Source organism: Rattus norvegicus, chromosome 8 (genome assembly GCF_036323735.1).
Source record: "Rattus norvegicus strain BN/NHsdMcwi chromosome 8, GRCr8, whole genome shotgun sequence".
Taxonomy (NCBI): domain Eukaryota; kingdom Metazoa; phylum Chordata; class Mammalia; order Rodentia; family Muridae; genus Rattus; species Rattus norvegicus.
In genome coordinates this window covers 95612978-95684600 of record NC_086026.1, presented here as the reverse complement: position 1 = coordinate 95684600, position 71623 = coordinate 95612978, and the positions used below count along the sequence as shown (strand labels likewise).

The 71623-nt window shown below is 42.7% G+C and overlaps 3 protein-coding genes, 2 long non-coding RNA genes and 2 pseudogenes across 11 annotated transcripts; 3 read left to right on the top strand and 4 right to left on the bottom strand.

The window, feature by feature from the left end:
* Positions 1-7236: 7236 nt before the first annotated feature.
* On the bottom strand, positions 7237-10608 carry Tpbg (trophoblast glycoprotein). Of its 4 annotated transcripts, none has more exons than XM_006243499.5 (2): positions 10213-10565; positions 7237-9536 (listed from the first exon to the last, which is right to left on the bottom strand). In XM_006243499.5, the coding sequence occupies exon 2, from the start codon at positions 9206-9208 to the stop codon at positions 7928-7930; it is 1281 nt and encodes a 426-aa protein (XP_006243561.1). In that variant the 5' UTR covers positions 9209-9536; positions 10213-10565; the 3' UTR covers positions 7237-7927. The 4 variants fall into 4 exon arrangements, with proteins under 4 accessions (XP_006243561.1, XP_017451424.1, XP_008764679.1 ...); XM_017595935.3 differs by having other exon boundaries at positions 9958-10238; XM_008766457.4 differs by lacking the exon at positions 10213-10565 and adding an exon at positions 9725-9859.
* A 52-nt stretch (positions 10609-10660) lies between these two features.
* LOC120094219 (uncharacterized) lies at positions 10661-23686 on the top strand. Of its 3 annotated transcripts, none has more exons than XR_010054236.1 (3): positions 10661-10798; positions 10968-11056; positions 13808-15697. It is a non-coding gene; the product is annotated as an uncharacterized LOC120094219 (long non-coding RNA). The 3 variants fall into 3 exon arrangements; XR_010054235.1 differs by having other exon boundaries at positions 10968-11106; XR_005488356.2 differs by lacking the exon at positions 10661-10798 and adding an exon at positions 19405-23686 and having other exon boundaries at positions 13808-13953.
* A 12123-nt stretch (positions 23687-35809) lies between these two features.
* Positions 35810-37074, top strand: Rpl7l3 (ribosomal protein L7 like 3). Its single transcript, XM_039082884.2, has 2 exons — positions 35810-35834; positions 36528-37074. The coding sequence occupies exons 1-2, from the start codon at positions 35810-35812 to the stop codon at positions 36959-36961; spliced, it is 459 nt and encodes a 152-aa protein (XP_038938812.1). The 3' UTR covers positions 36962-37074.
* Positions 37075-48259: 11185 nt separating this feature from the next.
* LOC120094218 (uncharacterized) lies at positions 48260-55344 on the bottom strand. 2 transcript variants are annotated; one of them, XR_005488355.2, is made up of 3 exons: positions 55078-55344; positions 48985-49081; positions 48260-48651 (listed from the first exon to the last, which is right to left on the bottom strand). It is a non-coding gene; the product is annotated as an uncharacterized LOC120094218 (long non-coding RNA). The 2 variants fall into 2 exon arrangements; XR_005488353.2 differs by having other exon boundaries at positions 55232-55339.
* Qprt-ps1 (quinolinate phosphoribosyltransferase, pseudogene 1) lies at positions 53241-63073 on the top strand (annotated as a pseudogene).
* On the bottom strand, positions 58134-58660 carry Fam162a-ps1 (family with sequence similarity 162, member A, pseudogene 1; annotated as a pseudogene).
* Rps20l4 (ribosomal protein S20 like 4) lies at positions 62105-62510 on the bottom strand. Its single transcript, XM_039082548.2, has one exon. It carries the CDS (start codon positions 62501-62503, stop codon positions 62144-62146), a length of 360 nt encoding a protein of 119 aa, XP_038938476.1. The 5' UTR covers positions 62504-62510; the 3' UTR covers positions 62105-62143.
* Positions 63074-71623: the final 8550 nt, after the last annotated feature.

Genomic DNA, 71623 nt, shown 5'->3' with positions numbered 1-71623 from the left:
TCTCACAGCACACCCATGACGTCAAAACTCCAACATCTTTTGCTTAAGAGGATCACAGAATATTAACTTGTTTTACTTAAACTCATTTACTTTGTTCCTTGCAAATTGCACCCATTAAGGAGGACCCTCCCAGGAGAGGCCCTTGGTCCTGGGAAGGCTCAATGCCCCAGTGTAGAGGAATGCCAGAGTGGGGAGGCTGGAGGGAGTGGTGGGTGGGTGAGCACCCCCATAGAAGCAGGGGGATGGGGGGATGGAATAAGGGGGTTGCAAAAAGGAAACTGGAAAAGGGGATAACGTTTGAAATGTAAATAAACTATCCAATAAAAAGTATGTATACAATTAGATCGTTAAAATTATAAACTGTAAAATAAAATAAAATAAAATAAAATAAAGCACTAAAAAAAAAAAGACCTCCCTCCCCAAACAAAAGGCACTGTGTCTAAACCATACCATATCTAGCACTCCCTTTAATGCCCATCTCCTAGGCTCCTTCAAGGCAGAAACTTCAGCAACCTCCCCATGTGGTAGGCACAGACTGTCTGTTGGCTTCTGGTGTAACGTAAGTGTCCTCCTCTGGCCCATGCTACACAGTGTTGAAATGTCAACTGCTTGCTGCATACAGGGCCATTCTGGATAATGTCCTCCACTGGTCCAACCAGTGTGTTTCTGCACCCAGCTTGCCCCTTGGACTATGGCCCACGACACGACACTCTTCAGACTTAGCAACCACAGCGACCTCCTCGCTATCACAGAAACACTATACAGAATACAACAAACCCTGGACTTTCTGGTATATCTGACCTACATTTCTGACTCTGTCCCTTGCCAGATGAAGTATTATTGTAGGACGCTTAGAGTCCTGTGAGATGAGTATGTAGAAAAGACAGTCTGTAAGCTTTGCTGGTGTCCAAGTCACGTGACAATGCTCTCTAGAGAGCTGTTGCCACCCAATCAGTCTATAAACCCATGACTAGGAGCTGCCATCAAAACTGCTACAGTCCGTGTAGTCCAGGTTGGCCTTGTGAAACAGCTAGTTCAGTGTTCATACTCTAACAGACTCTTGGAATAGTTCCATCGATCTAGCCAACTAATCACCACTAACAACTATTATTTATTCTAGGCTCACCTTTTGGGGGGTGAAAATTATGAATTTCTTAAGTGCATATGCACATACTAATGCTGAGTCCTCAGATGTCACTTGTTGCCCCTTCCAAGTGCCTAATAGTTCAGATGGTGGCCAACATCCATATGTCTCTCAACATTCACACCTTGGTTCCTAAAGAAGGCGGTCAACAGTCCTTTTACTACTGGCCTGGTACTGCAAGCCTCTTAGATTGCACTGTGGCTCATTTTTAAAAGGAGTTCTAAATCAATCAAACGAGGCATGCTGCGCTTCCGTCATCAATCAGGTGTCATCAGTCAGGTGTTGGGTAAGTCCTAACAGTTCACATCCATCTGTGATGTCCAGGCACTGGGACTTTGCAAGCCTCAGCTCCCCTCCTCCCACGAAACACCAAACACCTTTGCTCCTTCTCTTTGCTGCTGCTGATCCCGGTGGTGAGTTTTATTTTCTCCCACCCCGTCGTCTGAAGTTGCCACTTCTTCCAAATAACCTTAAGGAAGAACTTTCCCAGGAACCCTTTCCAGATTCTCCCAGCCAGAGTTTCTCCCCACTTGGAACTCATATCGCCATGTGAATCTCCAGGAATGCTTGCCTTCCACTCTCTAGCTAAACTGTTCATTTTATGCAGTTCCAAAAGCTCAAGTTTTGACCATGTGTCCTAGAGAAAGACCCTCCCCCCAATCCCCACCCCCAAAACTTGCCATTTAAATCCCACGCCCAACCTTTACTACCTAGACATCAGACAGTGACTTGTCTGCCTTTCTAGGCCCCAGTCTGCTCTGCAGAAGGCTTGGTTGAAAGTGTTCCTTCCAGGAAACACTCAGTAAAACATCCCTCATTGTCATTACTGAGCCTCACTAGTAGGTGAGAAACATCTCCATGTCAGAAACTCATTTTTAAAACTCTATCCTAACCCTGGAGCCTAATATGAACAAAGCATTTAATACATATTTATTGAATAACCTGGATAAATGATTCATGGAACCTCACTGAGATTTTTTAAAGCAAATAAATTCAAAAATCAATACACAGTTCAAACACTTGCATAGAATTTAAATGATCAGATACACAAGTGTCATCTAAAATAAAACCAGAGAGCAGGCAAGGACATGGCTTGCCTTGAAATTTCCGTCCTAGCATGGAAAAGGTCAATTAACTTTACACGTTTCTTTATCCCTGCCTCCCTTCCACGTCCCTCCTCCCTTTCCTCTGTCTTACTCTAAGCTTATTTACCTACTAAATGTATTGCTATCATGAAGAAAACAAACATTCACAGGTTTAAAACTGCAACTAGTTCATTTTCTTATCCTTCAAAATCCTGTCCACAAATATTTTATTGCTCTGTAGAATTTGATATAAGAACCCTTAGGACAAAAAAAGGTGAACTCTGCACTTTTTAAATCGACTTCAACATTATTTTCGGGGTTTAGATAAAGGTTTAGAGTTCCCTTCGAGCATCTGAATTGAGGGAGAAAATGTCAAAAGCTGACACACAGGTAGGCACAACAATGCTCATGAGAGGATTCCCTAAGCCACAAACCATATCCTCTGCATGAAATGAAGCATTCTAAAACCAGCTACCACAACATTTTAGGGATAATGGCAATGATTACATGTAAAACACATATGTCAAATATATGTGTCATGAAGAAAAAGCAGTGTGCCTCAGTATTAAGACTTTTCCCCCTTGATGACAGGATAAAACACTGTGGACCCCTGACCTCTGGAGTTTTAAATACTTACAAATAAAATTTTATTTATGTCAAATTATTATACTTTATATTATATCATTATAAAGTATAAGGTAACCTATGTATTTTAAATGCTCTATAGCCATGTTCTGGACCTATATGAATGGTCACAGAACATGTCTGACTGAAAAACCAAGTCTTCTTTGAGGCTCAATGCTACCACCCTAACACTGGAGGAAAATGTCCATGAATGACATGCTTATAAACTGACCTGCCTAGAGGAACAGCGAGTCCACTTCCCCTGTGTACAAGTAGTGACCTTGAAATATCATAGATCACAGCTGTCCTTGGAGACGTCAACCAAAAAGTAGTAAAGCCAGACCTGTGTGGGAAAAAGCCTACAAGCTCCCAATAAAAATCTGTACCTTGACTATATCCTTAAATTAAAATATATTTACTAAATATATACTTTCCACAAAAATGTCTTATTGTTGATCATATTTGAAGTCCTTGTTTCCTTGATAACAAGTGTTTTCTGACATTAATCAAACTAAACTGAGTCATAAATAGACCTTATTAACATAAAATGTTGGCTCAGTATGAGAGCATGTTTAATAAAAGTTTACATGTAAGTTTGTAATGTGGTAGTCATAACTTAAGGCCCATTTTTTTTTATTTTAGACAATAAAGCAAACCCGATTTCCTACAGGATAAATTCAAACAGTACCAATTGAAACCTTTGCAGTATCCATCTAAGTGACAAACCTCTCACGGTCTTGTGGCATGCGTATCACAATGGGAGGCTACTGGGGCTCTCGTCTGGGGGGCTGCACGCGCAGACAGCAAACCTGGGCTGGCCCCGGCCTGTCGGCACACGGATTTATTAAAGTGACACTGCTTTGCATTGCCAGAGCTCCAGCCCGTGGCACTGGCACAGGCAGGCCAGCAAACCACGACCATGCAAAACTTACTGTCTGACCAGGGGACCAACTGTGTGGCCATGAACTTGGCCTAATTTGACAGAATTATGCACATTACCCAGCACTCCAGAGTTTCTATCCTTCCAATCCAAGTATCACCAGGGAGTTTCCAAACTAGTTCCCAGCATGGGAGTGGAGAGGTTCATACAAAAAATGCTGAAATAAAATTCATTACCTTGCATAACTTATAAATAATTAAATTATAAAACTATTTCCTATCATGCTATAGATACAGAGACATTTTATAGGAACAAACATCAGCAAAAAAATATTTAAGAAACATTAATGTGTGTTCAGGGACCCGAAGCATGGGACCTGTTACTAATCTCAAAGTGAAATCTGAAGCAAATTGGAACATTCACCCAAAGAACAAATTCACCAAAGAACCTGTCCTTTTAAAAATTAGACGTGGAATTTCCAAGGCAGGCAATTAGCAATGCTGCCATGTGTCAATCGGGATGGGAGATACGGGTAGCTTCGAGTCCGAGCCTCTAGAATGGCTGGCGTTAACATCACAGTCCTCGTGTTTTTCATCTGTGGAATGAAACACTGACCCAACATGTCTGACAGCCCTTTTGGGGGTGACATACTAAGAATTCATGCACCCATAAATATATAAACCGTACCTTAAACAGTTTTAAACCTATGACCGCGGTTTAAAACCTATGTTTTTTTTTTTTTTTAACCCATGACAATGACCGAGCTGCTAAAACATTCTAAGGCAAAACACAAAATTGGAAGAGCCTGCCTCTCTTGAATCCAGTCTCCAAGAAGAACGAAAAGGTGGTAGTATGAAGCCTTCAAGGAGTCATTTTTTCAGGGAGCCCTTTTCCCCATCTGAAAGGAGACAGACGCACAGGATGGCACCGGACTTCTTACACTACCAGTTTCTAACACAGCCTGCTGCTGAAACCTTCTGAAGAGGGATTACTGAAGAGTAATGCACGTGTTACTCACAAACAGAATCTCCTCCCTTTTCTCCCCAACCTGACCTAAGAAACGCTGTCTTCCTGGTGTCGCTCTGAAGGCTGAATGGCTGAGGGGATTTCAGCCCGGAAGATCCCTGTGGTAGCTGTTACTGAAATCTTTGAAGAGGTCAAGATGGAAAGCAGGCGAGATGTGGAGGTTGAACTCCAGCAAGCTTGAGCAGCAATGCTGTGAAGGTGCAAGTGCAGCCTTAGAACTCCAGGCCCGAGGGAGCAGAGCAGAGACAGAGCCTAAGGAAGAAAGCCATGGATCGGGAGCCTTGTCACCACCACCACCACCATCACCACCACCTCATTTAAAAGATGGAGTCCGAGTAAGGGACTCTCAGTTAAATACTGCCATGAGCATTAAGTCACGTTCATCGCCAATCATGTTTCATGAGAACTTACTAACTGTGAGTCAATCACGAGTTTCAACCCAGCCTTCCCTTTCATCTCTTCTTCCTTAAAACGAAAGTCAACCCATGAAATGTTTCGATGTTTTCTAAGGGAGACCTGATAGACGGCCAATGCATAGCACTTAGGGCGGCCAACGTGAAGACAAGAATTAATGCTGAAGAGTGAGTGTCACTAGATGAGGGGACAAACAGTGACACTGTCCTAAAAATCTTCCCTACACAGGCATTTATTAGACATTCAAACAGCTTTTCAAATTACGGAATCTGTTAAAGATAAAGGATACCTCCTGAATATTTGACTTCTGCAGTAAAGTGTAAAAGCAACCACAACTTACTTTTGAGATGGAACTTTCTAGGCTTCTAAGAACAAGGTCTGACGGTAAAGAGCGGTGTAATTGTTTATTTTAAACAGCCGCTGTAGATTATACTTCGTGTCGTCTCTCTCTCCCACAAGCTTACTGTGCTTAGCACCTGTCTTCCTAGGAACGCAGAGCACTTGTCCTGAGCTAGACATCACGTATCTGACAGAAGACGGGGGTGGGGGTGGGGGAGCTGGGGGCAACGCCAACCTTAAAACAGCCATCTCCTAACCAGCAAGAGGCCATCTTTGTTTGTTCCTATTCATCACAGGTTTGGGAGTTGACAGAAAAACAAACAAACATAGTAATAATAAAACCAACGAACCTACGAAGTTCCTGAATCTTTAAGAATGATCCTATTTTAACCGTTCAATTATCAGGTGGCGAAGGAATGATCTTCAAATACAGCTAGCTAGCTCAGCAGTACTGAATACTATCTACGTGTCCATCAACCAGTTTTCAATAGCATATTCCCACTATATACTAGGGTTTTTTTTTTTTTACTATTTTGACCTTTGAACCTTCATTATTCTTTGAAAATAATGGCAGTTTATGAATTGCACACAAATATTCAACATGTCCACTGAAACACTTCAGTATCTGATATTTAACCTTTACCAGGGTAATTATAGGATTAGAAATACTGCCCAGACAGTGAATACTACTTTACAAAGTAATGCAATAGACTTTAAGATCTTAAAGCCCCATTATTCATACTGGACTATATACCAATCCTAAACAAGGAACAGAGCCACAGGTTTGAAAACTCCTGAATCCAGTAACCTGCTAAGACTTCATTACTTAAGGTTAGAGCCACTTTATTTATAAAAGTAGCAAAGTGTAAGTTTTATTTCAAATGTAAAGCCCTGTAGAGATGAGTATAGGATGACAAGAGTATTAATGAAAAATTGCTTTAATACCTAATAAATTGCTTTTATTCCTTATGGAGGCATATACACTTACATGGTGCTCGGAGCTAAGACTTTTTTTTAAAAAGACTTCTTTAAAAAGTCCTCAAATTCTTAAATACAGAATATAAGAATCTAATAACTTCTTATACTTCTTGTTTCTAAATACAAGTATTTATCTCTGGTTATTTCTTTAGGCATAAACACACAATAACTCCAAAAACACAATGTTCCACTTTGAAATTTTAAGAACAGATTCTCAAGGTTCTCTGAACCCCACAATTTATGATCTCTGAAAAAGTACTGTTCTGAGTTTGTGTTTTAGGATACTTTATTTCAAAATATTTTAAGGTACTTTATTTTCATACATTTACTGCCACCACATGACTCGCACTGGGCTCTAGAATCCCATGGAGCAACTTCATTCAGTTTTGCTAATGACTCTGTCGTGGCAGCTAAATTAGTCTAGACAAAGTGGCAGCTGTGACATGTGTGTCATAACGAACTCTTCGCCATTACCAACCTCCCGATGGTCTTTTAAATAACGCACAATGAACACCGTTAACTTGGGGACCTCTAGTACTCTGGCCCTATAAATAATTTTAATTCCACTTAAGCCCTAAAAGATTCACCATTTCAGAAATTATCTCCACTCTATTTATATGAAGACACCACTCCAGGCTGGTTCTCAGCTCTGCTGACTAATAACTTCATTATTATTTGAACCCAGGCTATTCAATACCACTGCCCTTAATCCTCTTTTCAAAACACCAAACTTGAACACAACATGCTTCTTTTGAGACTCTTTTATTGATTTTTCTTTTTTTATATAACAATCCAGTCTGTTGGGTCTCAATGCAGTTTATAAAAAAAGAAAAAGAAAAACCTCGGGTCAGTTTCATGTAAACTGCAATCAAAAAAGTAATTTAGTCTGTCAAAGAAGTTATCTGACGTTGCAATTTTTTTAATATGCAGAACAGTAAAATGTACGCATGCTCTCGGATGCAGGTGCTCCTGTGCACTACCAAGTTCTAGGTAAGAGCTTGCTAAGGTCTGCAGGCAATTTGGGGATGCAATATTTCCTCCATAATTTAGGTAGGTGACAATAAAACTCATATTTATGAATAAAGTACTTTTCTCAAAAAAGAAAAAAGAAATTGAGGCAGCTCCCGTTGAATGTTATCTGTGCTACGCCTTGAGCTCAACTAAGAGTCCATGTCCATGCTGCAACTTGAGAGGAAAAAAAAAAGTCCCTCTGCAGGCATCGAGGAGTACCAAAAGGAAAGGGGTAAATAAACATTATATGCACAGTTGTTCATGTCCTTACATTAACAGAACACACCAAGAATTTTACATAACGAGGATCAAAATCAATGGTGTCTACGGTGGAGGGTGGAAGTGGAGCAAGCATAGTAAAGGGGGGGGAGGGACCTTAAGTCTACATACACCTCATGCAGAGTCCTCCTTGGCCAGTCCTAGTTCTCAGACATCCGAGTTGGAACTGAGATTTGTTAATCTGGGGTCCGCATTGATTTCGTATCTGTAATGATACCCTTCCATGTGATCCCTGCAGGCATCTCTGATGTTATGCATCCACTTCTTTATGCCTTTCCGGTTCAAATACAAAACGAGGAGGAAAATAGCGCCTATCAGAGCTAAAACAATACCTAAGAAGACATAGGAAGTCTGCAGGGATTGGGGAAGGGTAGCGTCACAGTCCAGGTCAGAGCTGGTGAGGTCCAAGAGGCCACGGTTCCTCATTTTTTCTGGGAATGCGCAGGTGAGCCTGGCTTTATCCGGCACCACCTCTGTCTCTTTAAGCCAAGACACCATGTCAGCCATGTAGCAGTCACAAACCCAGGGATTGTTGTCCAGGAACACCCTGACATGAGCCAGGCCTTGCCACTCAGCCAAGGTGGAGTTGTGAAGGACCTTGAGGGCATTGTCCTCCAAGTGGAGGCTTTCGAGGTGTGTCAGGTTGCGGAAAGATGCATAGGTCAGGCTCACCAGGGAGTTGTTCCTGAGGTCCAGGTGCTTGAGACTTGGCAGTTGGTCCAATAAGTCCCGAGGCAGGTAAAGAAAGTGATTGCTGGCCAGCTCTAGGTGATGCAGCCCTCGGAGTGCAAGGCCTGAGCGCAGGGCAGCTGCCACCATGCCCTCGAAGGCCACCATGCCCTCGAAGCTCCCATTCTGCCGCTGATCCTCAGGGGGCACGATGTGATTCAAGATCAGCTCCAACAGGGGGCTGGGGGTCGAGACGCTGACGTTGCTGCCCGCGAAGGTGAAGGCGCTGAGGTTGGTGAGAGGATTGTGGCTGAGGTCAAGCCGGCGAAGGCCGGGCAGATGCTCGAAGGCACCTGCACCCACCTCCTTCAGGTGGTTGCCGCTGAGGTTGAGCACTGCCAGGTCGGCGAGCGGCGGCTGGCGGGCGAAGGCGCCAGCCGGGAGCACGGTCATCTGGTTGCCAGTGAGGAAAAGGTTGCGCACGTAAGGTGGCAGGTCCGCAGGCACCTCCAGCAGGTTGCGGTTCACGCACTTAACCGTGCGCGCCGCCTCGGAGCACTCGCACGCAGCGGGGCATCGCTCGGCCGGCGGAGGCTGCGCAGACCCCGAAGCCAGGAAGGCAGCCGGGGAGGTGGAAGACGAGGGTAGCGAAGAGCTGGGGGCCGACGCGGAGACCCAACCCAGCAGCACTAGCGCCAGCCTTGCCAACCGCAGCCGTCCGTCCCCGGCAGAGGGGCCCCGGGAGCCCGCCCCAGGCATCGCGGCTCGCGGTTCCCCGGAGCTGGGACGGTGCCCGCTCCGAAGACTCGACCGCCTGGGCCCGGCGGGCGCGAGACGGCCGCAAGCGTCGACGGCAAACTTTCCTCGCGTGGGAGCCAAGGAAGGGACGCCAAAGCTGGAACTTGGCTAACCCCGGGCCACCGGGCGTCTCCCTCCCGGAGCGGTACCCCGCCCTTCCCTCCAGTGAGTACGCACGGCGGGTCGGGACACGGGCCTTGGCGCTCCTCCTCCAGCCGCCGCTGGGGTGGGTGGCACCTCCTCAACTCCTTTGTTGGCGCCTCTCTCAGGGAAGGATCGGATGGGCGACCTGGGACACGAGGGAGAGAAGCGTGAGGAGCAGTGACGACCGCGGCTTCCCAGTATTAACCAAGTTGCCCCCACACTAGCCTCCCAGCCCAAGCCTCTGTGCGCGTTCCCCCCCCCGCCCCCCCAGAGGGACGCGGTCCCCACTCCCGAGCGCTAAGCCTTCCTCTTCCGGGCCCACACCATCAGTACCCGGGCCACCTCCCGCCTGGCTTCTAGCCGGATTGCCCTTCTCCCGCCTCGAACTTCACGCAGACCCCGCGGAGTCCAGCGAGAAAACTTCTCCCTTTTCCGGATCCCAGCTCCCACCGCCCCCGCCGACCACCTGCCTTCCGGGGTCCCCGCCCCCGCCGCTCCTCCCCTCCCAGGTTGGGTTGCGAGCGAAGTTTCGGGTTACTGGACTCTTCCGAGCCCTTCTTTTGTACCTCCTTGGATTAGTGGGGAAAGGAGAGCAGAGCCCTAGAGCTGTCGCCCACTCTCGACTCGTGGGCCTCCAGCTCCCCGACCCCGAGAGGGTCCAGGCGCCTCCAGAAGAGCGGAGGGAACCCGCCAACGAAGCGGCCGTGGGACCGTGGGCGGGGTAGCAGCCAGGACCCCCGCTCTCATCACGCCCTGGTATAGAACGGAGCCCGGGTCCCGCCTCCAGGCTCCAAACCTGGCCGCTCGGTCCCACTGCTCACCTCCGCGCCCCGCGCTTCCAAAGCCAACTCCGAGGGCCACCCCAGTCCACGCGCCTTCCCGGCTCCTGCTGCGGGCGCCGACTCTCCTCTCACCCCAGCCCCTGGCCCAACCTCCACGACCGGGAAAAACCAAGCCGGGGGGCGGGGGAGGGCCGAGGCTGCGGGAGAGATCGCCGCCGCGCAGCCCACCTCTGCTGCCTCAGGTGGGGGCTTTAAGGAGGGAGACGAGGGGTACCTAGGCTGGGAGACTCCCCCAGGCGGAGATAAGTGAGCAACGCGCCCCGGGAAGGTGAGGGATTCCCCTTCTGTTCCCCCTCCCCGGCATCCTTTGGTGATTCCGTATTTTGCATAGCGTATTTACCTCGGACAGAAACAAAACCGCTGGTGGATCTCTTGGAATTCACGCTGCTTCTGGCATCGCTGGCAGCGCCATGGATTTAAGCGTGAGCCACACCAATGCAAAGCAGCAGTAGAAGGAAGGAGCTGCACAGGTTACATCCGCCACGGCAAACGCCTGGGTTGTGAGGGAGATACAGAAAGTCTCCTCTCGCGTGGTTCGGTTTGGCTGGCAACTTCAGATTGAGAGGTAGTTAGTTAATGTCTCCCTACCTGTGCCACCCCCGCACGTCTTGGGTAGTTATCAAACTTGTTAAGACAGTCAACTTTAAAGTGGGGGAGGGTTACTGGAAAGGACACTCATTCTTGATTCATTTGTTTTTTTTTTTTTCTTCCTTTCCTCTCAAAATTAAAACCAGAGGGAAGAAAACTGCAGCTAAAACACCCCAGAAACAAAAGCAAATTGCAACGACGTGAGTCACCCGGAAAGCTCTCTCCACCAGATGCGGTGCGTTGTGTCAGCACAAGTCACTACGCAGGGAGCGCTCGCGGCAGGAGGTGGGCGGGATGACCTGGGAAAGAAGTTTGTCCTAAAGTCTGTCTCCCAGGGGGCGCTGGCAGGCGCCGGATGATGGATTAGGGAAAGGACTGGAAAGCTGATAGGACCAATGTCATTAAGTCTGGGAGAGTTGGAGTTCCGAACGCCCAACCGTTATTCCCTCAAAAACTCTTTCTTTTCCTCAGTCAAAAAATTTTCCCCAAATTAAAAGGTATCGGTTATTTCAGGCTATTTCACTTTAGGGAGAAAACGACAGGAGAAACAAGGCTGCGGAAAAGAAGGCCCAGGATAATAAAAGTATCAAATTAACGATGCTAGGGATTGTTCCCGGAACACGCAAATGACCAATTCTGAATCTATGGCTGATTCTTCCTGTGGCAAGATAGTCCACACAAACACCAGCCAAAATGGCCCAGGGAAAAAAAGCTGCAGAGTCTGGAGACTGCACAGATTTGTGCAAAGAGACAGTTTCATTAATTTGCATCTTCAGCACATTTATCTAAATCCCTTTCTCTTATTTTTAAAAGTGTTTTGCAGTATAAATGTGAAGAGCTTTGGGGGAAAAAGAACGACTCAGAAGCTGAAGTCATATATATGGCAGTCATGACAATGGTTATATAAACCCACACACGTGCTAAAACTCCTAAGACCATTCGCCGAGAAGGGCAATTTTCCTGCTTACTTCTGTAGTAAAGTAAATGACACGGGAAGAATTTTTCTGATCTTCTGGCATGGTCTTAAGTGATTCTGTCAAAAGAGCAAGTGCTCTTGTGCTCTGGCTCGTTGGCATTTAAAAAAAAAAAAAAAAAAAAAAAACACCAGCAAATCTTCTCATCTGATCCTCAACAGACCTCAGAGGCAAGATACATTGTAGCATTGATACTATGCCCATTCTGTTCAGCTTTCCAAACAAAGAAACAAACAAAAGAGACAGTAAGCTAATGGCCTTGAGGCAAATGTTTTCTACTTGCCAGATCATGCCAATTGATGGCAATTACCCAGCGTACTCCGCATATCACAACCAAGAGAAATCTCACGAGATTTGCCCATGAGAAAGCTGGCATGCCGATCTAGAACACTGTCAAGAGGAGGGTGGAGATGGACCCAGAATAGACCTGCCTGCTTTTCACGTCTTCCCATTCCTCCTCTAGGCCAGATGAAGAGATGCGTGCAAAGTCTCAGGATACAATGAGCCTGCAGCCAAGGGTGGCGATGCCTGTGTCCAACACACCACACACACACACACACACACACACACACACACACAGAATTACAGACTTATTGTTTTGTAAACCCAATTGCATGGTCACTTCATGGTGACAGTTTCGTCAGGCAAGCCTGAGGTAGCCAGGTAAGCAGCACCCCTGAGTATCTTTCAACTTTCCTCTGCAGTTAGCAACTACTTAGAAACAGAAACAGGCATTTATAGCTTCAACACATACATGCTGGGGGGCGGGGGACAGCGCTGTATATTTCTGATACTTAATCTGTAAAATGGAACCACAAGTAAAATTCAAAAGATCTCCAGGAGAATTGAGATGCAAATAATCAAAACCATGTGTTGTCGTTCTTTCTTTAATTATTCTCCTTCCAATTACCTATTATGATTTATTTCAATAACCACTTTGATGATAGCAGTACAGGGTGAGAAAAGGTCTCCAAAAAGCACAATATTTAAGAATTGAAAGTACAACACACAGTGTTAACTTTAATTTCAGTTAAACACTCAACACTGTGGTGTTACTCACAGTTCCCTTGGGTCTATCCACTTTAATTAACCTAATCTAGACAACCCCTCTCAGGGTTGTACAGTGTCTTAATTTTCTCATTGATTCTAGATCCCGTTAAGTGGATATTAATCATCACATCTCCACCTTTGACACCCAAACACATTACCTTTAAACCAGAACCTTCTTCCACTTAGCTGCATAGGCTCATGGGTATCCCATAATGCAAAAGCAGATTCGGTCCAACTGCAAAAGACCGTATAGTCTTTTAACAATCCCAGCTCTGTTTAAAATTCTCAAGCCTGAGATCTCATTTGAGACTCACTCTTTTGGCTCACTCCCTCTCTCTCTAGATCTGAATAAAAGAACTGAGCAGCAGACACACCACAGCTGGAAAATGTGCTGCCTTGGAATTCTCTCCACCAAATAAATTAGTTCATGACTTTTTAATTCACCATTGCACAAGTTCTTAGGGAACATGCAGAATTTAACCAGATTCTTTTGCCAGAATGTAACAAGAAATGCCTCTAGCCCAGTTCTTGGCAACCTTTGTCTCCTTCTGAAACCTCTGGGGGCCAAACCTCTAAGCATGCCTGTATTCTAAATCCCCGTCAGAGCAGACCCTTAAGCTATGCCTTCAGTATTTGAGGGCTTTTCTAGTCCAAAGTTTCAAACCAGTTCCAAAGGCCTGAGGACCAAGAGGGCCAGTTTAGCACAGCAGTGACCTCTCACCCAGTTCTTAGTTGCTACTTCTATTGCCGTGATAAACGCTGTAACAAACACAGATTGAAAGAGAGAGGGTTTGGTTTAACAGGACAAGGGTGCAGCCAGGGGTGTGGGGGTTGGGAGAGGTGGGGGTGGGGAGTCTTGGCAGAGGAAGGTTAAGGCAGGTGAACAAATTGTGTTCACAGCCAGGGAGCACAGAGCCATAAATGGTCACATTTAGCTTGCTTTCTCCTTTTGATTCCTCCAGACCCCAGCACATGGAATTGCGCCATCCACTGTTAACACGCATCTGCCCACCTGACTTAACCAAATCCTTCACCGGTGTGCTCAAAGGCTTGTCTCCTAGGTGATTCCAGATCCTGTTAAGGTGGCAATATTTAGCCATCACACACTGTAAGTACTTTTCTCAGCTATCTCTCCAGCCCCTTACTTTGCATATATTTTAATTCTATTTCTTCTACAATAGGATCGTATGTATATATTATGTTTTATTTACAATCTTTCTCCTTTTAAGAATATATTTTTATGTCCATATATATGCTTTTGGTGGATGTGCACATGTGCATATTTTTGTAGGACGGTGCATGTATGTGCAGACAGATATTCACACGGGTGTGAGTGTGCAAATAGAACGTGAAGTGTTGTTCATCACAAAGTCTCTCCCTGGCCTGGAAGTGAAGGAGTAGCCTGGTCTGGCAAGCCAACAAAGTCCAGTCATCTAGACCTCTGTACCACCCGTGCAAGGATTACAAACCCTTATTGAATAATGTGAGAACTGAAATATTCTCACACACAAACATGTCTGTGTGCTTGAAAGGTAAATCACTTTCCCAGCTGGGCCATCTGCCCATCTTGCTTTCTTCCATAAGATTTTCAATATAGCATATCGTGGACTATGATGCTATACCCGGTTTTGGCTTTTAGAGACAAAGTCTTACTGGGAAGCCCTGGCTGGCCGGAAACCATGTGTAAACCAGGCTGACTTATTATCCTCCTGCCTCTGCCTCCCAAGTGCTTGATTGCGGGCATGCACCACCATGCATGGCTTACCCTGCAGATTTTTAACAGCATGATTGCAACACGGATAACTACTTTTAAAGAAGTTTCCCACAAGTGAGAAAAACTTACCAGGATCAGTTCTATTTTGATTGTCCTAGGCATTTAATTATACTAAATTACCATACTTCCTTTACTCTTGACAGCTTGAAAATTTTTTTTTTGTGCATAATGGTATTTACACGCTCTGAAGCAGGACAGAGGGTTTCAGAGTACATCTTCAGAAGGGGAATGGAAGATCTCAGTGCCCTTGCAAAATCAATTTAATATATTTCCCAAGGTCGTGTTATAGCCCCTAGTAAAATAGCCCTACGCTAACATTTATGTAGGAGATTATTACTACAGGAATCATTTTTCTTCTAATGACCCAAAGGAAAGTCACTAAAAATGATATTACTGAAATATTGATGTAAATCTTGGGGCTGCATGGAAATTAATAAAGGGAGGAAGAAAGGAAAGAAAGAAGGAAGGAAAGAAGGAAGGATACTGACAACATTAAGTGGTAACCAGCAGAGAGAAGCCACTCAACATGGACAAACGCCAAGGTTCTTTAAAACTAGTTACCTTTGGTCTTTGCCTAAAATTAGTAAAGGAACTGTGGAGCGAACACTTTTCAGTCTGAAAAAAAAAAAAAGGCCAACAAAGTCAAGTGTTGAATACCAAGCAAATCTGTTACAGAACCATTAACTAACACCAAAGACAGCAAAGGCCACTTGCACACAAGTAAAAAGAAAAGTGAAGAGAGGGTAGAAGAATAATTTTTCATAATTGTTCATGGAGGCTGGAGGGATATCTCAGTGATTAATGGAGGCTGGAGAGATGACTCAGTAATTAATGGAGGTTGGAGGGATGACTGTGATTAAGAGCACTGGCTGCTCTTCCAGAGGACTCATGTTCCCCCCTGAGCACTCACATGACGGCTCACAACCAGCTGTAACTTAGTCCTTGGGGATCCAACTCCCTCTTCTGGCTCCCAAGGGTACTGTATGCCTGTAGTGCACAGACATACTTGTAGGTAAAACATACGCCTAAGTATCTTAAATAAAAAATAAAATAAAATAAAATTATTCACAGTGAAAAGAATATTCTTGTGAACAGATTTCAAGTTCTTTGATGAAGGATGAAATGTGGGCTCCTTTTTTTTTGAGACAACCTGATTTAAATACAAGATAAGCTAGAGTCAGCACAATCACTCAACATTAGCTCAACAAATTCTTTAAGACCTCACCTTTTGCCTGCCACTCATGTGGTCCTTAGGATAAAAAAAAAAAATCTCTACCCTCAGGTAACTCAGTGGGGCAGGGCTAACAGTCAGAACAGCTGGTACAAAGCTGGGAGAGGGTGGATCTGGTGTGAGGATTCGCTAGGTCATGAGTTGCACTTTGAAGTATTAGAGCTTGCTCAAAGGAGTTGAAATGTTCAGTTCTGGATGCCGTTTGAGGAAGAGTACAGCAAACATAGGAGGGAGATGCTCACATCCAATTTGAAATAGGTCAGATCAAGCCAGATGTGGGAACATGCCTGTAATTTCAGCACTTGGTAAGTAGGAACAGAGATGTCAGGATACCAAGGCCATCCTGAGCTACATAGCAAGTTTGAGGCCAGCCTCAGCTACATCAGACCCTGCTCCTTTCCAGCATTAAATATGGCTGACCTCCAAAGGATTGGTTTATCCTATAATGCTGGGGAACTACATAAGATCTCCACAGGCAATGATATGGTCACAGGAACAGTGAATTTTCAACAGATAAGTCTGAGAGTAGAGAGGGGAATTTGGAGACCCAAGTGAGAGATGAGATTAACAAAAAAAAAAAAAGAAAAGAAAAGAAAAGAAAAACAACAACAACAAAAAAAAACCAAAAACTTAATGCTGAGGTAAAAGAGTGGGGTGGTGTGCTGGGGAGTAGATGATACAGGTGCTTGGCCTTCAACAGAGAGGCACTGCCCCCACTGGGCATTTCGGATATTTCTGGAGCATTTTCTGGTTGTCAACAGTAATTGGGAACTTCTGGCATTTTAGTGGGAAGAGGCCGGGGATATTAGAAAGCCCCTAATTAGATAGCAACTCCCAACAGTGAAGAATTGTTCAGTCTTGAATGACTTTCAAACCTGCATTCTGGTAGAATTAACCTCTGAAGCTTAGCCTAGAATCAGATCCATTTCGCACTCGAGACAACAAACACGCGTGGCATCACTTTAGCACACACCAGATTTTCAGGAAGAAAGCTTTGTTGTCTGGAACTTGACCAAAACTACCTCGGAGAGCCAGGCCACTCACAGTTCCTGGTGCCAGCACAGGTCACCTGTGTCCGTCCCTCTTGTCTGGAGTTGGAGTTGCTGCTAGTGTGATGGCCTTTAATGTAACGTGTAGGCTATGTGAAGACGCTGTGTTTCTGTTGGACTGAGGTCAGGGACTCCTACAGAACAGTTAGGGGAAGGACTGAAGGAACTGAAGGGGATGGCAACTTCATAGGAAGCCCAAGAGTGTCAACTGACCTGGCTCCTGGGAGCTCCCAGAGACTAAGTCACCAACCAAAGAGCACATGTGGGCTGGTCTGAGGCACGTGGCATATGAAGCAGAGGGCTGCTTTGTCTGGTCTCAGGGAAAGAGGATGCACCTAATCCTTAGAGACTTGATGCCCCCTCCGGGGGGAAGGGGGTGACACCCTCTCAGAGGTGAAGGGGAGACTGGGAAGCAACATTTGGGATATAAATAAATAAAATAATTGATAAAATGAAATGAAAGAAGTTGGTTTCTGCATTCACCCATATTGTGAGGCGATGTCCCTTTAAATCATAGCTTAGTTATAAGTGGGAGGAGGTTTATTACTATTTCCTTAAGCCCTCTGATAAGCTTCTGCCCAAACATTTCCATGTCATACTCGTTTTATTTAAAGCTTATCCTTCCTTTATCTATCTTTTAATATTTTGATTGAAAATTATATCTGTTAGATATAAAGTATATATATTGACATATATGTTAACAGTTTAGTGGGAAGGTACATTTTTATTTACTACATGTGGCTTTGTACGGTATTTGTTGTAAAAAAAAATAGAGAAAGAAACACTGGTTTTGGAAAGTGTGGAAACAAGGGGTACCTATGTCTAAGAGTTAAACCTCAACTCCGGGTAAGTTATTCCCTGTAGATGTGAGAATATAAACAGGCTTAATATTAAAATAAGATATTATAATGATGCACAGTATGAAGTCTAACAGTTGTAGACTGAAGACCCAAGCTTGAGGGTGAGGGAGCCCCCACAGAGGAGAGGAAACAGTTAATTTACCTGTGTAAGGAAGACCCCACCTTGCCTGCTCAAAATGACTGTCTTGTAAAAGCAAGTCATGGCAAATGTTTAAATCAGTAATATTGCCTCACGTCCACTTACTTAAAATAGCCATGGTGTTTTTATTTACTGGGTGAACGCCTGCCATTGCGTGAGAGTGCAGGTCAGAGGACCCCTAGCAGGAGTTACTTAATATGTTCTCTTACATGGACACCGGGGATTGAACTCGGGTCCTGAGGCTTGGTATCAATCCCCCTTTCCCTGCTGAACCATTTTGCTGGCCCTTATATTCGAATCCAGTTTTTAATGCAAGTTGGTCCTGCTTTGAAGACAGTGCTGAGGAGCATCCATTTCTTTAATTCTTCACCAACACGAGGTCAAACCAAAAAAGAATCCACCCCAGTGTTAGGAAGGAGCATTGCAATTGCAATGACCATGCAAATTCAGTTCCTTTCAACTCTATCTAATACAGCCAGCCAATACTTATTAATGAGCTTTTTTGCAGCACCCCCACCTTGCCTTCCAAAGAGAACTACCTCAAAGGCAGCAATTTTCTCATTCTGGCATACTAGCAGGGGTCTAGTATGGGTCGATCAGAGGTTTCAGTGCACAGACTCAGGCCAAGGTTTGAGGGCATGAACTCTGAATGCCCAATGGATTCTGCAAATCTGACTCCACAAGCTGAGGTACATTGACGACAACAATGGCCCTAGGGTTGTCTGAACTGCCCAGATCTGATATATTGAGGATTTTATCTGATTTAGTTTGGGTCTTCCATATAACAGCCAAAGGACCAACGCCTGTTATATATTTTGGAATAGACATTTATCATATATTCATGCCAATAGAAGATAAAGGCTCGGGGTTATTAACGAGGGCCAGTGAGGTCACTCTAGGGTCAAGCCTTGTGGCTGACCAGTGTGAGTTATGCAGAGGAAAGTCGGGTGCAATGCACATGGTGTGGGCTGCGCTCACTAAACTCCAGTAATAGCGGCTGGAGGAGCCCGAGACTGTAGCAGGGCTTTGGCGAAGAGGTACTGTTGCAGAGATCTTTACCAAGAAGCTTGTATCGAAAGGGTTTGAAACCGAGGCACAGACACTGAGCGTGCTCATCGGCAGGATTCCGTACGTAGACAGTGACCAGAGAGCTGTTAATGCCTCAGCCTGAGTGTGAGCACCGCATGTCCATAAGGCTCTGTCCAGTTCTGCAGACACTGAAAGGCTTCGCTCACTGTGTCTGCAAACATCTACACTGGATGCACAGTCATGCTAAAGTTCATCCACGAGGCCCAAGTTTTGTGGTAAGGAATGCTAAACTTTCTTAGAAGAGTGCTGGGCTGTATCTCAGGAGAAATAAGGGCCTAGCATATTAGAGACCCTGATTGGATCCAAACACACAAAAAGCACTGAAATGTGTACATGTTCTTCTAAGGTTTTAAATTTGAGGTTTATGCCTATTGTTAGAAGAGTCAGTGCTTTTTTTCTTTATTTCTTGCTGAATAGTATTCCACAGCATGATTATAGGACCTTCTCTTTGGCCTCCTGATGGATGCTTCCAGCCTGAAGCTATCACACACAGGGCAGAGGTAAATATTTACATTCGAATCTCTGTATGAACAAACGTTTTTATTTATCCTGGACAAATACCAAGGAATTGAAGTAGTCTTTGGCAGATTTATGTTTAACTGGTTCAAAATTGCCAGACTGGCTAATGTGTCCTTACCCGTTTTGCGTGACCACAAATGAAAAATAGGACACCCCACCACTCAGATCCTCCCCACCTCGGATAGAGTTGGCATTTTCAGGTCTGGTGTATGACATGGGTGTTACACATATGCACTCACAGCAACTGTGGTTACCTGCGTACAACCAGATAACCAGACAACTAAAAGTCCAGTGTGAATAGGGAAGGACTCCCAAAGCCCACCTCCATTTGAGGAACTGCTGGTAGTTGACAGCTATTGAAGGACAGTCACTTTCCTCTGTGGGAGTAGCCACTGGGAAGTCGCCATGCCCCTGTGGGTAACCTCTCACCCACGCACATATGGGCATTGAACGTACTAAAAAAAAAAAAAGACGACATAAAATCAGGAGGGAAATGTGTTGCTGGGTAGGGTCTGGCAAGTTGGAGGAAGCAGGAAGTGGGAATTGGATATGACCTATGACCAAGATGCATTTTATGCCTGCATGGTATTTTTCTTTTCTTTTTTTAAAGATGTATTTACTTATTGTATATGAGTACACTGTTGCTCTCTTCAGACACACCAAAAGAGGGCATCAGATCCCACTATAGATGGTTGTGAGCCACCATGTGGTTACTGGGAATTGAACTCAGGACCTCTGGAAGAACAGACAGTTACCACTGAGCCATCTCTCCAGCCCCTGATATTTTCTAAGAATAAATACAAGACATTTTAAAAATAAAAATAGGCGGTTTTGAGAGCCCACACAGGCTTTATTATTAATTACAGTGCTAGGCCATTTCATTTAATTACACAGCTGATAGATTTTTGTTTTGTTTCTGGTGGGTTTTTTTTTTCCTTAAAAAAAGAAAAATACTGGAACAAAATGGCAAAAGATGAACAGATGGGTTCAAATAAGAAAATATAAATGGCTTTTAGTATTAAAAGATTGTCAGTCTTGTAGCAAGAATTGTAGAAATCAGAGGCATGAAAAGATAATCTATTCATAGGGAAAGTAGCAAAAAACTTTTTAAAATGATAAGAGTTCCAACATTGGTAGCGGGGACATAAATTGTCACAGTCAATCATCTCCAAGCAGGGTTTTGGCAGTCACTATCAAAATTAGAAGTGCTCATATCATATTCTTTAATCAAGAGTTTCGCTAGCGAGGATTTATACTTTGGATATGTGACACGCGTGGGAGATGACATATGTACTCAGTCATTCTCACCGCATTTGTGATGGTAGGGTGGATATATCCTGAGAGTTGGGGCCTGGAGTAAAGCCCAGGGCATGTTTGTGGCATCAGCAGCCCCACCCGTTCAGACCTTCCTTAGCTGTATCCTTTCTCCACATCAACAGGCAGTGTCCTCTTAACCACGGTCCCCTACGCCTTCAGTGTGTGATTTGAGTAGACGTATAGATGTGATTCAGGCAGCTTCCTTAAAGGATTTGCTAGGATTGGGATGGCTCGCTCTTGTGGGTTTTTGTTGCCAGGAGAATAGCACACTCAGCTATTCTACTGGTCTTGGGAGGAAGTTAAAAAAAAAAAAAGAAAGAAAAAGAAATCTGTCTTCAAGTAAGTTGGTCCAGCTCAGCTCAGCCTATGGTAGAACTCAACAGTCATTTTGCAGAAGCACCAGCATGTGTGTGTCCAGGTTAATCTAAGCCAACTCACATCCAGTTCTTACCAGACCATAAGCACACAGCTCTGTCCTACACCACTGAGTTCCAGGGTGATTTGGTGCACAGAAGTGATTATTAACCCACTCTACAATAGATACCACTTACCCCAAAGAGTTATTGGAGCAATGGAGAAGTCTCTGAGAATTATTGTTAAGCTAAAGATATACAATGTTCTCTTATTGTTGAAAAGCAGTCTGTCCATACTTAGAAATGTGTGTGTGCATGCACATGAGCACATGCTCGTGCATGCGTGCGCACACACACACACACACACACACACACACACACACACACACACATGTCCCACGCGCGACCTCGCCAGCAAGAAAACACGCAGGGACATACGAATCCTTGCGACAGCCAAAACCTATTATTAAATCTTAAAGAGAGAGTCCCGCGCGCCCGCATGGCGCGGCTTATATACACCCTAGCGCGGCGCATCCACACCTGATTGGTCGCTCACCCATGATCTCATAAGGCACGCCCCGGAGTGGGCAAAGACCTGGCATGAAGGCACTCTTGCACATGCGCACACAGTTAACTTCCCGAAAGGAAGTTGGCTGTCACAGCGGACGCCAGCGCCATCTCGTAATGGTGGAGGCTATCCTGGCCTTCCACGTGGGGCGCAGTGGAAACCAGCGCCATCTTGTGGTGGCGAATGTTAAAGTGGCCCTTTACACACACACACACACACACACACACACACACACACACACACACACACACACACCACTAATACAAGTTTGTTGCCTACCTTTGAGAGAAAGAGTGGAAAGAGGCTTTTTACTGTGTGCCTTTCTATCACTTTAGTTACTTTCTTTTATAAAGAGACAGCTGTGTTAGTCGTGAATTCCTAGACTCAAATGATACTTCTGCCTCAGCCTTCTGAGTAGCTGCGGCTAGGTCTACCCCCATCCCTTGTGACATATCAAGATTTTCAACTCTTTCTGTGTATCAGATAATTTTTTAAAGATTAATTATTTTTCAAGATGGAGGCTATGGATAGTATTTAATGAAATCTAATAGAATGGGGGAAAGAACATAGGGCCACTTGGGTGTTTCTTCCCTAGTGAAGACCTAGAGGGCTTCTTCCCTTTTCTCTGAAATCAGGAGTCTTCAGGCTTTATCTAGATGTAGAACTTTTAATTTATTACTGTCCTGATAGCTAGAAAATAGATGTAAACAGTTCTTAAATTTAACCATAACAACCTTAACGGCCCTATTTAAACAATGGGGAAGTGAATGGATGAGGCATTTCAAGAAAGAAGATTCATCAACGAGATAAATAAGCACATTAGAAGCCAGCCATGAGGCATCACGAGTCAACAAGGAGTACAGAGGCCTACCATAGATCGTGCAGAGGCCAGCCTTCCTCAGCACACCTCCTCATCTTCTGTCTCTTACATTCCTTCTGTTTCCTTTTCTGGGGTGTTTGTTCAGTCTTGAGGGTTGAGGTGGGCATTGATAGAGTCGAACCATATAAGGCTGAGCACTTTTTCCCAGCACTTTGATGAGTTAGGTCTCTGCATTAATTGCATCCTGCTACTAGGAAGCTCCTCTAACAAAAATTGGAAGCAGCACAACACTATGGAAATAAACATAAATATTTAAAAGGCAGTTTGACAACGTGACCTTTCAGGAAAACAATATCAATATGACTGTGACATCCCCAGCCACATTTTTGATGGTGTTTACAGCTGCAGGCATAAATTGCCCCCTGTGGAGCAGGTGTCACTTCCAACTGAGAGAACAGTTGGTCATTCCCCTAAGCAGTCTTGCCACTATCACACCAGTGGGTGTATCTTGCGTGGTAGTTTGGAATAGTAAAAGGCAGGGTCCAGTGCAGGATTAAAAACCACTGAGGCCTTTTCTCAAAAGTAGCCTACATAAGCATCGTGAAATACACCCGGCAGGAAAAGCTCACTTCTAAGTTTCTAGAAAGGACAATTTTTACACCGTGGAGCTCCTGTGCTGCTTCGGGGCCCCTTATCCTAGCACTCCTTGTGGCATAATGTTGGGGATTAGGTCTAATGCTCGGTCTTAATTCAGCTCCCCAAATCACATGGGAATCTGAATGTCCAGATGCTGAGGGTCCTTGTCCCCAACTGGTTTTTGATTGATAAATAACGAGACAGCGGCCAGTGGCTGAGCAGAGTGAAAGAGGTTAAGACTTTTAGGATTCCCAGGCAAGAAATGCAGGAGGGAAGAAGGGACTCAACCATGAAAGGGACCTCGCCAGCCATGTTGGGGAAGCAGAGAGATCAGGTCCGATGACATGTAAGAATCCAGGGAAGTGGCCCCAAGGGGCCACTGCCCCATTTGAGTCTAGGGAACCAAAGATAAAATACAGATTTAGAAAATGTTAACTCAGAAATACCAGAGGGGAGTGTGGGGGGAGGTTTAGAAGTGCCCAACCATTGAGCTAGTTAGGCATAGTAAAAAATATCACTGAGTGCACACACATGTGTGGGGTGTGTGTGTGTGTGTGTGTGTGTGTGTGTGTGTGTGTGTGTGTGCGTGTGCGTTTCATTAGTGAATCCAGAGAGCTCTGGCAGGTAGCAAAAAGCCTGATCACTGATGATGGATTAACAATTCACCACTAAAGCATAAACCACTGGAGAATGAGAAATTAGAGAGTACATATTCTACTTTGCTTCTTGATTTCCTTGCCACAGTCCTGCTTCATATCAGTATCACAAAACTCTAGTGCTGTAGTCTGGTTCCGTTTTCTTCTTTTGTGTGTTAGCAGGGGGAATGGGGGTGCGGGGGGGGGGGGCAAAAGCCAGAGGACTTCTGCACATATTAGCTAAGAGTTCCATCACTGAGCTATACTCCAGGTCCCTGCTCCCACCTTGTGAAGAAAAGTCTTACTAGATAGCTCAGATGGCCTTGAACCCTCTACTTCAAGCCAATTAAACTCACAAGCACCCTTCCTGCATCTCTTAAGAATTTCTGAACACTTTTTACAATACTCTACTAACAACATTTGACAGTGTTGGCGCCCAATGACAGCTAATCAACACTAATATATTTAGATTTTAAAAATGCTACTGATTGAAATTCAGCATCCTAAAAGAAAGGTTATCCCATGAACAACTTGCATAATTTCTGTAAGTTCAGATTCGAATCGACTTCCTAGAAAGTATGACAAAACCTGTACTGATCTCCGTGTTGGGGATGCATCCTGAACTCCCAAACATTGGGAGACACTCCCAGGAGTTACATTAGCCACCACACAGATACAACTGTGGAGACTCTAGAGGATGGGGCATCTACTCAGAGGCAAAGAAGGGAGTCTGTGTAAGTAAGGGCAGTTCTGGAGGACATTTAACAGTTATCAGACACAAGTTCAACATCAGTTCAAGTCGTTAAGAATTGGAAGACTGCACAAGTTAAACTGAACATCTGCCCCATGCATCTTCTTGGGAGTTTCTGAATTTTTGAGCATCCAGAAGGTTCTCCAATGTCTCATCTTTGGTGTTGTTTTATTTTATCTTTGGCCTTGTGCATCTGTTTTACCTTTCACTACACTGTAGTACTGTTTTCATTTATCACGTTTTAAAGGTATGTTTATTTTTATTCTCCGTGTTTGTTGTTTGTTTGTTTGTTTACTATGTTTTTGGCGGCATGCTGACTCTGCCTTATTTTTTTAAGCACTTACATTTTTGTGGTTCTGTTCTTACATTTGTCCAGATTTGTTAAGAAACTCTCTTATTTCTGAGGATGTTTCTTTCCTTTTATCCCTTGACTTTTTGTTTATGTGTTCTCTTGTTCTTTTATCTTCCTCTTGAGATATATTTTCTGCATTCCTTTTCTTTACCCCGCCTTTACTTGAACCCTTCGTCTGCTCTATTCGGCCCCCATTTGCTTACTCACTCTCCTCACACTTACCCTGAGTAATATGTATCTCTGTGGCACACTCTACCTTAGTTTCTGGACATTAGTGAGATGTCTTAAAAAAAAAAACTAACTGATGTAGAAGGCATTGGTATATTGTTCTGCGGTTTGTGGCTATTGCAAAAGTTTGTTCTCTCTTCATGGTACTGTCTATTGAGCCCTCAAAAGTAAGCTACCCAATAAAAAGAAAAAATTAAAACTAATAAAACCATTATACACAAATCAATAGATGCGCAAACTACAGCAGAGTCAGAAGAGACATAAAAGCAAGATAACTTTGCCAGAAGATCATAACTGTTCAACGGTTGTAATTAAGGACTGTGGGATGATGATTTCAAAAGCTAAATAATAAAAGGGATCAACGATCTCAAAGGGTGCACAAGGTGATGAAGGTGAATTAAATCTATGACCTGGAGAAGAAAGTAAGCAACTCACAGAAAAAAAAAGTCAGCAAGGTGGAAGAAACATTCAATAAGGAAATTGAGATCATGGGAGATACCAAAAGGATATAAAAATTTCAGTTAATAAAATTTAAAAACACAGTAAAAAACATTAAAAGTAGATTCACCTGGGGTCAGGAGAGATGGGTCAATGGTTAATATCAGTTGTTGACCTTGCAAATGACCTGGGTTTTGTTCCCAGCACCTGTGTAGTGGATCACAGCCATCTGTAACCCCAGGTCCAGGGGAACTGATGGCCTCTTCTGGGCACCAGGCACCATGAAGTGCACATAGCCTGGGAAATGCTCATACACATAAAATAACATAAATCTTAAAAAAAAATCAATCAATCATAGAATATCAGGACCAGAGGACAGAATCAATGAAGTACTACCTTCAAACATCAAGAAGGAAGGAAGGGAAGATCGTGACTGTAAGATTTAAGAACACCATAACCATAAGATATAACCCTAAGACCAAACTTAACAATCCACGACATAGAAGCAGAAACTGAGATGCATGCAAAAGACATGGAGAATTTTAATAAAGGATTTATAGCATAAAGTTTCTCACTATAGAGAAAGAAATGGACATCCAAATAGAAGAGGCAATTAATCCCAAGTGGATATGACCAGAGAAGAGCTTCTCCATGACATAGCATTGTCCAGGGAGTAGAGTTGCTGTGGTCTCTCATAAAGTAGACTTCAAAAGTAGGATAAAAAGCCAACTGCAGACTAATAAGCACAACAATTCATCAAGATATAATATGGGAGGCTAATAAAACAGTTGATAACGACATAGTGTAAATATATGTGGATCAAACATCCGGGCTTCCAATTTCATTAAACAAATACTAATAAACAATAAAAATCAAATAAGCCCAGGCACAGAGATAGTGGGTTATTTTAATATCCTGCTCTCATCAAGAGATAGGTTGTCCAAACTAAAAAATCATCAAGAAATACCAGAGTTAAGCTACAAAATAGATGCAGTGGACTTGATGTAATAAAAATAATATCCAACGTGTTTAAGATATGCATTCCTCTCAGCAGCCTCTGGAACATTCTCTCAAAGAGAACACTTCCTGAGCCATCAAATAAGTCTTATCAAATGCAAATGTAATGAAATATTATCCTGTACTTTATTAGACTATGGGGGGGGGATGTGGTTGTCAAAATCAGTTGCAAGGAAAACTACACAAATACACAAGGACTGAATGACCAGTGGGTGATTGACTAAATCATGGGGGAGATGTAAAATGTCCTAGAGTGAAAGGAAAATAAAAACACAACTTACCAGAACATTTGGGATACAGCAAGGACAATTCTAAAAACCATGATTAGGGCTGGAGACATGGCTCAGCGGTTAAGAACACTGACTGCTCTTACAGAGGTCCAGAGTTCAATTCCCAGCAACCACGTGGTGGCTCACAACCATCTGTAACGGGATCCGATGCCCTCTTCTGGTGCATCTGAAGACAGCTACAGTGTACTTATATAAATAAAAATACAAAAAAAATTTAAAAACCATGAGTATGTTTACATTACAAATCAAAGATCTCAAGCAAATAACTTAATGATACACTCAGCCTCTTACAGAGTCAAGAATGCCACAAACCCCAAAGCAACAGGTGGCAAGACAAAACAAAGCAAAACAAAAATTAAGAAAATTTTAACCAAGTGGATTTTTAAAAACAAATACATAAAGTCAATTAAATGAAGACTTCCAAGAGAAAATGTAAACAATATATAGATAATAGCAAGTTCTGCTACAACCGAGAATCGCAGTCTGCCCCCTTTTTACTCTAGCTATAGTGGCCTCCATGCCTTTGTGGCTGAATCCAGGACGCTCGTCACACAGTTGACGTTCTTGTAGGGAACTTCTTCAGCTGCATTTCCAAGTCATTCTGACCTCTCAACTGAATCGCCATTTAGGAGCTGGAACCTTTGGTGGGTGGGGCCTTAATTCTAAGGCATCCTCTGACCGTGCCAGGACAATGTTTGAGACTTTTCTTAGTTGCACTGGTCTCTTTAACAGCTCCAGGTCCTTAGTGTCTGCACCTGCACTGTCTGCAACGTTAAACTCATTCCTGCTCTTTTCTTCCTCCCGCTGGATACTTTTCATGCACTTGTTCTTTCAATTGTGGTTATATACCTCAATAAGGACTCCAAGTGCTAACTGTGCCGCAACGTAAACTTTCCTCTTTCGGACAGCGTTTGTTACTTTTGAATTTACCCTCATTCAGACCATCGGGACATGGAAAGGAAACTGCCTGAATGTTTGCCAGACTGTAACACAAATGGCCTCTAATCCGATTGGCTATGGTACTCTCCACCAAAGCCTCCCTCATAGGCACTACCTTTTGAAATATCTGTCAACATTCTGGTCTTCCGAATGGACTTCCACCAGAATGACTCATTAGGGTTCCTGTAGCTTGTGGCTCCAAACGCTTCGATATTCTTCCTACAAACAAGTTCCGGAGACCCACAGATCACAAGGTCGCGTTAATCACCGCAACAGCCCCACTGACTCAGTATCTGTTTTCTGCCTTCGTTGCTTTTCTCATTGAGAAAATACCGAACACAAGCAATGTAAAACGAGAGGCTTGTTTTCTCGGGATTTGCCCGTATACATAGCCCATAATAATTGGAAAAGTGTGGCGGTGAGAAAAGACCTGGTGTTGCCGGACCGTTCGGCAGTTAGGAAGCAAACACTATCGCTCCCTTTGTTTTGTGCTTTGTATTCATTCTTGGACCCCAACCTGTGGAATGGCACTGCTCGCTTTTGGGGTGGATTTTCTTCAGTTAAACCTCTCTTAGAATGCCCTCCTAAACAGGCCTGGAATTGTGACTCCTACACATCTCTAAATTCCATTGACAAATAAGATTTACCATCACGGTGTGTGCGTGCATCTGTGTGTGTGTGTGTGTGCTTGTGTCTGTGTGTTGTGCGTTCATGCACACATGTGTTTAGGAATTGAATGTAGCAAAGGGACCCTGGACAGAGAAGAAACAATCTTTAATAAATGGTAGAAGGAGAGAAAGATGAATAACACATATATGTGAATACATAAGAAATGAAAGGAATAGGCCATTCCTTTTAGAGGGAGGAAAAGACCCAGCAAGAGGGTAAAAGGGTAAAAAATAAAATAGCAACGAATAAAGGAGTGTGTGTGTGTGTGTGTGTGTGTGTTAATATATCTATATCCAGAGTCATATGAAATGTCATAATGAAACTCATTACTCTGTGTACTGACTTTAAATATTACTTTTTTTCTAAAAGAAAGCTGGTGGTGTAGCTTAGATGAAGAGAGTTCATTTATGAAGCCCTGGGTTAGGCCCCAGCACCATGTTCATTCGATGTAGTGTTGTCCACCAGTAACAGTGCAGGCGGGAGCAGAAGGAACAATAGTTCCAGCTCATTTTCGGCTCCACGGTGACTTTGAGATGACCTGGAGAAAGACTCTGTCTTGAAACCATATCAAAAAGAAGAGCAGGATGAGCCACTGTCCAGACAGCCCATCCAACAGAATCACTGAAAGAAACAGTTAAAAAGAGCCAGCCTTAAGGCTGCGGAGGTGGCCTGCTGGTTAGGAGTACTTATTGCTCTCCCAGAAAACAAGGGTTCAGTTTCCAGGACCCACACAGAGCAGCCCACCAGGGCCTGATACAGCAGCTCCAGGGGCTCCAAGGTGCTCTTCTGCCCTTCTCTGCCAGCTGCACTCACATGTACATATCCCCGCCCAGACACAGACACACACACAACTAAAAATAAACACAAAATGAAGCTCCAGCCTGACCTCAGCACAAATCCCAGAGACTATCTACAAAAGCCACCTCTGCCCAGATTTAATTCCACCAGATAAATAAAATAAATATGATTATAAAAGCATTAAAGTACATTTAATTTGCTTTTTATTTTGTTAAAATGCAATTTGATGAAACACAATGTTACGATGTACTCTCGGGCCAGAACCAGTAAGAATGTAAGATACTAAAGGAAGCAGTGTAAAGAAGGAAGATAGGAACAAGGCTATATTGAGCTTAGAGAAACAATAGAGACGCTGACTTAATTCCATACCACATGTGTAGAGCTCCCCAAATTAATAAGTTTAGCACAACAAACTGCAAATATGCAATTATTCTTTCTTCTCATTTTGTTTGGTAGACCTCAAACTAAAATATAATAGTTATAATGGCCTATTATTGTCTTAGTAACATATCTAGAAGCCAGATGCGTAAATATACTATATAAAAACAATGTTTCTATGTCTTACTATAATTAAGTTTATATAAGTTTGAAGGAGATTCTAAGAAGATATATGTGATACGTCACTGAGCAACCATTAAGAAAATAAATTTTTAAATAGCAAAAAGGCAGTGTACATGTCTGCATGTTGGTATGTGCAGGGGAGTACAGGTCTCAGGGAGGCCAGTAATTGTAATTCCCCTGGAGGTGGCATCACAAATGATTGTGAGCCATCCAGTGTGGGTGCAGGGAGCTGAACTCAGGTCCTCTGAAAGAACAGCAAGTGCTCTTAGCCACCGAGCCATCTCTCCATCACCTGGCACATTTTCTGAGATTGACTATATTCTAACTGATGAAAGCAAGCCTCAATAAATTTAAAGAGACAAGATTTGTAGAAAATCTTTCTCTAATCACAGGGAATAGAAATTAATAACAAAAATAGAATATTCACAAATGTGTGGATTAAACAATAATTAAACACCAATGTGTGAAAATTAAACAATATCATAAAATCGGTGAGTTAGTGGAGAAATAAAAAAAAGCACAATGCTTTAGGACAAATCAAAATTAAGGCACACTATATAAAAATTTATTGTTTTATCTAGCTAAGACAGTAGTTGGTGGGAAATGTATTTAAAAAAAAAAGAAAAACCTTCTCAGACAATGACATAACAGTACCTTTAAGAAATCGCAAAAGAAGAACAAATTAAGCTAAAAGCGAATATAAAGAGGAAATAAATATTTTGGCAGAGAGTAGTGAAATTAGAAAGAAAAGATGTTGCAGTCAGGATGACCAAGCAGTCTAGACTCCACGTTCACAGTGAAAGATGATAAGAATAAAAAGTCAACAAAATGGAAAGTTGGTTAAGCACAAATTACTAATATAAGGCACAAGAAAACAAGACATGGCCATCAGTCATATTGATACAGGGAGGCTAATAATGAATGCTACTGTGGATTGCTGTGTCCCAGAAAACGCACACCAGTTGGATGAGAAGTCAGGTCTCTGAAGACACAAGCTGCTTGAACTGACTCTGAAGTAGAGAATCCGAATAGATTTATAAGGGAGAGTGAGCTGTTAATATTTCAGAAACCTCCTGAGGAAGACAAGCCAACTGCCGATGATTTCACCATCGAATTTCTCACTTACAGCATGATTAGTTCCAGATCCCAAACTTTTTCAAGAACCCGAAGAGGAAGAGAACATATTGTGACTCACTCACTGATGCCAGTGTTTCTTTAATAACAGAACCTGACAGCGCCAAGCTGCAAGAATAGGAAACCAGGGAGCAGGATCATGTATGATTGCAACTGTAACATCCTTCCTCCAAACTAAACCTAATCAAGCCCAGAGACAAGCAATAGGGACTGTAACCCGTGACTATGCAGGATTCACATTCTAGGAATACAAACCTGCTTAAATTGAAAAGAAACAACTGTTGGGATACAAATTACCAATGGAAATAAAACAAACATGGAAACAAAATATGGTCATGTCATCTGATGTGGAAGAGTATTTAATGATTAACCATCCACTCTCAGAAAATCAGCCTACCTAATATAAATGAAAGAAATTCCCATCCTGATTAAGAGTACCAGAAACGGGGAGTCCCAAACCCGTGGATCCCGGCCCGCAGCAGCTCTCTGCTCCCAAACCCCATGGGAGAGAGACCTCACCGCCTGGTCAGGTGGGCACTCCTGAGGCTGCAGAGCAGAAGAGACCACCAACACTGCCCACCCCTGCCCACATCCCTGGCCCAAGAGGAAACTGTATACGGCCTCTGGGTTCCCGTGGGGGAGGGCCCAGGAGCGGCAGGACCCCTGCGCCTGAGACACCGCGGGAACCTGAAGGGACAGACCAGATAAACAGTTCTCTGCACCAAAATCCCATGGGAGGGAGAGCTAATCCTTCAGAAAGGCAGACACGCCTGGGAAACCAGAAGAGACTGCACTCTGCACACATCTCGGACGCCAGAGGAAAACACCAAACGCCATCTGGAACCCTGGTGCACGGAGGGTCCCGGAACCGGCGGCGCAGATCTTCCTGGTTGCTGCTGCCGCGGAGAGCTCGTAGGCAGCACCCCACAAGCAAACTTGAGCCTCGGGACCACAGGTAAGACCAACGTTTCTGCTGCAAGTGACCTGCCTGGTGAACCCAAGACACAGGCCCACAGGAACAGCTGAAGACCTGTAGAGAGGAAAAACTACACGCCCGAAAGCAGGACACTCTGTCCCCATAACTGGCTGAAAGAAAACAGGAAAACAGGTCTACAGCACTCCTGACACACAGGCTTATAGGACAGTCTAGCCACTGTCAGAAATAGCAGAACAAAGTAACACTAGAGATAATCTGATGGCGAGAGGCAAGCGCAGGAACCCAAGCAACAGAAACCAAGACTACATGGCATCATCGGAGCCCAATTCTCCCACCAAAGCAAACACGGAATATCCAAACACACCAGAAAAGCAAGATCTAGTTTCAAAATCATATTTGATCATGATGCTGGAGGACTTCAAGAAAGACGTGAAGAACTCCCTTAGAGAAACACAGGAAAACATTAATAAACAAGTAGAAGCCTACAGAAAGGAATCGCAAAAATCCCTGAAAGAATTCCAGGAAAACATAAATAAACAAGTAGAAGCCCATAGAGAGGAGTCACAAAAATCCCTGAAAGAATTCCAGGAAAACACAATCAAACAGTTGAAGGAATTAAAAATGGAAATAGAAGCAATCAAGAAAGAACACATGGAAACAACCCTGGATATAGAAAACCAAAAGAAGAGACAAGGAGCTGTAGATATGAGCTTCACCAACAGAATACAAGAGATGGAAGAGAGAATCTCAGGAGCAAAAGATTCCATAGAAATCGTTGACTCAACTGTCAAAGATAATGTAAAGCAGAAAAAGCTACTGGTCCAAAACATACAGGAAATCCAGGACTCAATGAGAAGATCAAACCTAAGGATAATAGGTATAGAAGAGAGTGAAGACTCCCAGCTCAAAGGACCAGTAAATATCTTCAACAAAAATCATAGAAGAAAACTTCCCTAACCTAAAAAAAGAGATACCCATAGGCATACAAGAAGCCTTCAGAACTCCAAATAGATTGGACCAGAAAAGAAACACCTCCTGTCACATAATAGTCAAAACACCAAACGCACAAAATAAAGAAAGAATATTAAAAGCAGTAAGGGAAAAAGGTCAAGTAACATATAAAGGCAGACCTATCAGAATCACACCAGACTTTTCGCCAGAAACTGAAAGCCAGAACATCCTGGACAGATGTCATACAGACCCTAAGAGAACACAAATGCCAGCCCAGGTTACTGTATCCTGCAAAACTCTCAATTAATATAGATGGAGAAACCAAGGTATTCCATGACAAAACCAAATTTACACAATATCTTTCTACAAATCCAGCACTACAAAAGATAGTAAATGGTAAAGCCCAACATAAGGAGGCAAGCTATACCCTAGAAGAAGCAAGAAACTGTCTTGGCAACAAAACAAAGAGAAGAAAAGCACTCAAACATAACTTCATATTCAAATATGAATATAACAGGAAGCAATAATCACTATTCCTTAATATCTCTCAACATCAATGGCCTCAACTCCCCAATAAAAAGACATAGATTAACAAACTGGATACGCAACGAGGACCCTGCATTCTGCTGCCTACAGGAAACACACCTCAGAGACAAAGACAGACACTACCTCAGAGTGAAAGGCTGGAAAACAACTTTCCAAACAAATGGTCAGAAGAAGCAAGCTGGAGTAGCTATTTTAATATCAAATAAAATCAATTTTCAACTAAAAGTCATCAAAAAAGATAAGGAAGGACACTTCATATTCATCAAAGGAAAAATCCACCAAGATGAAGTCTCAATCCTAAATATCTATGCCCCAAATACCAGGGCACCTACATACGTAAAAGAAACTTTACTAAAGCTCAAAACACACATTGCACCTCACACAATAATAGTGGGAGATTTCAACACCCCACTCTCATCAATGAACAGATCATGGAAACAGAAATTAAACAGAGACATAGACAGACTAAGAGAAGTCATGAGCCAAATGGACTTAACGGATATTTATGGTACGCACTCATTGATAAGTGTCTATTAGCCCAAATGCTTGAATTACCCTAGATGCCTAGAACAAATGAAACTCAAGACGGATGATCAAAATGTGAATGCTTCACTCCTTCTTTAAAAGGGGAACAAGAATACCCTTGGCAGGGAATAGAGAGGCAAAGATTAAAACAGAGACTGAAGGAACACCCATTCAGAGCCTGCCCCACATGTGGCCCATACATATACAGCCACCCATATAGACAAGATGGATGAAGCAAAGAAGTGCAGACCGACAGGAGCCGGATGTAGATCGCTCCTGAGAGACACAGCCAGAATACAGCAAATACAGAGGCGAATGCCAGCAGCAAACCACTGAACTGAGAATAGGACCCCCGTTGAAGGAATCAGAGAAAGAACTGGAAGAGCTTGAAGGGGCTCGAGACCCCATATGTACAACAATGCCAAGCAACCAGAGCTTCCAGGGACTAAGCCACTACCTAAAGACTATACATGGACTGACCCTGGACTCTGACCTCATAGGTAGCAATGAATATCCTAGTAAGAGCACCAGTGGAAGGGGAAGCCCTGGGTCCTGCTAAGACTGAACCCCCAGTGAACTAGATTGTTGGGGGGAGGGCAGCAATGGGGGGAGGGTGGGTAGGGGAACACCCATAAAGAAGGGGAGGGGGAGGGAGTAGGGGGATGTTTGCCCGGAAACCGGGAAAGGGAATAACACTCGAAATGTATATAAGAAATACTCGGGGTTGGGGATTTAGCTCAGTGGTAGAGCGCTTGCCTAGGAAGCGCAAGGCCCTGGGTTCGGTCCCCAGCTCCGAAAAAAAGATTCGAAAAAAAAAATACTCAAGTTAATAATAATAATAAAAAAAGTACCAGAAACAAACTAATATCCAAATGCCACACCTACCATGACATTTAATGCCAGAAGGTATGATTTCCTTTTAAGGTATTACTTTGATGATGCATAGGGAAAAATATGCTTCAGCCTTAAATGCTCCTGAAATGAAAAGTTATATTTTGTATTTCTTGTGATTTCTTTTACATAATAAAATGTCATGTTATCAGAGGATAGAGCTGGAAGAATAGTTCTTCCTTCCTAGTCTGATTGCCTCGTTTTCTTTCCTAATTGTCTTAGGTGGCGTGCCCCATACAATCTTGAAAAGAGCTAGGTATTTACTATCATGTGAAACTACTCTGTCTTTAAGCATTAAATGTCATGTTACCTGTAGAGTTTTACCACTGCTGCTATTTCTGTTTTTGGATCAGTCAATTTAATAGAATTTCATTGACACACCCTTCCCATTTTATATCCAGTTGGCTATTGATAATTTGTTGAGATCATTCAATAGGAAAAGAATAGTACTTTCATTGACAAGTTCTGTGGTGATTATATTGTGTGTGTGTGTGTGTGTGTGTGTGTGTGTATACACGTATATAATATATAATATATAGAGATTGTATATAATATTATTTTTATATATGTAACTATGTGTATATGTATATATGAGACAGGACAGAAGGAGAGAATGGAAGATCAAAAGAAAGGAAAAAGGGGAAAGAAAAAGAAAGAAAAAAGAAAATTGGACACCCTTATTCCATGCATACAAAAATCCTGTTAATGCCAATAGATCCTACTACACTGAAGTATAAACTACCCTTGGGAAAAAACAGAACTAAATCTTTATGATCCTGGGTTATGACAAACATTTGTCGGCACAGTATTGAAAATATAAGGCACAATAAAATATGTCCATTGCATTTTATTGAAACTAAAACTTGTTTACACTTTACCGTTTGCTAGAGCAATGATAAGATGATTATTTTAATGGGGAAAGGAAAAATCAGCATTTTTCAGAAAGGATGTATTCGTGGTTTATAACGAAAGGTAAAAATGCCATGCCATGAGCTATTAGACAGAAACCAATGAGATGACACCTTACCCCATCTAAGTGGGTCGTGATAAAAATATCAGGCGACAAGTACTGGTGAGGAGGTGGGGACACTTGACTTAATCTATCGCTGGTGGGAGCATTAAATGATGTTGCCACCTGGGAAAACAATTAGCCTCTAAAAATGTTAAATATAAGTTGAAAAAATGCATTGGCAGGTAAGAAAATGGGGGGGGGGGAGACATGCACACAAAAGTTGTAAACCATTGTTGATGGTAGTGTTATCAATATTAATCAAAAAGTACAAATAAACATCCAAATGTCCATCAAGTCCAGATGAACAAGTACAGTCTGTGTATAATGCTATTGCACCCGTCAGCTCTTAGCTACTGTAACCAGGAAGTGATAAGCAATACATAAAGAGAAAAAGTCTCAGGATTGGATGTTTCAGCCCATGCCCACTGGCCTCACTGCCTCTGGCCTGTGTTGAGACAGCACATCATGGCAGCACACATATATAGTAAAACAAGACTGTTCATCTCCTAGTGAGCAGGAAGAAAATAGAGAGAGAAAGAACAGGGCTTTCTCCAGTGATTTAGAAGACCCCCAGCACATCTGTCTTCTCAAATTTCTACTGTCCCAATAGTATGCTGAACACTAAACCTTTTAACACATGGGTCTTTGAGCAGCATCCAGGCTATCACACACATATTACGTGACAAATTTCGCAGAGTTGAAGGTCAAGCGCCTGAGGAAGAAGTTTGCCCTGAAGACACTGCGAAAGGCAAGGAGGAAGCTCATCTATGAGAAGGCAAAGCACTATCACAAGGAGTACAGACAGATGTACCGGACTGAGATTCGCATGGCTAGGATGGCGAGGAAAGCTGGCAACTTCTATGTGCCCGCAGAACCAAAATTGGCCTTTGTCATCAGAATCCGAGGTATCAATGGAGTGAGCCCAAAGGTGCGCAAGGTGCTGCAGCTGCTTCGTCTCCAGCAGATCTTCAATGGCACCTTTGTGAAGCTCAACAAGGCTTCAGTGAACATGCTGAGGATCGTGGAGCCGTACATTGCATGGGGGTACCCCAACCTGAAGTCAGTAAACAAGCTCATCTACAAGTGAGGCTATGGCAAAATCAATAAAAAGCGCATTGCCTTGACAGATAATTCCTAGATTGCTCGATCTCTTGGTAAATTTGGCATCATCTGCATGGAGGATCTAATTCATGAGATCTATACAGTTGGAAAACACTTTAAGGAAGCAAATAACTTCCTATGGCCCTTCAAACTGTCTTCCCCACGAGGTGGAATGAAGAAAAAGACAACTCACTTTGTAGAAGGTGGAGACGCTGGCAACAGGGAAGATCAGATAAACAGGCTTATTAGACGATGAACTAAGGTATTGCCCGTGGTATTTTTATAATCTGGTCGGTTAATAAACAGTCACAGCTTGGCAAAAAAAAAAAAAAAAAGATGGAAAAGTACTAATAAGCGTGATAACCTGAATGAATCTTGAAAAAAAGTATATTACATGAAATATGCCAATCAGAATGCCAAGTATTGCGTGATTTGTGTGTTAAGAATTCTCATAAAGAGGCAATTCTAGGACAATGCTCTGTCATAGGTGCTTGCGAGGCACGCACAAACCTTGGACTTTATTACCAGTGCAAATCGGTGGTTCTCAGGCATCTAATAAGCATAGGGGAAGTGAGGTGTGTCTGCTAAGGGTATAGATTAACTTGGGGGCTGATGAAATCTTTTAAATTGATCGACTCTGAAAAGCCTAAAGAGCCACTGAAGCTCACACTTGAAATGAGTGGAGGGTAGAGTATGTGACAACGTCAGTAAAACTATTAAAACAATAACAAAATAACAAGGAATGAATTGGACAAGTGAGCTGTAAGACCTAATTTGAATATAGTTACGATCATGTGATCATGTATTCAGAACATCCCAGGCCTGCAGTCTGGAGCTACTAGACTTTATACCCATAGCTTGAAAAGCTCATTGTGAGAAAATTCTGTTGTTACGTTTAGATGTCAACAGGGTAGAGTGGTTGGCAGTTAGGAAGGAGATCTGTGGCAGTGTACGTAAGAGGGCTCCATGTTACTACACTGGCGATGCTCACAGCCCATTCATGGCGATGAGGAAACAGTGGGAAAATAGGAAATGTGGTTTTGTTTCCTTGTTTGCTTTTAGTCTTTGACACAGGGTCTCACCATGTGACCCAGGCTGTTTCACACTCATAATCCTTCTGCCTCACCTCCCAAGTCCTGAGATTCCAGGTCTGGTCCGCCATGCAGGTGTTCCAGAACAGAAATGGTGAATGGCGCCCTGTGATCTCAACATTGAAAATTGAAACATCCATCTTATATCTACTTTGATATAGCTTCAAAAGTGATATTGACTGCAACTGACAATGAAATTTGCCTTGCTTCCCCAGCAACTTGATGGTTGGAACAGTTCTGAAATTAAACAGAAATTTACCAAACTCCACAGAGAAGACAATAATTCAAAGTATGTGTTTACAATACATTTTAAATTTATCATCTATATGCCTTTGATCCAAGCACTTGGGAGGCAGAGGCAGGCAGAGGTCTGAGTTCAGAGACCAGCCTGGTCTGCAAAGCAAGTTTCAGGATAGCCAGGGTTACACATAGAAACCTTGTTTTGAGAACACCAAAAAAGAAAGAGAGTTATTATTATTGTGTGTGTGATGTGGGCTTAGTGGGGAGCACACTCATGCCATGGTATGCCTGAGAGGACAGCTTTTTGGACTCTGTTCTTTTCCTTCCACCTTCTCACATCTACTAAGCCTTCTCACTGAGCAGCCTTGACAACCCTAGAAGTATATTGTAACATAACTGTCTAGTGTGTATTATATGTATATGAAGTCATAGGTCAATGTTGCAAACACATTTGTTGAAACAGTTAATAGAAAAAAATTGCCTTTGGTCAGAGTTAAAAATTCATTGCTTAGTTTACAAATTGTACCCAATATGAAAAGCACAGAGTACCTCAAATTTGAATGTGAAATAGAACTGATTATAACTTCCAATAACTTTGCTAATCTTGATTCTCTATCATCTTTTGCTATAAATTCTTCCATATCTTATAAATTTATGTTCAGTTAAGAAACAAAAAGTACAAAACACTTTAATATAACAAAAGGCACATGGCTTAGATCCTAAGACCTTGGGGGGAGTGTTCTGTTTTATTTCTTGAGGTCTTTTCAGAAGCTATAGTGCATCTCACTCAAGCAAAAATCTACCTGGAGACTTTATTATTTTAAAGTTCAAATTTGCTTAGCATTAAACTCCAGTGTAGTTGGATTCTAAATTGGTGAGGCTCAGAAAAGTTCCAAGATGCAGTTCATCGGTAGAGTGATTGCCTAATGCAAGGCTGTGGGTTTGATCCAGAGAGGGGGGGTGTGATGAAGAGATTGATTTCATTGTATGGAACTTAGACTGCCCATGACAAGCTGGCGACAGCGTCCATTGTTTTTAATAATTACAGGCTACACATACTGAGACTCTCTCTACCCCAGTGTTTAGCGCCGTCTTTCTACATAAGGCTCCTAATTCAACCTGCCTCATTAGACTACATGGAGTATTGAGAGGAAGCATTGAACCGACCAACTTTTGTAGCCAAGCAAGGTGCATTTAGTCCAGTTGTTGTCTTAGGAGGTCCCATGGAGATCCCTAAACAACCCTGGTTGATGCTAAGACAGAGAGGATCACTCTCTGAAAACTGACAATGGGCCCCATTGCCGAGGACAACATCCACACAGCTCATTGAATATAAAGAGGTAGAGCTGGTTCCTGCATGAACTTATGTCTTAGACCCTTTGATACAGGAAGGTGACTGCAGGCTACAGAAAGAGAAACCTGGACAGCAGTCTAACCACAAATCCATGACCTACAGTCTCTCCTACTTGTCAGATGTGCTGGGTCAGTGGTGGTATAGAACTTTTATAAGAGTGATCTACCAATGTCTCGTTTAGCTTGAGGCCTTATCTTAAGATGGAGCCCATGCCCTACACTGACTGAATAGTCTCTGAATGGCCCAGAAACCTAGGGTAGAACCAAACAGCTCTGTCCCCACAAAGTCAATGAAATGATTCCTGATAATATTGTTATCCTCATAGATTGGTTGCCTTGTTCAGTCACCTCAGAGAGGCTTCTTCTGGTGGCAGATGGGGACAGATGCTGACAAATCCATAATCAAACATTATGCAGAGACTCTAAATTGGAGGTCTCTAACAGTACCCTCCCCTTGGAGATCAGAAGAGGGGGAGGAAAGAGAACAGGAGTCAGAGAGAATGGAAAACATGGGGAGAATATGGTCCACTAAATCAACTAAGCAGGATTCATACGGGCTCACAGATACTGAAGCAGCAAGCAGGGGCTTGCAAGGATCCATGCCAGGTCCTCTGAGTCAATGTTATGGCTGTCAGCGTGGCGTGTTTGTGGGATCCTAACAGTTGGACTCTTATTATTCTTGGGAGTCTTTTCCTCTGATTAGGTTGCCTTGTCCAGCCTCAAAATGAGGGCTTTTGTCTTGTCTTAGTGTCTCCTGTTTTGCCATGTTTGGTTGTTACCTCTTGGAGCCTGCTCTTCTGAAGGAAAATGGAGAGGGAGTGGGTCTGGGAGAGAAGGGTGGTAGAGGAAACTGGGAGGAGTGGAGGGAGGAGAAATTTATTATGAGAGAAGACTCTACTTTCAATAAGTAAACATACATAAATAAACAAACAAACAAACAAATGGAAGATTTCGTGTACCCTGAAAAATTTTTTCACTCAATAAATATGTTGTCATGAGAAAGAAAATTGTTATAGGAAATTGAGGATAACGTGGTAGATTAGGAGAGATAAACATCTCTTGGGAAGATGGCTCAGTAAAATATAAGAATCTGAGCTCAATCCACTGCATCTACATAAAAGCCAGGTGTAGTGGCATATGCCTACAATCTGAATGCTGGGAGGACCTCTTTATCCAATCCTCCACAAGTCTCATGTCCCAGTGAAAGACTATGTCTCAAAAAACTGGGAATGTGCCCAATGAGGTGGCACACCCCTTTAATCTCAACATATACCTACTGGCTGGTTTTGTCTATCAACATGACAAACTAGAGTTACCACAGAGAACAGAACCTCCCTTGAGGAAATGCCTCCATGAGATCCAGCTATAAGGCATTTTCTCAATTAGTGATCAAAGGTGGGAGGGCCCATTGTGGGTTTGCCATCACTGGGCTTGTAATCCTGGGTTCTATAAGAAAGAAAACAGATTGAGCAAGCCAGGGGAAGCAAGGCAGTAAGTAACATCCTTCTATGGCCTCTGCATCAGCTCCTGCTTCCTGACCTGCTTGAGTTCCAGTTCTGACTTCCTTGTGTACTGAATGTGGAAGTGTAAGCTGAATAAACCCTTTCCTCCCCAACTTGCTTCTTGGTCCTGATGTTTGTGCAGGAATAGAAACCCCATCGAAAACAACATATAAGGCAGATGGAGATAAATCTCTGTGAGTTTGAGGCCAGCCTCGTGTACCTTTAAGTTCCAGGCCAGACAAGACTACATAGTGATATCCTGTCTAAAAGGAAAACAGCGAACAAACAAAGCAACACAGACACACACAAGACCCCAGGCAGATGGCTGCTGAGGAGTCCTGAGGTTGACCTCTGGCTTACACACACACACACACACACACACACACACACACACACACACACACACACACCAATCTTTAAGGACTGGAAGGAAAGACATAAAGCATTTACTTTGTAGGAATCGACATTCAAAGAGGATTTTTCCTTCTTTCCTAATCCCCCAGAACGTAGAAAGACTTCCATATGTTTTTAGGCAGAAGCAAAGGACACGGTAATTGAATAAAAATAATATGAAGTGGAAACTTCTTTATTTAGAGAAGATTTTCTCATAAAGGATAAATTTCACAGAAAGATAATATGACAAGTTCAATAAATCAATAACAGAAAGTAATATGTGGATTGAAACATCTCTAGGTGAATCTAATTTACAAAACCACGTACAATTTGTTGGAAAGTGAGTGTTTCCTCCACGGGCTACTTTCAATTCGCAGTTCTTTCCTCCTTCTAAAATGAATGAGAATTCTTGAAAGAGCTGAGCAGGGGCCTGGCAGGTTAAGGAGAGACAGACAGATTAAGAGACAGAGAGAAGCCCAGAGAAAGACAAGTCAGATAGTTCAGTCTCCAGTTGCTCTCAGGCAACAGTGAGGTACTGCAGAAAAGCCAGATTACCTTGTAAGTATAACATTAAAAAATCCTCTTCTAAAATGGGTGGAGCTAAGTGGCCACACAGACGTCAAAGAAACAGGGAAGCCAGGGAGTAGAAGATGTCTTCCTCTTCAGAGTTTACTCAGAGCCCAGCCATTCCCAGTCCTAACAGTGTTTAAATGAATAGTTAGAAAATTCTGATGTCAGATATGAACTTGGCCAGCCCTTCTTCTACTTCTAAGCTACCTTCTTGTGATTTCCACCACAGCTCCTTCGAAGGCAAGTGAAAAACGACTGTTTGGCTGGTTCTGTGGTGTCTCGTATGCTACAGCTTGCTTTCTCAGAGGAACTCTGGACCTCAGGTTTGAGAAAGTTAGAAGCAGCTGAGGGAAATGTGGCCAATGTGGAGGCTGAGAACAATTATACCTCAATGAAAACTTCTCTGTTGAATTCTCACATTCTTCTTGGTCAACTACACCAGGAAAGAATCCTATAGGTCAATCCCCACTGTTTGGCTAATGACTGGTAAAGGGCTCTGGAGATAGCCCTTCAGGCTATTTACATTTGAGGTAGAGAATTCACTCAAGCCTGGACTCTGACACTAAGGATTTTAAGTACCTTGGAATGTTCTAGAAGAAATGTGCAAAACTTCAGAATTCCTCCGAACACCTAACCAGTTACAGCATATAAGCAGCAGCCTACACTAGCGTTGACAATCCTTGGCAGGGTTCAAAGCTGAGGATACTACTAATAATAATCATGTGACCATAGTCCCAATCCTAAACTGTGCATCATGGGAAAGTCTTCATGACCCTGGGAAAGCAGATGATATTGGCTCCTTCTTTGAGTGACCTCTGTCATGAATTACCCTTGACAACTAAATGCATCGTATATGGGCTCCTTTGACACCCATTAGCTAAACTTACCTACCCATCAAATGGGTTTAACATGAGAAAGCAAGAAAGATGACGAGATTGGGAAAACATTGTACTCTAGGAAGGTAAGTCCTCAGGCTGCCTTCAGAAAATAATGGAATTTCATTGGTGAGAAATTTAAACAAATATGGGTGTGTCGAGTGTTCCTCTCACTATTCTCACTACTGTGTGGTAAGACAAAAGAGATAATAGCAATTACCAGTGAAATCACACAGGAGAGGCACACACTCGATCCAGCATCATTGTGTGTGTCAGGAGTAAGATGTGAACAGAGGCCCTGACTGTCATACCTTGCTATAAGGCAAAAGCCCTTGCCCTTGTCTGTGGATAGCCCAATTGCCTGCACCGACATGGCAAGGTTTTTGTTGGTTTTCATTTGCTTCGTGCCATCATCGCATGGCATTAAGAATTTCAGAGTAGCAGGGCTTCAGAGAAAAGAGACTCAAAGGTTATGCAGCAGATGGACGCTTAGGATGAGGGAGGAGAAGAGCCGGGACACCGTCCATGTTGGCAGCACAATTGGCTTGAGAAAAATTCCATGACACCCTCTGTTTGTGGATACTCAGGTCATCCAAGTCACAGTAACTTCTTACTTTTCTTTGTGTGAAAAGCGTCTTCTACTTAAGTGCTCACCACCCCTATCTCACACGTGTGAAAATGACGCATGGGTGTTACTAATTTCTGTGTTATTCTTAGTGACAAAAGATTGAAAAACAGATGTCCCCCAGAGAAGATGGAGTACGTACTGTGTCCCAGCTTTACAATAGAATGCCTTGCAGAGGACATGTCCTAAGACTCCAGAAACAAAGACTCACAAACTGTGTGCCTGAGAAGAACATGAATTCGCCATCAGTTTTAAAAGGCAAGCAGTCAAAAATCAAGATGTTGGCAGGGCTATGCTCCCACAGAAACCTGGAGCAGAGAATCCTTTCTCATCTCGTCCTTGCTTCCAGTAGTTTGTCAGCAAGCCTCAGAGTTTGTGTGCCTCTGTCATGTCATCCGTCCCCAAGCGTTCTCCCTGTGGGTCTCTGTATCCACGGCTTACAAGGACACCATTACCATCAGACAGGAAAAACCCATTTTTCAGTATAGATTAATACTAACTAATTATATTCACAGCTGACAGATTTCCACATGATGCCACTTTCTGAAATCCTAGAAGTTAGGACTGCTTTGCACCTTTAAGGAGATATAATTCAACCTATAAAGATCGCTAAGCTAAACTAAATGAAGAAACAAACCTACAGGGCAGAAAATGTAAAATTTTTATGTACAAAAAGAAGAAATGCATACAGACAAATCAGACACATGTAGAAGCCCATTAACGCATTTCTTCTGAAGTATTATCGGAGTGTCGGTGGCTTCCAAGCAAGGAAACTGCACAGTGGTCAGAGAACACACGGAAGTCTCAGGCTCTTCAAGTCACTGCTTTCCTGTGCTATTGGAATTCTGTGTGTAAATTTATTTTTCAAGACACCCCTTGTACAGCTATTCTTTAGTTAAATCTATTACGTATGCAGTTCTATCAAATATTGGGAGAAGATTTTCAGATCCCTTTTTTTCTTCTGATCTGTTCTGACAAGATGAATGGGGGAGTTTACCCAGTTGAGAGGTGTACCAGAAGACCAGGCGGAAAGAATGAGGATGAGGCTGGGCTCAGGTATTGCAGTTCAGCTCCTGAAACTAAGCACAGACAGGAGACAATGCGGAGTCAGGGTTTTCCTGCAAAACTAACATCAGGCCAAGCGGAGGTCAGGGTCAGGTGGGCAGCAAGCCTGCAGCTGTGGCTCAAACACTGAGTTTCCTTAACCTGCCAGTCCTGAGAATGAACCAGCTGTTCAGCAACTGGTTGTCTCGCGCCCAATGTCCCGCCAGCAAGAACGACGCGCGGCAACAGGATTCTTCTGTGAACAAGCCTTTACAGTGTTACAGCTCTTCTCAGTGTTACAGCTCTTCTTAGTGTTACAGCTCTCTTGAACAGGGACCCCGAGCAGCAAAATCGCTCGACTTATATACACAACAGTATGCTAATTATCTCTCAGGGATTGGTGGGGCATGGATCACCCCACTACTTGTCCTCCAGGGATTGACGGAGAATGAATCACCCCATTAGCATATTAACGGTCAACTGACACCTGGTGCAAAAACCGCACATGTGCAGTACCGTTGTTCACCACTGGAGGGCGCCCTACATCTCCTTATCGTATGGCCGCCCTAGCAAGGGGACAAGCCTGCACATGCGCAGTAAGTTGTCGAATCCAGACAAGGCTGGATGTCGGCGCCATCTTTGTTTCTCCGCCGCGCTGCTCTCTACAACAGGTGTCTAGGCCCTGGGATTCAGGCTCAGTGAGCACTATCTCTTGTTTGCTTCTTTAATATGTTCAAAGAGACTTTGGTAAGCATCGGAGATTAGAAGAACCCCAGGAGAGGAGAGGACACTTAATGTTTGCCTTTGGAATTGTCACTTCTCTATGGGAATCTTCTTACAGCTAGCCCTCATCCTAAGGTGTGGGCAGCTAAGAGTGCCCGGGTGGTCCCAAGGCCAAGCTGTCCTATGGGAATTCTGTCCACTTCCTACTTCTCTCCAATAACTCTGAAACAAAAACTTGTCTGATACAGGATTTTACTTTTTTGCCCTGCATCATTTAGATCACGTTGGAAGATGGTCAGTTTGCTATTCTGAAGGGTTTTAAAAAGTAATCCTCAAATATTAGGTCTAGAATGAAATTTTCAATGGAAAAAAATTCTGCAGAATTAGGAAACATGCTGCTGATAACAAAAATCCTAAGCTGTATTTTAATGTACTTTTTTATGACTCATTACTAATATGTTATCTAAATAGAATTGGTAATGAAAAATGAATGTATAAAATATTAATAATTATTTTCTTCTTGAGTGTTTGAAATTTGTCATAGCTAAGGCTCTAAGAACTTTTTCATTTTCAAATATAATTTTTTCAACATAATATTTTTATTAATACTTTTGGAAATTTTACATCACATATTTCTATTAAACTCATTTCTGAGTCCTTCTATGTCTGCCCCCAACAAAGAACTCTTGATATGAAGAGATTTACTTAGTTCATACATGCCACAGTTCATAAAATACATTTTACTTCATTTTATATTTCAATTACCGAAGTATTCTTAGATAGCTGGGGTTCCAAGGAACTTTGGTATGTCTTTCTCACAAGAAAAAGCCATTTCTGGATTCATTTATTTATTTAACAAACATTTTTTGAGCACTCAGTGGCAGAACATATTTGACATTTTTTTCCAAAAAGTGTAACATAAAGGAAATTCATTTAATCACAAAGTTTTTTGACACTAAACATAGTGTCAAAAGTTATAAAGCAAGAAATTATTAAGAAAATAGTATGGGCAGGTTTTTCAGCTGTGAAAATCCAAGTTTCTAAATTGAAATAAATACCCACTATAATGAGTAATCAGTAACATGTAATGATATTATTATATATAATAATAGTAATTGTTAGTGTATTTATAGTAGCATAGTTCGTATTAATGGAGGGTATGCTTTGTGTCAGGCACTGGCTGCCACACCCGATGACCTGTGTTTTATCGCTAGTACCCAAATAGCTGAAGAAGAGAACTAACTTCCACTAATTTTCTTCTGATCTCCATATATGTGCCATACCACATAAGTACCTATACACATACATACACATACACATATATACATGTAAATAAATGTAATAAAATGTTTATCAGTTAATGATGTCACACGTATGCATATAAAGTTTTCAATAAATATTTGTTAGGTTGACTTGACCTAACAAATTCACAGTTGTGCTTGTGCATAGTAATTTAATTACTTATTTTCAAGAGAAGTTACCTTTCCCAGAATAAGACATAAAGTTCAATCAATCGTTCTCAACTGTGGTGACACATTAGAAATATGGGGGAATTTTTTAAAATTCTGATGTCAGATACAACAAAGTATTTAAGAGCTCAGCCTGAATTTAAAAAAAAAAAAATCCGTCTTGATTCCAACACGTACAACACAATAACAGCCAATACTTTAGAACATGGATAGCTTTCCTTCCTAAAGCTCCTTGGAGACTGGAAGCAGCTTGGAGCTCCCTGACACTGTCTTCCTTCCAATCCCAAACTGAATGAAGATTTGGGAGTTTTAACAAGATGGAACCTATCACCTGAGGATTCGAACTGATTAGTACTCCTGAAATGACCCAGGGAATGCTACGTTGCCGAAGCTTGTGTTGCTTCTCTAACCACAAATAGTTAATACTAAAAGGGAGCTCGGTCCAGTACTTTAAACATTGTTTTCACCACAAATCAGCATATCAGTTACTAAATAGAATTCTAAGCTCGCGGAAGCTTTGCTGGCAGTGTTTCAGATTGGGGTATAATTCCGATTTCACACATCAGCAAATAGAAGTTAAAATTTGTTCAGAGCAGTCAACAAGAGGCCTCTGTCACCTGATTTCTATACCTGTGCCTTTCAAACTCGAATGTGTCAAATTCTTTATGGAGACATTCTTTTTTCACATCAAAAATAAATAAATCTTTTTTTTTAATGCGGATGCTCAGCTCCTTTTTTTTTTTTTTTTGGAGCTGGGGACCAAACCCAGGGCCTTGTGCATGCTAGGCAAGCGCTCTACCGCTGAGCTAAATTCCCAACCCCAATAAATCTCTTTTAAGAGATCATATTTATATATAGTTACTATAGCTAATTATAACTTTCCCAGAATGTCTTAGTTAGGGTTTGCATTCTGTGAAGAGACAACATGACCAAGGCAACTCTTATAAGGACAATATTTAATTGGGGCTGTCTTACAGGTTTAGAGGTTCAGTCCATTATTATCATCAAGGTGGGAGCATGGGAGTATCAAGGCATGGGAGAGGGAGGAGCTGAAAGTTCTACATCTTCATCTGAAGGCTGTTAGGAGAAGACTGACTTCTAGGCATCTAGGACTAGGGTATTAAAGCCCACTTCCACAATGACAACAAGGCCACACCTAGTCCAACAAGGCCACACCTCTTAATAGTGCCACTCCCTGGGCCAAGCATATTCAAACCACCACCCAGAACTTTTTGAAAGCAAAATTTAGACATGTGAAAGAAGTTGACATCTGTGTCTACAGCCTTTTATGTCATGCCTTCTGCAAAAGAAAACCAGTAAGAGAAATATGTAATAAATAAATAAATAAATATATCTCCTATTTTAATGGTTCTATTTCATTTTGAAGAAAATACCAGACTTCACATTCTAAATGTGCAATTTATTTTCCAATGAATATTTCTCTTGCAGAACAAGAACATCTGGAGTAGTGGTTATTCTAAGAAATCAGGCCAGTATAATTTGTGTAATAATTCTATGTGTTACTCTTGTTTGTAATTTTTCCACATAGAAATAAATGGCCATGTTTAAAATCTATAAATTTCCCACAAAGCTGCCAGCAGTTCAACTTTGAAACAGTTACTTCCTAATCTTATAAAAGTGCAGAGGAGTTGTGCAGAGGAAGCAGCCAGACTTCATGCTCCATTATGGGCCTTTACCATATGCATCTGAAGACCACGAACATGGTGTTGCCATTCATGGTACATAACCCTTGCTCATCACGATGGCACGATAAGATCCAATAGAACCTTGCTGGACAGAAAGGAAAGGTTTTGTGCAGATTATCGAAAAGACCAGGGTGGTTCTATTAAGGTCTAATTGCAGGTATTTACAAGTGATTCTCAACCTGTGGGTCTTGACCCCTGTAGGTAGGGGTTGGGGGAGATTTAGTGACCCTTTCGCAGCAACTACATATTGGATACTTATATTAAAACTCACAACAGTAGCAGAATTTCCATTATGAAGTAGCAATGAAAATGATTTTTTGGTTGGGAATCACCACACACGAGGAGCTGTATTAAAGAGTAACAGCATTAGGAAGGTTGAGAAACAATGGTCTTACACTCTGCAAGAAAAAAGCCTTACCTTTCTCCAGCACTGTGTTCTACATGTTCTTCTGCCCTTTGTTGCATTTAAGTAGATGGGAGCAACATTTCGAGGAACTATTAGAAACTCCAGTGCTCTACAAAAGGAAAAAAAAAAGCACATAAAAAGTTGTCTAATCAAGACTTAAGACCTTATTTCTAGTCCTTTCTTCACCAAAACTTTATATAACCTTGGGGGCACTTCTCAGAGCCTATATTTCCTCATCTGTGAAATGAAGGCATTAGACTAGAATGATCTTTCCTTTCAGTCTGAACGCTCCACAATATGTTTCTGTTTCTCAAATGTAATATACATTTAACATGGGCTATATCAGAAATCTAAATCTCTATGTAGGTCTTTGAAAAATTATTTTGCTGCCAGGATCAGAGGATATTTTTCAATTTGAAGTCATCAAAACGTTTTATAGCACAAATATATAGGATGTATACGTAAAAGGCTGAAGGTGGAACCTTGTTTGTAGTGGTTTGAACATGTGTGGCCCGCACAGACTCATGTTTGAATGCTTAGCTCATAGAGCGTCACTTTTAGGAGGTGTGGCCTTGTTGGGAAAAGTGTGAAGTTTGAAGGAAGTGCGTCACTGTAGGGGCGGGCTTTGAGGTCTCCTATGCTCAAGCTACTCCTGCGTGGTACCCAGTCTCCTGCTGCCTGCAAATCAAGATGGAAACCTCTCAGCTCCTTTTCCAGCTTCTCCAGAAACCGTGTTTGCCTGGACACTGCCGTGCTTCCCACCATGATGATAAAGCACCAAATCTCTGAAACTGTGAGTCGGCACCAGTTGAATGTCTTCCTTTAAAAGAGTTGCCTTGGTTTTGGTGTCTCTTCATGGAGATAAAACCCTAAGATAGAAGTTGGTCCTAGACACTGGGCTATTGCTGTGATAGCTCTGACCATGTTTTTGTTTGAAGGAATATAGGCTTTGGTACTATGGATTTGACACGTAGTTGAACACTTTAAGTGGGACTTAATGGGCCATTCTAGGAGGACGTGGAAGGTAACAGTGCTGAGGGTGATTTGAATTACGGGGGCCTGGCTCAAGAGGTTTCAGAGAAACCATGTTAGTATGTAGCCTAGAGACCGTTCTTGTGTTAGTTTGGTAAAAACAAAAAAATGCGGCTGCTTTTTGCCCTTTGTCGGAAAAGTTTGCCTGAGGCTAAAGTGAAGAGTTTTTGGATTAATTGCATTGGGTAAAGGAAATCTCAAAATAGCCGAGTATAGACTCTGCCATGTGGTGACTAATGTTAACTCTTATGAAGACTGGTTTTTTTTTTTTTTTTTTTTTTTGGTTCTTTTTTTCGGAGCTGGGGACCGAACCCAGGGCCTTGCGCTTCCTAGGTAAGCGCTCTACCACTGAGCTAAATCCCCAGCCCCATGAAGAGTGTTTTAATGAAATGGATCAAGCTGAGCAAGGAAAAAAATAAGTGTGTGGTTCAAGGATTAAAAGGGAACCAGGAAGTGGAATGGAGCTAAACAGATAAACAGTGAGATAAACAGATTAAAGATATTAATTTAATATCTTTAAATATAGAATTTAGGGAGTGGTGGCCTCAGGGCAAGATTCCACCTTGTGACAAGAAATTATTAGAGAAAATCTTAGGCTCAGATGTTATGGTACATTACATGCCTTTATTTTTTTTTTATTATTAACTTGGGTATTTCTTATATACATTTCGAGTGTTATTCCCTTTCCCGGTTTCCAGGCAAACATCCCCCTAATCCCTCCCCCTCCCCTTCCTTATGGGTGTTCCCCTACCCATCCTCCCCCCATTGCCGCCCTCCCCCCAACAATCTAGTTCACTGGGGGTTCAGTCTTAGCAGGACCCAGGGCTTCCCCTTCCACTGGTGCTCTTACTAGGATATTCATTGCTACCTATGAGGTCAGAGTCCAGGGTCAGTCTATGTATAGTCTTTAGGTAGTGGCTTAGTCCCTGGAAGCTCTGGTTGCTTGGCATTGTTGTACATATGGGGTTTCGAGCCCCTTCAAGCTCTTCCAGTTCTTTCTCTGATTCCTTCAACAGGGGTCCTATACTCAGTTCAGTGGTTTGCTGCTGGCATTCGCCTCTGTATTTGCTGTATTCTGGCTGTGTCTCTCAGGAGAGATCTACATCCGGCTCCTGTCGGTCTGCACTTCTTTGCTTCATCTATCTTGTCTAATTGGATGGCTGTATATGTGTGGGCAAATGTGGGGCAGGCTCTGAATGGGTGTTCCTTCTGTCTCTGTTTTAATCTTTGCCTCTCTATTCCCTGCCACGGGTATTCTTATTCCCCTTTTAAAGAGGAGTGAAGCATTCACATTTTGATCATCCGTCTTGAGTTTCATTTGTTCTAGGCATCTAGGGTAATTCAAGCATTTGGGCTAATAGCCACTTATCAATGAGTGCATACCATGTGTGTTTTTCTGTGATTGGGTTACCTCACTTAGGATGATATTTTCCAGTTCCAACCATTTGCCTATGAATTTCATAAAGTCATTGTTTTTGATAGCTGAGTAATATTCCGTTGTGTAGATGTACCACATTTTCTGTATCCATTCCTCTGTTGACGGGCATCTGGGTTCTTTCCAGCTTCTGGCTATTATAAATAAGGCTGCGATGAACATAGTGGAGCACGTGTCTTTGTTATATGTTGGGGCATCTTGTGGGTATATGCCCAAGAGAGGTATAGCTGGATCCTCAGGTAGTTCAATGTCCAATTTTCTGAGGAACCTCCAGACTGATTTCCAGAATGCTTGTACCAGTCTGCAATCCCACCAACAATGGAGGAGTGTTCCTCTTTCTCTGCATCCTCACCAGCATCTGCTGTCATCTGAGTTTTTGATCTTAGCCATTCTCATTGGTGTGAGGTGAAATCTCAGGGTTGTTTTGATTTGCATTTCCCTTATGACTAAAGATGTTGAACATTTCTTTAGGTGTTTCTCAGCCATTCGGCATTCCTCAGCTGTGAATTCTTTGTTTAGCTCCGAACCCCGTTTTTTAATAGGGTTATTTGTCTCCCTGCGGTCTAACTTCTTGAGTTCTTTGTATATTTTGGATATAAGGCCTCTATCTGTTGTAGGATTGGTAAAGATCTTTTCCCAATCCATTAAAGGCTAGGCTCACAACCATTACATGCCTTTAATCCCAACACTCACTTTTGAGACAGAGGTATGCAGATCTCTGAGTTCAAGGCCAGCCTGATCAACAGAGCAAGTTTCAGAACAGTCAATCTTAGGCAGTGAAGGAAACCATGGAAAATAGACAACTGGCAAAGAAGTAATTGAACAACAGGGCCATCTTTCAGCCCCAGCAAGCAGCAGAACTTGGCAGTTTTGGGCACATGGTTCTGGCTTTGATGACAAAGGAAAGTCACTGAAGCTAGATGTGTGGCAGGAATATCCTTGCATGGACTCCTGGAAAGGTCATTGTGTACTATGAAGGTGAATCCTATTTTGCCTTAGAGACCCCAAAATGTTCGAGATGCCAGAACACTGGGATACCTTCCAGGAAAAGCTGCCAACAGGGAGTAGAACCAGCCCAAGAGAAAGAGGTGTGTTGTGGTCAACAAATTGACTGGAAGGACGTGGAGATCTAAAGAATATTTTGATATCAGATAGGGAGATGCAGGGTTTGGAATTTGCCCAGCTGGTTTTCAGTCTCGCTTTGGTCCAATATCTCTTCAGTATGCCCCTTTCCTACCTTTTGGAACAATAATGGATAGCCCGTGCCACTGTATGTTGGAACTATGTGATCTGGTTTTGATTTTGATATTATAGGGAATTAAAATTAGGAGGTTGCCTTTGAACTTTAAATGTTTAAACATTGTTGAGACTGTTATAGAATATGGGGAGCTTCGAAGCTGAACTAAACGCATTTTTGCATTATGTTATAGCTACAAGCCTATGGGAACCAGGGAGTGGAATGTTCTGATTTGAATAGGTGTGACCCCCCCATAGACTCATGTGTCTAATTACTTGACCCATAAGGAGTGACACTCTTTGGAGGTGTGGCCTTGTTGGAGGAAGTGTGTCGATGTAGGGGTGGGTTTTGAGGTCTCCTGTGATCAAGCTATACCCAGTGTGATACCCAGTCTCCTTCTGCTACCTACAGATCATGATGTAGAACTCTCAACTCCTCCAGAACCATGTCTTCCTGGACACTGCCATACTTTCCAACATGATGATAATGGACTGCACCTCTGAACATGTAAGGCAGCCCCAATTAAATGTTGTCCTTTATAAGAGTTGCATTGGTCACGGTGTCTCTTCATAGCAATAAAACCCTAATTAAGACACTCTCCAACCTGAGACTGTCATTCTTGATAAGAAGCAGGGTGACACAGTGGTTAAGACACTGCTCATCCTAATAAATCTAAAGGTCAAATAAAGATTCCAGAATGTGTGTAGGCAAGGACATTTCTAAAAAGAAAGCATAGATGTGATCAAAGGATATCTGGAAGAATGCTCAGAGAGACATGGACAGTAAGACTGCAATGAGAAACCACCTCACACTTCTTAGATATTGACTACTATCAAAGAAAAGAGACTGGAGAGGTTAATAGGGTTTAAAACAGTTGCTATGCAAGCCTGAAGACCTGAGTTCAAATCCCAAGCACCTATATAAAACACCATGGCTATACATGTTTGTTACCCAGCACCATGGAAAGCATAGGCAAGAGTACTGTGGAAATTTGCTGGCTGCTGGCCTAGCTCCAAGTGCAGTGAGAAACTCTCTCTGAAGAGAATTAAACAGCAAGCAGCACAGCTGGATACCTGAAATCTGGCTGCCACATAAAAATGAATATATACGCTCATACCCGCACATGAACATATGCTACATCTCTCTCACCGTCTCTCTGTCTCTGTCTCTGTCTCTCTCCGCACGCCCCACACATGTACACAATGAAAGGTTAAGTGTTGGCAAGAAGTGGGAAACAGGAAAGTCTTATACACTGGTGATGCTATTGAAAATTAATTCAGCCACTTTAAAAAAACGGTATTGAGGTTCTCCCCCCACACCCACACACAAAATTTAAAATAGAACTACCATGTCCCCCAGCAATTCTACTTCTGGGTGTGTATTTAAAGGATCTGAAATCAGCATATCAAAGAGAAGACATCTCACGTTGCACTGCAGCCCTGTTCACAGTAGCCAGAATATGGAGACCTCCTGGAGGTGCATCAGCAAACGTGTTGACTTTTTAAAATGAGGTATGCACTGTGGATTACATTCATGCTTTGAAAGACAGGGAATTTTACCATCTGTGGCAATGTGGATTAACTCAGAGAACACTGTGCTAACAGGAACGAGTCAGGTGTAGAGAAACAAACACTGACGAACTCGCCTAAAGATGGACTCAAAAGCTTTCTACCAGAGTCTGGAGGGGAGAGGGTGGATAGAGAAGGGAGAGATGTTGGTCAAAGGGCACAAAGCTTCCATGAGAAATGAGGGGTAAGCTATGGTGTTTTATTGCACAGCAGTGTGATTACAGTTACAATAGCTAAATGATAGATTCTGGTTCATCTCCCACAGAGATGACAAGTGACGAATGGCAGGTGTGGCTACATTAAATGACTTGGTTTGATCATTGTAGAGTGCGCGTATACATCAAGATATCACAACATACCCCATAATTACACATATTTTTACATTTTAATAAAGGATGTGAGGTGTGTGTCTGTGAGGTGTGTGTGTGTGTGTGTGTGTGTGTGTGTGTGTGGTGGGGGCGGGGCAGTGAATTTCCTAGTGATACCTACTTCCTCTGATGTTTGAAAACAACTGAGAATCTGAAGTCTTTGAAGAGGGAAGGAGATGCAGCGAGATAGTTGAATAATTCTGGTTTCTTCTCGGTTGCTGTGATAAAAATCCTCTGATCAAAAGCAACTAAGGGGAGGAAAGGACTTATTTCAGCTTGCCGGTCTCAGTCCATCACTGAAGGAAAGGCAGGGCAGGACCTTATAAAGGGACCAGAAGGCTTGCCATTCCACACAACACGCCCTTCTTCCAAGGAACTCATAGTCACAGAAGTACAACGGAACCATTGAGAAACACTGCTTACTGGCTCACTCAGATCCATGCTTAAGTAGCTTTGACCACCTACCTGGAAGTGGGGCTGCCCACAGTAGGCTGGACTGTCCCCCATCTATCAGCAATCAAGATAAATCCATACAGATAGGTCCACAAGTCTCCCTTCTCAGGGACTCTAAGGTGTGTTGTTGACTGGTAAAGCTAACCAGAACCCCAGCCCCTCATACCAAATGAGAAAGCAGCAAGTGGCTGGAAACTTAGGTCAGAAAGGGAAAAGCTCCTGGAGAATGTCCTTCATCACCAGCATCTGCCACCAGGGCTGCACGGTCCTTACAGACTCTACGCTCTATGGTCTCCATGGCAATGAGGACCACTTAAGCAAACATTCCTTGCAGTCACTGCATTGCCAGATAGGCTGTTTCTCTAGCTTGGGTTTTCTGTGATGTTCAGTACAGAAAAGAAGTTGAGGTTACGTCTCATGAATGAGAAAACAGAATTCCTAGGGAGGCAGAGAAAAAAACTGAAGAGCATGAGGTAAATTTAAGATTTCTGGAGATTTTTGGAAGCATAGACATAAATGCATTGGTGAATTCAAATACATTCCTGCTGTGGTTGGTGTTTTGCTCAAATTCACTTTGTTTTGCTTTGCCTGCATCTACTCTCCTGGGATATTTAGGCCTGATCACTCTCTGAGAAAAACACATTCTTTGTCACCATAACAGTCTGGGCAATTTGTGTTTTTATGGTGATGATCTTGGAAACTTCATGCGGCATCATTGTCCTTTCTACTCAAACATACATACAAGATAGAGAAGAGTAAAATTCCTCATCATTTGCTATCTTAACGTGGCAGCTTTGTGATCAACCATCAGATCCAGTCTGCATTTATTTCAAAGGATTTTGGAAGCAACAGCTACAAAAAGTGTTGGCATTTACACAATCAAGTAATTCTGTATAAGTTTTTAGAATGGGACCAAGCATCAAATAATTATGTACACATGGTGCTTTACTGTCCAAACAGAAGTCTCCATTAATACCTCACTTCTCGGAATGGGGAGGTGGCTCAGTGAGCACACCCCTTTTATGACCTGAGTTCGGATTCTCAGTATCCACATAAGAAGTCAGCCATGGTGGCTGTGATGAACCCCAACACTTGGGAGAGGGAGACAGGCAGAGCCCGAGGGCTCACAACCATCAGCCTGCCCTGCTGAGCCGGGTTCAGTGAGCCCTTCACTCTCAAAAGGTGGAAATGGTAGTGGAGAATATTGGGTGTTGATTCTGTACCCCATTCACATAGGTGAGTGAACCCCCACAAATACACAGACATGTATACAACATGTATACATATATATAAACACTACACACAAACAAATCCACACACACACATCCATGCACACACTAACTTCTTAATAAAGTCCTGCAATTTTGGAAGGATGGATGGAAAGATAGATTTTCTTTCTGGATTGTTTGAGGTGGTCTCAGTGGTAGGTCATGGTGAAGCTTAAAACAAGGCTTTAATATAAACCCTTTTAGTTTTAAAACCATACTACATTCTGGGTTGCAATAACACTATAAAAATGATTTGATAAAGGTTTTTGAAGAAAAAAGAGGAAAACCGCAAGTGAAAACAAAAACAGAACTCCTCTCTCCCAGGAGGAATCACTTTTGTCTAGGGACAAGGCCCCTGATAGGTTGCTTATCCAGTCCCAAACATTCAGCTCCAAACGGAGGCACACACAAGCAACACCATCATCTTTATTGCCTCGTGTCTCCCAGGCCTGTGGTCCTTATAATTAAATTTAGGCTATTGTAGACTCTTTCTTTTATCACATCTATCTATCCTAACAGTCAGATTTAGGATAAAATAAAGGAGTATTTTTTTTATTTGTCCTATAAGACAGCTCAGTGGTGAAAGGCTTTCCAACAACGGTGATGACCTTAGTTCAGTCCTTAGGGTAGGAGAGAATTGACTCTAGGAAGTTGTCTGCTCTTCTCTCCATAAGCACCATGATGTGTGTCCACCTTCCTCAGAATAAATGATAAATCAATGTACCATATAACACACACATATGTGTGTGTGTGTATATATATATATATATATATATATATGATTCTGTCCTTCATAAACATAGGTGAGTGAAGCCTCCAAAATACACATACATGTATACAAATATACACATATACACAGTACACACAAATACACAAATACCACATACATATCCATGCATACACTAACTTTGTAATATATAAAGTCATGCAATTTGGTAGGATTTATATATGGGTCGGATATGTTCATATGTATGTATGTGTGTGTATGTATGTATGTATGTATGTATGTATGTATGTATGTATGACATCCTTGAATATACCTGCTTTCCAAGTCTTTGCTTCACATTCTTGGTGTCCAGGAACACCTGTAGAAGAAATATTGAAAGGGTTTATGAACCACATTTATCTAGATCCTAAAAATCCATTAAGGACTGAGCTAAATGCCTTACCTGAATCATCTCAAAACAAATCTAAAGATGTGAACTACAGTGACCCCACTTTACAGAGATGTGTCTGGAGAACAGCATTTGGCAGAGTTACTGGTACCAGTCAGTCCTGTCTGACGCCAAAGCCTTTTCTCCTAACAACCACCTTTGCCTGAGAAAGTATGAGGGGGTGTCAGACTGAGGGCAGAGACAGGGTAGATTGTATGGATCCTGAAATGTGTTCCCATCATTAGGAACTCATATATCACAAGAGATTTAACTAGGCAGGAATGTTAGACAGTAGCAAAACCTCACATTAAACTAGGTTAAGCCAAGCAATTTTTATTTAGTATAAAAATTGGTAGCTTCCAGAAGGGAACCAGTCTAGTTTGGTGTTCTATTATATAGGCTGACTGTGTCCATGATGAAGATGATAATTCCTGATGTCTTACAGTTAGGATTATGGTCTCTGTAGCTCATGACTTCAACTAAATAACCTTCTTCACACCAGTTATGTTTTATTTTTGTGTGTTTGTTCTTTTCTTTTTTTTTTTTTCTTTAAGAAAATTTACTTGTTTCTCTACAGCGAAATAGGAAAGCGGAATACGTCTGTGCAAAGCACATGTCTGCAAAGTGGGTCTCAGATCACATCCTTTCTAAAGCAGGCTTCTTGTTGTAACCTTACTCCTGGCTTTTCCAAATCCAGCACAAATACATCTAGTCCGTTTTGGCCTTCATAGCTGCCTCCACTCTCAGACGGGCTTTCCTTTCTAGGTTCAAGCTTGTTAAAGACTCATGTCTTTTCGCAGCCTTCTTGCCCTCAATAACCATATAGACGCATCCTGCCACTGTCAGGGCAATCATTAAATAGCTGACCTTCACCCGGATCTTGTTCTTTGCAGCGTCAAGCATCTCAAATGAGATTGTCTCTGGTATCTCTTCCTCCTTCTTGAAGTGGCCTGACCATAGCAGAATCTTCCTCTTGAAGTCTGTGGACTTGTGCAGCGGCATCCTGTGTCTCTAAGACTGGGTTTGGAGCTTTGGGACTTTCCTGTGGCTTGGTGCAGAATCCATTGATCCTCTTCAAGTCAGTGTTTCTAACCTTAGAGACGAGGAAGCATTTCTTTCATATAACCTAAAACAATGTCCAGCCGCCAGGCGCAGGCCGCGGAGGCTCCACATGGCCGCCTGCTCCGCGCACAGCACCCCACGCGCCGCTGCGCTGGCGCTCCTCTTTTCTTTTTTTAAGGATCTCTCTGTGTAGTGTGTAGCGTTGGCTGTTCTGGAACTCACTCTGTAGACCAGGCTGGCCTTGAACTCAGAAAGATCTACCTGCCTCTGCCTCCCCAGCACTGAGATTAAAGCACACCACCGCCCAACATGACACCAATTCTTAAAAGAGAACTCGGTTGATCTTGGATCACGTGCTCATTTTTTGATTAGTTACTATTGAGGGAAAGTGCAGTCCTCCTGTTGGCTAGCCCAAGAAAAGCAATATGTTATTAACAATAACCCTTTCTAGAGGGTCACACTACTTGGACAAAGAAATATCTAGCTTATTCTTAAACCGTAGATCAATAATACTGGAATAATAACCTTTTCCCCTAAAGCTTATTTTTCTTCTTTTTAGCAAAGAAATCATGAAATGTACAGAACTGTTGCTTCACTCTGAAAATAATAAAAAAAAAAAATTACCTAAGGTAAGAGCCATTCTTATAAGGAGAAGTGGAGATGAACCATTTTTATCTGAAATAAGTCTGATGGATTGAAAGCAATCTTTAACTTGGAATCTCCCGTGACAAATTATCTGCTAACATGCCTACCTTTGTTCTCCTCATCCAGCGTCCTCTTCTCTAATGGTGAGCAGGTGACTTATATTGAGAACTTGATGGTAGGGATATTGACAAACTAGCCCGGGGGTGGGGGTGGGGGATTGTTCTTTTCTGTTCTCCTTCCCTTCTTTCTCTAATTGCCTAGAAAACCAAGCTTTTAATACTCTCCAGAAGACTTCTTTACACTTTTTTTTCTAGTGGAGAACTCTTCTTATATTGTATCTAAGGTATTGAGTGTGTTCCCTTACTTTCTCCCATCCTTCTACTAGAAGCAATGTGCTTAAGCTCCCATTTACTATATTTGTGCCTTAATCAGAGCTATTATCTGTTTAAAATATAGTGGTGATCAATAAATATTGACTCTGACCTCATAGGTAGCAATGAATATCCTAGTAAGAGCACCAGTGGAAGGGGAAGCCCTGGGTCCTGCTAAGACTGAACCCCCAGTGAACGTGATTGTTGGGGGGAGGGCGGCAATGGGGGGGAAGGACGGGGAGGGGAACACCCACATAGAAGGGGAGGGGGAGGGATTAGGGGGATGTTTGCCCGGAAACCGGGAAAGGGAATAACACTCGAAATGTATATAAGAAATACTCAAGTTAATAATAATAAAAAAAAGATGAAACAAGAAAAAAAATAAATATTGACTAAGTGAATGAAAACATATTATTGTTGTTGTTGCTGCTGCTGCTGTTGTTGTTATTATTATTATTATTATTATATGTGTAAGATGCTGATTCTCTGATTTGGTAAGATTCAAGACAATGGAATCCAGAAAATCATTTGTAAAACTCAAATCACCACAGACATGTCTAAATTGATATCTCAATGTATAATCATATACCCAAATGATTCTCATACCAGACTTTTGGTATGAAGTAACAGAATCGAATGCTTAAGGAGGCATAAAATGCATACATTTCGGTGAGTTTTGGAGTCCAGCAGAACCAGGTTCTATTGCTAGCTCTTCCGGTTGTTGTTACTATGCACTGAGTGCCTGTAACACTGGGTGGTGTGACACAGCAACCAGGTAGCACTCACAGAAGTCCTTCATGCACTTGTTGTGCACAGAGAAATCAAGCTGGAACTGGACTGGAAGTTTCCTCCGATGAGAGCTTTCAAAGTGCTTCGGAAACTGCTGAAGGAGAAAATTCACCCAGCATAGCAATGTAACAGGCCAGACTTGCCTGCTAGTGCAACAATGACAGCTTATGTGGAAGGAGCCAGCCACTTTCAGATTAGATTTGAAGCCCACTACACAGAATGGATGAATACCTGGTACTGTAAACCTAGTCAAAGACCCTGGCTTTGAATGCCAGAGGCCCACAGGGCCAACCTACGACTATTGTTTTGTTAACTGGAATGATGTCAGATTTGCCTCTAAGTGTTTATATTCATATACATAGATGAGTGCTATTCTCGGCCCTGATCAGAGAAACTTGTTTCCCACAGGCAATTGTTGGTGCATTGACCCAAAAACTGATCGATGTGCTAAGAGTAAGTGACCTTTAATTGCTTGTTCCTTAATAGGGCTCGAAGCTCCTTCCCTCACAACAAGGCTCATGAAAGATCACAAAAGAGAGAACAGGAAGAGTGTAAGATATGGAGGACGGAAACATTCGATCTGAACAATGGTGGACACACGGACCAGCTGGCTGCTCCAGGTCACCATGAGCCCTGAAGGCCTGCTGCCCCTACTACCCTGGCAGCCCTAGCGAACAGCTGACTGAAAGAGGAGATGCTTGGGCCTCAATTTTGCATCCTTGATTACCATAAAAGTCAGCCCCAACGCTGGCTGCACTTGTGAGCCAAATCTCCCCGGGTTCTGGCAGGGAGACCTTTCTTTGATGCCATATTCACTCAATTGCCTAATGTCCTGGTGACTCCGGGAGGGAGGAACCTGTAGTCACTGTGGCAGAGGTCAGGGGACATGCTGCTGGGGAAACGGATGGCCCTTAACACCTTGGCCTGCTGCAGTGGAATTGCCAGCAAACGGCAGTGACAGCTGTAAATGTGGCCAGGAGCACCGGCTGGACTGGATGCATGGCGGACACAAGGAAGACCATACCGGGGTTCCGACTGGTAGAGAAGTGTGGGCTCCTATTAAGCAGGGCTGCATGTCACCACTATGACCAGGAATGGTTGGTGATGGTGAAAGACAACCAGGTGGTGGCAGCCGGCAGCATGAAAAAGACAGTGCAGCGTTGAAGGCCCCTCGGGCAGCCCATACTCCCTGAAGGTAAGAGGCGGAATGTAGCAGCCTGAAGGAGGCCTTGCAGGCAGCAGAGACTGGGGCTGACCTGGTAATGCTTGACAACCTCAAGCCTGAGAAGCTGCATCCAACAGTAGCTGCACTTAAAGCCAAATTCCCCAGGGTGGCTGTGGAAGCCAACGGGGACATCACACTGGGCAACCTCCATCAGTTCTGTGGAGGGCACACTGACGTCATCTCATTCGGGATGCTGACCCCAGGCCACGCCTCATGCCCGCCAGTCCTAAACTCGAAGAAGATGCCACCAGAATAGACTACTGCGGCCTGTTGGGCCTCTCAGGATCATCTTTAGGTTCAGAGGCCAACAGGAATACCTGGCATTAACCTAGGCTTCCTGCTGGCTCTGCCATCTCCAGCTTCTGTGTCTTGCCAGGGCTGACTTTGGTTTTGCTCGCTTCAGTTTTTTCATCTGTTAAATGGGTCTAATAAATGTTCAGCCTTACTGGGCTGTAGATGACAACTAAATAAAAAAAAAAGATTTGCAGGATGAGAAAATGCCATAAAACTGCCATTCTTTTTTTTTTTTTTAAACAATTAAGTCAATTTATTTAAACAGTGGACTTAGGCATCTGCAATGGTGACTTCAACCTCCACTCCAGGCTCAATACTGATGGAAGTAATCTGCTTAACAATCTCTGAAGGACTGTGTAAGTCAATGAGTCGCTTGTGGATTCTCATCTGGAAACGATCCCACGTCTTGGAGCCTTCACCGCAAGGGGTTTTTCTGGTAGTGATTCTCAATGTCTTGGTAGGCATGTGCACTGGTCCTTTCACTTTCAGATTCTTCTCCTTTGCGCCTCTGATCAAGTCCGCACAAACCTTTTCCAGCGACTTCACGTTGCGGCTGGTGAGCGTGATTCGAATCCGGTGAATCGCCACTTCGGGCTCCACGGGAGTCTTCCCGGTATCTTTAAATGCCATGGCTGAGGCGTAAAAACTGCCATTCTTAACATGCAAGGCAGCAAAGTCTACTGGACAAGACTGGTCCTATCGACATTTCATCCTGGATAATAGGGGCGGGGCTTAAAAGGCCCCACCCTCCCTGAGGCGGCATAGGCACCTAATGATGGCTGAAAGAGGGGAAGTTACATTCCTCAGTTGTGTATCCACTGGTACATTGCCCTTATTTATATAAATAATCCCTGACTCAGGCTTAAGTACTGTGAGCTATACATACACACACAAAACAGACGTGAAAGCAAGACGTGGATTGAGAAGGAAGAAGGGATGTGGTGTAGGGAAAAAGAAATGAGAGCTTTGAATAAAGAACAGTGTGTGTGATAAGAGAATAACTTTTTACAAAAGGATAAAATATCAAAAACAAAAGAAAAAGTCTCTCATGTCATTGTAAGCAGACACGGGTCTACAGGCCCTGTGGCGCCATAGCGTTAGACGTAACCGCCTCACTCCCGTGACTGACCATTGATGCTAACTCTTGACCAGTGTGCCTACATGCCGCTTCCCTTGAATAAAGGTCTAAAGTAGATACGATTTATTGTAAGTCCATTGGTTTCTACGAGGAAAAGCACCACAAAGAACAAGGTAGAAACTGCATGACCTTTTCTGACCAGGTTTCAGGAGTCACTCCCAGTGGATTCTGTTAGCCACAGGTGAGTCACTCAGGTCAGCTCAGTTCCAGAGGAAAGGGGAATGTTTTAAATTCACCACACGGGCTCTACCACCTAGCATTTTAGTAGGCAGAGGGAAAATTATTCTTCTGAATTTTTCAATCTATAAAATGTGATCCTTTGAGGATTAAAAGAGATGCTGACTGCATTTATCTCAGCAAGCTTTCAAATATCCTTCTGCTATTGAGAAAAGATACATGGGAAAACCCTTACAGTCCCCCCAAAAGCTGCCATGAATTCTATCACCCTGGCTATCAGAGAAGAACATTACTCTCTTATATTTTCCTCCAATTATCCCTTGCTAGCCTACTGTGTTCTGCAGGAATACATTTGTAAAAAACAAATTCTAAAATATTTTTAGACATATTCGTTCCGAGTGCCAATCAGTTAGCCCAAATATGAGTTTGTTGAGCCCCATCCATGTGTCTATCACCATCAGGTTCTCTCCCATATCTGCATATAGTTCTATTTACTTATTATTAGCCATAATTACTTGCAACATTGTAATTCTCTCAGGAATGAAATAAAATATCTTACCAGAAAAAATATCTGTTACTTATTAAATGATAAGATGCTTTATGAGGCTAAAAGAGAACAGGAGAGAGTGAGAGCTGATCTTCATCTAATACAAAAGCAAAGACTTTAGAGATTATCAGGTCCTGGGCTAAAATGTCACACTGAATCTATAACTAGTTACACAATTCGTGAAGAATGGGAAAAAAAGTCGGTAACACGGGTGGGATAATCATCCTTATTTTCAATCTTTGATCAATTCTGTGCCAACAGTTAATTTCATCAGCAGTAGTCAGAGCTGCTCCCTTGTTCTTTTCCTCCCACAGACCAAGGCAGATTTGATCTCAGCACAGGAACCTTTCTCATGGAAATATATTAAAAGGTTTAATCAGTAGGAAACTGGATAGTGTATCTGTGAAATACAGAAATAATTCTGCATGGAGAGCTCAGAACCCCTAGAAGCCTCTGCCCTGGGAAGCCCATTGCCGCATCTGTTCTCTGACATATGAGACTCCAAGACTCAGGGACAGACCCGGGTTAGCCATAAAGTTTATATTCAACATTTGTGGTTTCCTAGAACTTTCTTTTATGAAATGTGGATCTTAAAATTGGCCAAGAAATTCCTCTTAGCTCTGATTTTGTTTTCTAATCTCTGGAAGCCTTTGCTCTGTTTCTCAGGGCTCTGACTTACCTTCCAGAAGGCACGAGAGAGATGGGTTTCTGTGGGATGCAAACATCCGAAGGACTGTCTGTCTGTGTCTCTCTGTCTCTCTGTCTCTCTGTCTGTCTGTCTCTGTCTCTGTCTCTGTGTGTGTGTGTGTGTGTGTGTGTGTGTGTGTGTGTGCGCGCGCGCGCGCTTCTCCTATTGTCACTAAGAAGGGAAGTTAGCCAATTCAGCAGTGATCACCATTCTGTTGCTATGACAATATTCTTACCTTGTGAACAGTGGTGTCTCTTGACACTGGGTCTTCCAATGCCCTTTCTTCACTTTTCATCTTCCCAGTGACTGGTGATCACTGTAGGTTGGGGAGAATGTCCTAATCCCTAAAACCTCCTTTTTTTTTATCTACTCTCAGTCTCCCTCTGAAGGGAGAGGATGCATCAAGACCAATGTTCAGAAAAGTAGAAAAGAAGGTAAAAGCTCTCTGTGGTTTCACAAAATTGATGTCCACCCTACGTTTACACCATGAGCCCCAAACAGGCTGGTTGTAAGCATGGAACACCCTGTCCCTTTCTTGGTGATCGCGTTGTAAAGTGACTGTGGTCAGGAGGAGACTTGAGAGGCTTCTGGGAAAGCAGAGCTGTTTGCTACAATTTAGTGACAAGTTGACAGGAAGCTCTCACAAAAACCTCCCTGTTCTAAGAAAGGTGGTCTTTCTAGCCAATTTTCTCTTGGAAAGTAAAATTTTAAAAATCAGGGTATTAATTATTCCAGCAGCAGGATAAATCAGCAACCTATAAAAGTGAGTAGAAGGAAAGGTTTGAGTTAGCCTGCTCCATCCAGTGTGGTTCAGCATCTCTGGAATTAATAATTTCTGTAGAATTTCGAGTTGTCTTACTTTTCCATATTAAATGGCTTCTGGAAAATCACAAGTGTATATGAGTTTTTTAATATTGATGAAAATTAAACATATAGGCCCAAAATATCAATACCCAGCTAATCTCATTATTTAAAAAATCAGGGGCTGGAGAGATGGCTCAGAGGGTGAGAGCACTGACTGCTCTTCCAGAGGTCCTGAGTTCAATTCCCAGCAACCACACGGTGGCTCACAGCCATCTGTAATGGGGTCTGGTGACCTCTTCTGTATATATGCAGAACACTGTATATATAATAAATAAATAGATCTAAAAAAACTCAGTCACATTACAGTTTAATTACGTGGACAGCTGTCTTTAGTTCATAGTAATTCATTCCAGAACAGACAAAATATAACAGTAGATATTAAGCGTTGCTACACTGATTAACTACACATCACTACGCAATCATCAAATGTGCAAGGATAATTCTGTTTTACCCCTGAAGCACTGAGTTCATTGCCAGAGAGACTTTTGTGGAAAGTGTTAAAGGCAAAGACTGTACATGTAATTGAGCCTTGTTCATTGAAACACATAAAACTTTCAAAATTATTCTTAAGGTTACCAAAGTAAGATTTCTCTTTCATCTGTCAAAGTTTTCCTACAAAAATAAAAACCATGCCGTCTATGGCAGTGAATCAGAGTCTATAGACTAACTCTAAGCTGCCGTTCTTTCACTGTTTAAAAAACAATCACAACTAAGTAAATCACACATTATTTCAAATAAAATTGTGTGTGTACATGTGTGCATGTTATACATGTATGTTGATGTGTATGGTGTTATAACCAACCCAATATTGAGGTTTTCCTGTCTTTCCTAAGTACAATTCTCAGGTAGACAGTGAGCAAGAGATATATAACAACCACATGGAAAGGGCCCTTTAAATATCTAAATAAGTGAATTATTTCGGGTTTCAGATGTAATCTGAGATGAGAAGTTTCTCTCCTGAGTTCCTATAGACCATATGATCATGTTCACACACACATGCACACACACACATGCACACACACACACACACACACACACACACACACACTGAATATAAATAGAAAATTAAGAGTGTCTAGTAGGAGTGGAGAGATGGTTCAGCGGTTAAGAGCACCGACTGCTCTTCCAGAGGTCCTGAGTTCAAATCCCAGCAACAACCACATGGTGGCTCACAGCCATCTGTAATGAGATCTGATGCCCTCTTCTGGTGTGTCTAAAGACAGCGACAGTGTACTCATATATAATAAATAAATAAAAATTTAAAAAAAGAGTGTGTAGTAGTGTGTCCTTTCTATGCATCTCAAACCTAGTATGTCCAAGAAAGTGAGCATTTGGGCAAATCATTCTGCTGACAGTTTAGTAATAATAATAATAATAATAATAATAATAATAATAATACGCGGTGCTTCTTGTTCACGGCCTTGCCTTGTTAATACAGGCTTACAGACAGGTCTCCCAGCCACTGTTTTACCCCCTTGAAGTAATAAAATCCAGGGATTTGGCTGCACCAAAGGAAAGAGGATGTGCAAAAGTACCAGTCTATGTCACATGTGGGAAAAAGTGTGACCTTGGGTGATAGTTCATCTTTCTGACCTTTAATTTTCTGCTTCCTGAAATGGAGATGATCACAACTTGAGGAAGTTTACTGGGAGGAGTAAATAAAATAATGAAGGGGGCGTGGTGACTCAGTGGCTCAGAGTTGCTGTAATGAGGAACAGCCTCTTAGACCCCTCCAGGGTCTGCGTGTGACTTGCGGGGTGAGTTCATTTCAGCAGGTTTCTTTATTCCCTTGTTAATCACCTGCAATAGACTGGACAAGAATAGTAGCTTGTAGTCATCCAAAATATGAATAAACAGCATTGAAACTGGCTCAGAGCAACTGAGAAAGCAAAGGCTGTGGGAGGCCAGTAGCCATTTACTCTGCCCAAAATAAGAGTAAGTGAAAGAAGCCTTCTAAAAAAAGGAAAAGAAAGGAAGAAAGGGAAAAAAGGAAGAAAGAAGGAAGGAAGGAAAAAAGGAAAAGAAAGGACAGAAGGAAGGAAGGAAGAAAGAAAAAGAAAGAAAGGGAGAAAGAAGGAAAGAAAGAAAGAGAGAGAGAGAGATTTGTATGGTAGAAAATAATATTATACTAGTCACCAGGTACACAGAGAAACAAGACACTATAAGCAGCTCTTCTCAACCTTCCTAATGCTATACCCCTTTATTACAGTTTCTTGTATTATGGTGACCCCCCAACCATAAAATTATTTCATTGCTACTTATAGTTGTAATTTTGTTACATGAATCATAATGTAAAGATCTGACATGCATGGCATCTGATATGTGATCCCCCCCCCCAAAGGGGTCGTGACCCACAGGTTGAGAACCACTGTTCCATTGAGCGAGCTAAACAAGAAAATCGAAGAGCACACTATGCCTAGGAAAACTTTGACTGCAGTGTATGCCCGGAGAGTGGGAGAGAAAGGTCGGATTGACCGGTGAACTTAGTTTAAACGGTGTGTGCTCCTGAAATGCTCCTGAAAATCCTTCTTTGGAACTTGTCATTTCTATAAAATCAGGACAATTGATCGCCCTAGCTCTGGGACACGGCGTGAGCTAGCTAATGCAACCTGGGATGGCATAAACTGAAGGAGATCCTAGGTGAAGAAAGACGTTGGCAACACAGAAAGATTAGGAAGCTCCATAGTGCGTGTAAAATGTAGGGCCGTATGGAGAAGTGCTGCAGATACATCTGGGCATTTACTACACGGAAAGAGAAGGCTGACAAGGTTGCTGCCTTAATAAGAAATGTGGCTGAATACACACATCTTTGTAAAGTAAGCCATAGAACAACATGAGATTGGTCAGGCAATGGGGAAGGAGGGGAGATTCAGAGGAGGATGTTATGGGGCTGGCCTGAAGGAAGGTGTTCTTGAGGACATTAGGATGATTTTATGGGGAAAATAACCTGGGAGAAAAGGTGAAGGGAAATCGCAGGAGGATGCAGAGAGATTAGAAAGCCAGCCCTGCTCTGCGGGAGGCGAGCAGAAAATACACCTGGCACCTCACGCTCTGGCAGAACAGAACGGCTGATGCTATAATGCAAAAGTGAGTCATTCCTCCAGCTGGACTCTTTCTCCCTTAAAATTTCACTTTCACCAAATATTGTCCTGGAATTCTATTAAAAAAATTATCCTCAGCTGGAGTCAGTTCAACCATGGCTCTACGTCTCTTTCTTTCTTTCTTTCTTTTTTTTTTTTTATTAACTTGAGTATTTCTTATATACATTTCGAGTGTTATTCCCTTTCCCGGTTTCCGGGCAAACATCCCCCTACTCCCTCCCCCTGCCCTTCTTTATGGGTGTTCCCCTCCCCATCCTCCCCCCATTGCCGCCCTCCCCCCAACAATCTAGTTCACTGGGGGTTCAGTCTTAGCAGGACCCAGGGCTTCCCCTTCCACTGGTGCTCTTACTAGGATATTCATTGCTACCTATGAGGTCAGAGTCCATGTATAGTCTTTTAGGTAGTGGCTTAGTCCCTGGAAGCTCTGGTTGCTTGGCATTGTTGTACATATGGGGTCTCGAGCCCCTTCAAGCTCTTCCAGTTCTTTCTCTGATTCCTTCAATGGGGGTCCTATTCTCAGTTCAGTGGTTTGCTCCTGGCATTCGCCTCTGTATTTGCTGTATTCTGGCTGTGTCTCTCAGGAGCGATCTACAACCGGCTCCTGTCGATCTGCACTTCTTTGCTTCATCCATCTTGTCTATATGGGTGGCTGTATATGTATGGGCCACATGTGGGGCAGGCTCTGAATGGGTGTTCCTTCGGTCTCTGTTTTAATCTTTGCCTCTCTATTCCCTGCCAAGGGTATTCTTGTTCCCCTTTTAAAGAAGGAGTGAAGCATTCACATTTTGATCATCTGTCTTGAGTTTCATTTGTTCTAGGCATCTAGGGTAATTCAAGCATTTGGGCTAATAGACACTTATCAATGAGTGCATACCATGTATGTCTTTCTGTGACTGGGTTAGCTCACTCAGGATGATATTTTCCAGGTCCAACCATTTGCCTACGAATTTCATAAAGTCATTGTTTTTGATAGCTGACTTGCTTTTTCTTTAGTTGCCCTGGGTCTTCACAGTGCTAGCACTAGCTGAGCCAGTCACAAGCATGTTAGTAACCATCTTCAGGGGTTCATTCTCCACAACACTGGCTTTTCAGGCATAAGTGTGAATGAGAATGGTCCACTGTCTTAGTTAGGGTTTTACTGCTGTGAATGGACTCTATGACCAAGGCAACTCTTATAAGGACAACATTTTTTTTAAAAAAAAAAAGATTTATTTATGTATTTTATATATGTGAGTACACTGATGCTGTCTTCAGACATACCAGAAAAGGGAATCGTATCCCGTTACAGATGGTTGTGAGCCACCATGTGGTTGCTGGGAATTGAACTCAGGACTTCTGGAAGAACAGTCAGTGCTCTCAACCGCTGAGCCATCTCTCCAGCCCCCGCTTAATATATTTATTTTTATCTTTGTTTTATTTTTTTATGCTTGAGCATTCCGCTGCATGTACACTTACATGCCAAAAGAGGGCATCAGATCCCTTTATAGATGGTCCTGAACCACTACATGGGTGCTGGGAATTGAGCTCAGAACCTCTGGAAGAGCAACCAGTGATCTTACCTGGGTAAGCCATAAATGGGGCTGGCTTACAGGTAGTCCAGTATCAAGGTGGGAGCACGGCAGCATCCAGGCAGGCATGGTGCAGGCAGAGCTGAGAGCTCTACATCTTCATCTGAAGGCTGCTATTGAAATATTTACTTCCAGGCAGCTAGCATAAGAATCTTAAAGCCCACACCCACAGTAACACACCTACTCCAACAAGGCCACATCTTCTCCAACATGGCCATACCTTCTAACAGTGCCACTCCCCAAGCTGAACATAAACAAAATATCATCCCTCCATAAGCTCCTGTGTTTGTAAATTGGCCCCCAGTTGGTGGAAGTGTTTGGGAAAGATTAGGAGAAGGATATGTGGCTGGAGGAGGGCGTAGACATTTCCAAAGATTCTCACTGTTCCCAGTATTCCCCTCTCTGCCTCTGCTTGCTGTCCAATGTGAGCCCTGGCTGTTCCTGTAGCTATGCCTTTGCTTCACCATCATGGACTTTGACCCTCTGAAACCATAAGCCCATCAAACGCTTTCTTTTACAAGTCACCCTGTCACGGTGTTTTGTCACATTAAACAGAGGTGATAGATGAGAATCAGTAGCAGAGTTGAAATTGTATGTTTTTCTAGTGATCCGCCCCTTTTCGTCACTCAGATCTCCCATAAGTTGAGTCCCACTGCTCAGCCACGTTCTCTCCTCAGCCACTACGTCGTCCTTTCTCTCCCCCACACCCAGCTTGCCCTACCATAAAATGCATCATTCACGTCTCATTTCTCGACAAAATTATGAGATGTGTTGAGTACATTCTCACATTAATAATATTTCGGCTAACAACACTTTCAAGAGTCTACAGACCATTTACCAAGGAAACTAAATTATTTTAAATACTCGTGTCAAAATTAATGAGCCGAAGCCTTTCTAAAGTAGTAACCTAACGTTTTATTGTGGGTGAAAGCACAATTCCCCAATCTCTGAAATTCAGCATTCCTTATTAGATCCTTTCTTAATTAGTGAGAGAAAAAACAAACGTCATGCTCTGTATTTTTCCATACTTTTAGTGACAGCCATGTTTTCTCTAAATTCAAAGGACCATGAAGCCCTTTTCCAATGTGAATGTATCTTCGGAACAGCACAGGACTGCTACGAATGGAAAGTAAAATTTATGTTCTTGTCATCAAAAATCAAAGTGGAGGTTAATCTATCTTTTGTTTTGGTTTTCTTTCTGCATTTCTTAGTGGGTGCTTTGGTACCCAGGTATTTCTAGCTGCTGAGAGCACACACTCTGTCTGAAGAGTGGGATGACCTTTTCAGAAAGGAGGCAGTGTTTGTAGGCTAAACCACAAAGCGAGAGGAAAGAGTTTATTGGGTGACTGTGCAGGAGGAAAGCTCATTAAGGCAGCAGCCCTGAGTGTTCTTCCCATTTCTCCATTCCTCCCTGGCATTGCTAGATGGGTCATACTGGCTGCTCTGTGTGTGTGTGTGTGTGTGTGTGTGTGTGTGTGTGTGTGTGTGTGTGCGCGCGCGCGCACGCGCTGTGTGGGGAAGTGGTACAGAGAGGAAGCAGTAGGTGGCACACCAGATATGTGAAATACAGCCCCAGTGCTTCTGGGAAATGGAGTGCACACAGTCAGCCTTCATCAGGAAGGCAGTTGGCCTAGGTTATCCCAACCCACCATCAAGTCTCAACTGTG

Coding starts and splice junctions, on each gene's coding strand:
- Rpl7l3 (XM_039082884.2), top strand. CDS start 35,810: ATGTATTCGTGGTTTATAACGAAAG. Junction 35,835..36,527: donor TTCGTGGTTTATAACGAAAG/GTAAAAATGCCA, acceptor GTCTTTGAGCAG/CATCCAGGCTATCACACACA.
- Tpbg (NM_031807.2), bottom strand. CDS start 9,208: ATGCCTGGGGCGGGCTCCCGGGGCCCCTCTGCCGGGGACGGACGGCTG.
- Rps20l4 (XM_039082548.2), bottom strand. CDS start 62,503: ATGGCATTTAAAGATACCGGGAAGACTCCCGTGGAGCCCGAAGTGGCG.